This window comes from Ranitomeya imitator, chromosome 2 (genome assembly GCF_032444005.1).
Source record: "Ranitomeya imitator isolate aRanImi1 chromosome 2, aRanImi1.pri, whole genome shotgun sequence".
Lineage (NCBI taxonomy): Eukaryota > Metazoa > Chordata > Amphibia > Anura > Dendrobatidae > Ranitomeya > Ranitomeya imitator.
In genome coordinates, this window is record NC_091283.1 from 520,460,313 (window position 1) to 520,532,401 (window position 72,089).

Below are 72,089 nucleotides of genomic sequence, written 5' to 3' on the forward strand. Positions count from 1 at the left end.
GCACATGGTCAGCTGGGTCTAGTATTGAGGCTTATTCTTGGCCAAAGGCGTAGCATCAATTCCTCTCAATGGAATAGGACACTGCAAGGGCTCCAAGAAAAACCCACAACGCTTAGCATATTCCAAGTCCATCAAATTCAGGGCAGCGCCTGAATCCACAAACGCCATGACAGAATACGATGACAAAGAGCAGATCAAGGTAACGGACAGAAGAAATTTAGACTGTACTGTACCAATGGTGGCAGACCTAGCGAACCGCTTAGTGCGCTTAGGACAATCAGAGATAGCATGAGTGGAATCACCACAGTAGAAACACAGCCCATTCAGACGTCTGTGTTCTTGCCGTTCAACTCTGGTCATAGTCCTATCGCACTGCATAGGCTCAGGTTTAATCTCAGGTAATACCGTCAAATGGTGCACAGATTTACGCTCACGCAAGCGTCGACCGATCTGAATGGCCAAAGACATAGACTCATTCAAACCAGCAGGCATAGGAAATCCCACCATGACATCCTTAAGGGCTTCAGAGAGACCCTTTCTGAATATAGCTGCCAGCGCAGATTCATTCCATTGAGTGAGCACGGACCACTTTCTAAATTTCTGGCAATATACCTCTATCTCATCCTGAGCCTGACAAAGAGCCAGCAAATTTTTTTCTGCCTGATCCACTGAATTAGGCTCATCGTACAGCAATCCAAGCGCCAGGAAAAATGCATCGATATTACTTAATGCAAGATCTCCTGACGCAAGAGAAAATACCCAGTCCTGAGGGTCGCCACGCAAAAAAGAAATGACGATCCTAACCTGTTGAACTGGGTCACCAGAGGAGCGAGGTTTCAAAGCCAGAAATAGTTTACAATTATTTTTGAAACTCAGAAATTTAGTTCTATCTCCAAAAAACAAATCTGGAATAGGAATTCTCGGTTCTAACAAAGAATTCTGAACCACAAAATCTTGAATATTTTGAACTCTTGCCGTGAGCTGATCCACACATGAAGACAGACCTTTAAAGTCCATTGCTACACCTGTGTCCTGAACCACCCAAATGTCTAGGGGAAAAAAAAGGCAAAACACAGTGCAAAGAAAAAAAAATGGTCTCAGAACTTCTTTTTTCCCTCTATTGAGACTCATTAGCACTTTTGGCTTCCTGTACTGTTGTGATAGGCAATTCAGTATCACAATGGACATAGCGGTCAGAGCACATACAGTGATCTGACAATAACCCAAAATAATAGAACGAGCTCTGAGACGTGGGAACTCTGCAGACCGCAATCCCTAATCCTCTCCAAACAACACTAGAGGCAGCCGTGGATTGCGCCTAACTCTGCCTATGCAACTCGGCACAGCCTGAGAAACTAACTAGCCTGAAGATAGAAAATAAGCCTACCTTGCCTCAGAGAAATACCCCAAAGGAAAAGGCAGCCCCCCACATATAATGACTGTGAGTTAAGATGAAAAGACAAACGTAGGGATGAAATAGATTCAGCAAAGTGAGGCCCGACTTTCTTAACAGAGCGAGGATAGGAAAGATAACTTTGCGGTCTACACAAAACCCTAAAGAAAACCACGCAAAGGGGGCAAAAAGACCCTCCGTACCGAACTGACGGCACGGAGGTACACCCTTTGCGTCCCAGAGCTTCCAGCAAAACAATTAGACAAGCTGGACAGAAAAAATAGCAAACAAATAGCAAAGAATAACTTAGCTATGCAGAGCAGCAGGCCACAGGAATGATCCAGGGAAAAACAAGTCCAACACTGGAACATTGACAGGAAGCATGGATCAAAGCATTAGGTGGAGTTAAGTAGAGAAGCACCTAACGACCTTACCAGATCACCTGAGGGAGGAAACTCAGAAGCCGCAGTACCACTTTCCTCCACAAACGGAAGCTCCCAGAGAGAATCAGCCGAAGTACCACTTGTGACCACAGGAGGGAGCTCTGCCACAGAATTCACAACAGTTGGTCCATTTGGTACCTTTGTCTAAAATGCCTTCCTCCTCTGATTTGGTGCCATTATTTTTCCAGCATGTGGTTCGTTTACATGGTATCCCGGAGAACATCGTTTCTGACAGAGGTTCCCAGTTTGTTTTGAGGTTTTGGCGATCCTTTTGTGCAAGGATGGGCATTGATTTGTCTTTTTCCTCGGCTTTCCATCCTCAGACAAATGGCCAAACCGAACGAACTAATCAAACTTTGGAAACATATCTGAGATGCTTTGTTTCTGCTGATCAGGATGATTGGGTGTCTGTTATGATCTGGTAATTCAGTACCACAATGGACATAGAAGTCAGAGCACATACAGTGACCTGACAATAACCCAAAAACATAGAACAAGCTCTGAGACGTGGGAACTCTGCTGACCGCAATCCCTAATCCTCTCCAACCACACTAGAGGCAGCCGTGGATTGCGCCTAACGCTCCCTATGCAACTCGGCACAACCTGAGAAACTAGCTAGCCTGAAGATAGAAAATAAGCCTACCTTGCCTCAGAGAAATACCCCAAAGGAAAAGGCAGCCCCCACATATAATGACTGTGAGTTAAGATGAAAAGACAAACGTAGAGATGAAATAGATTTAGCAAAGTGAGGCCCGACTTTCTGAACAGAGCGAGGATAGGAAAGGTAACTTTGCAGTCAACACAAAACCCTACAAACAACCACGCAAAGGGGCAAAAAGACCCTCCGTACTGAACTAACGGCACGGAGGTACACCCTCTGCGTCCCAGAGCTTCCAGCAAGTAAGAAAAACAAATAAGCAAGCTGGACAGAAAAAAACAGCAAACAAAATAGCAAAAGCGGAACTTAGCTATGCAGAGCAGCAGGCCACAGGAACGATCCAGGAGGAAACAGGTCCAATACTAGAACATTGACTGGAGGCCAGGATCAAAGCACTAGGTGGAGTTAAATACAGCAGCACCTAACGACTTCACCACATCACCTGAGGAAGGAAACTCAGAAGCCGCAGTACCACTCTCCTCCACCAACGGAAGCTCACAGAGAGAATCAGCCGAAGTACCACTTGTGACCACAGGAGGGAGCTCTGCCATAGGATTCACAACAGTACCCCCCCCTTGAGTAGGGGTCACCGAACCCTCACCAGAGCCCCCAGGACGACCAGGATGAGCCATATGAAAAGCACGAACAAGATCGGGAGCATGGACATCAGAGGCAAAGACCCAGGAATTATCTTCCTGAGCATAACCATTCCACTTAACCAGATACTGGAGATTCCGTCTTGAAACACGAGAATCCAAAATCTTCTCCACAATATACTCCAATTCCCCCTCCACCAAAACCGGGGCAGGAGGGTCAACAGATGGAACCATAGGTGCCACATATCTCCGCAACAATGACCTATGGAATACGTTATGTATGGAAAAAGAATCTGGGAGGGTCAGACGAAAAGACACAGGATTAAGAACCTCAGAAATCCTATACGGACCAATGAAACGAGGTTTAAACTTAGGAGAGGAAACCTTCATAGGAATATGACGAGAAGATAACCAAACCAAATCCCCAACACGAAGTCGGGGACCCACACAGCGTCTGCGATTAGCGAAACGTTGAGCCTTCTCCTGGGACAAGGTCAAATTGTCCACTACATGAGTCCAAATCTGCTGCAACCTGTCCACCACAGTATCCACACCAGGACAGTCCGAAGACTCAACCTGCCCTGAAGAGAAACGAGGATGGAACCCAGAGTTGCAGAAAAACGGCGAAACCAAGGTAGCCGAGCTGGCCCGATTATTAAGGGCGAACTCAGCCAAAGGCAAAAAGGACACTCAGTCATCCTGATCAGCAGAAACAAAGCATCTCAGATATGTTTCCAAGGTCTGATTGGTTCGTTCGGTCTGGCCATTAGTCTGAGGATGGAAAGCCGAGGAAAAAGACAAGTCAATGCCCATCCTAGCACAAAAGGCTCGCCAAAACCTCGAAACAAACTAGGAACCTCTGTCAGAAACGATATTCTCTGGAATGCCATGTAAACGAACCACATGCTGGAAGAACAATGGCACCAAATCAGAGGAGGAAGGTAATTTAGACAAGGGTACCAAATGGACCATCTTAGAGAAGCGATCACAAACCACCCAAATGACTGACATTTTTTGAGAGACGGGAAGATCTGAAATAAAATCCATAGAGATATGTGTCCAAGGCCTCTTCGGGACCGGCAAGGGCAAAAGCAACCCACTGGCACGAGAACAGCAGGGCTTAGCCCGAGCACAAATCCCACAGGACTGCACAAAAGAACGCACATCCCGCGACAGAGATGGCCACCAAAAGGATCTAGCCACTAACTCTCTGGTACCAAAGATTCCAGGATGATCAGCCAACACCGAACAATGAACCTCAGAGATAACTTTATTCGTCCACCTATCAGGGACAAACAGTTTCTCCGCTGGGCAACGATCAGGTTTATTAGCCTGAAATTTTTGCAGCACCCGCCGCAAATCAGGGGAGATGGCAGACACAATTACTCCCTCTTTGAGAATACCCACCGGCTCAGATAAACCCGGAGAGTCGGGCACAAAACTCCTAGACAGAGCATCCGCCTTCACATTTTTAGAGCCCGGAAGGTACGAAATCACAAAGTCAAAACGGGCAAAAAACAGCGACCAACGAGCCTGTCTAGGATTCAACCGCTTGGCAGACTCGAGATAAGTCAAGTTCTTATGATCAGTCAAGACCACCACGCGATGCTTAGCTCCTTCAAGCCAATGACGCCACTCCTCGAATGCCCACTTCATGGCCAGCAACTCTCGATTGCCAACATCATAATTTCGCTCATCAGGCGAAAACTTCCTGGAAAAGAAGGCGCATGGTTTCATCACCGAGCAATCAGAACTTCTCTGCGACAAAACAGCCCCTGCTCCAATCTCAGAAGCATCAACCTCAACCTGGAATGGAAGCGAAACATCTGGTTGACACAACACAGGGGCAGAAGAAAAACGACGCTTCAACTCTTGAAAAGCTTCCACAGCAGCAGAAGACCAATTGACCACATCAGCACCCTTCTTGGTCAAATCGGTCAATGGTTTAGCAATACTAGAAAAATTGCAGATGAAGCGACGATAAAAATTAGCAAAGCCCAGGAACTTTTGCAGACTTTTCAGAGATGTCGGCTGAGTCCAATCATGGATGGCTTGGACCTTAACAGGGTCCATCTCGATAGTAGAAGGGGAAAAGATGAACCCCAAAAATGAAACCTTCTGAACATCAAAGAGACACTTTGATCCCTTCACAAACAAAGAATTAGCACGCAGGACCTGAAACACCGTTCTGACCTGCTTCACATGAGACTCCCAATCATCCGAGAAGATCAAAATGTCATCCAAGTACACAATCAGGAATTTATCCAGGTACTCTCGGAAGATGTCATGCATAAAGGACTGAAACACTGATGGAGCATTGGCAAGTCCGAATGGCATTACTAGATACTCAAAATGGCCCTCGGGCGTATTAAATGCAGTTTTCCATTCATCGCCTCGCTTAATACGCACAAGATTATACGCACCACGAAGATCTATCTTGGTGAACCAACTAGCCCCCTTAATCCGAGCAAACAAATCAGATAACAACGGCAAGGGGTACTGAAATTTAACAGTGATCTTATTTAGAAGGCGGTAATCTATACAAGGTCTCAGTGAACCATCCTTCTTGGCCACAAAAAAGAACCCTGCTCCTAATGGCGACGATGACGGGCGAATATGCCCCTTCTCCAAGGACTCCTTCACGTAACTCCGCATAGCGGCGTGCTCAGGCACAGATAAATTAAACAGTCGACCCTTTGGGAATTTACTACCAGGAATCAAATTGATAGCACAATCACAATCCCTATGCGGAGGTAGGGTATCGGACTTAGGCTCATCAAATACATCCCGGTAATCAGACAAGAACTCTGGAACCTCAGAAGGGGTGGATGACGAAATAGACAGAAATGGGACATCACCATGTACCCCCTGACAACCCCAGCTGGACACAGACATGGATTTCCAATCTAATACTGGATTATGGACTTGTAGCCATGGCAACCCCAACACGACCACATCATGCAAATTATGCAACACCAGAAAGCGAATAACCTCCTGATGTGCAGGAGCCATGCACATGGTCAGCTGGGTCCAGTACTGAGGCTTATTCTTGGCCAAAGGCGTAGCATCAATTCCTCTCAATGGAATAGGACACTGCAAGGGCTCCAAGAAAAACCCACAACGCCTAGCATACTCCAAGTCCATCAAATTCAGGGCAGCGCCTGAATCCACAAACGCCATGACAGAATAAGATGACAAAGAGCAGATCAAGGTAACGGACAAAAGAAATTTTGACTGTACCGTACCAATGGTGGCAGACCTAGCGAACCGCTTAGTGCGCTTAGGACAATCAGAGATAGCATGCGTGGAATCACCACAGTAGAAACACAGCCCATTCAGACGTCTGTGTTCTTGCCGTTCAACTCTGGTCAAAGTCCTATCGCACTGCATAGGCTCAGGTTTATGCTCAGATAATACCGCCAAATGGTGCACAGATTTACGCTCACGCAAGCGTCGACCGATCTGAATGGCCAAAGACATAGACTCATTCAGACCAGCAGGCATAGGAAATCCCACCATGACATCTTTAAGGGCTTCAGAGAGACCCTTTCTGAAAATAGCTGCGAGCGCACCTTCATTCCATTGAGTGAGTACGGACCACTTTCTAAATTTCTGACAATATACCTCTATCTCATCCTGACCCTGACACAGAGCCAGCAAATTTTTCTCTGCCTGATCCACTGAATTAGGTTCATCGTACAGCAATCCGAGCGCCAGGAAAAACGCATCAATATTACTTAATGCAGGATCTCCTGGCGCAAGGGAAAATGCCCAGTCTTGAGGGTCGCCACGCAAAAAAGAAATAATAATTCTCACTTGTTGAACTGGGTCACCAGAGGAGCGAGGTTTCAAGGCCAGAAACAGTTTGCAATTATTTTTGAAATTCACAAACTTGGCTCTATCACCATAAAACAAATCAGGAATAGGAATTCTTGGTTCTAACATAGGATTCTGAACCACCAAATCTTGAATCTTTTGTACATTTATAACGAGACTAGCTGAAGAGCCCGGCGTTGCCTGGGCATAGTAAATATCTGTGGTTAGTTATAGCACGTCACTTCTCTTATTTTCCCATCACACCTCTCATTTTCCCCCTCACATCTCTCATTTTCTCCCTCACACCTCTCATTTTCTCCCTCACTCCTCTCATTCCCCCCTAACACTTGTCATTTCGACCTCACATCTGTCATTTTCCGATCACTACACTATTTTCCCTCACTCCTCTCATTTTGCACTCACACCTTTTCATTTTCACCTCACACCTCTCATTTTCACCTCAGTATATACATGTTTGTCATCTCCCTTATATATAGTATACACCTGTATGTCATCTCCTGTATATAGTATATACCTGTATGTAATCTCCCCTGTATATAGTATATAGCTGCTGTGTGTCATCTGCCCTGTATATAGTATATACCTGTATGTCATCTCCTCCTATATATAGTATATACCTGTATGTCATCTCCTCCTATATATAGTATATGCCTGTATGTCATCTCCTCCTATATATAGTATATACCTGTATGTCATCTCCTTCTATATATAGTATATACCTGTATGTCATCTCCTCCTGTATATAGTATATACCTGTGTGTCATCTCCCCTGTATATAGTATATATCTGTGTGTCATCTCCTCCTGTATATAGTATATACCTGTATGTCATCTTCTATATATAGCATATACCTGTATGTCATCTCCTCCTGTATATAGTATATACCTGTAGGTAATCTGCTCCTGTATATAGTATATACCTGTGTGTCATCTCCTCCTGTATTTAGTATATACCTGTATGTCATCTCCTCCTGTATATAGTATGTACCTGTATGTCATCTCCTCCTCTATATAGTATATACCTGTGTGTTATCTCTCCTGTATATAGTATATATCTGTGTGTCATCTCCCCTGTATATAGTATATACCTGTGTGATCTCCTGTATTAGACCTCGTTAACACGTTATTTGCTCAGTATTTTTACCTCGTGCAAGTTTTGCATGTGGCGAGTTTTCCATGAGGTGAGTTTTGCACTTGTGGCGAGTTTTGCGTGAGCCTAGTTTTTGCATGTGGCGAGTTTTGCGCGTGGCGAGTTTTGAGCGGCGACTTTTGTGTTTCGACTTTTATGTGGCGAGGTTGGTGTATGTGTGGTGAAATGTGTGCTGAGGGTGGTATATGTGTTCAAGCACGTGGTAGTGTGTGGTGCATTTTGTGTGTGTGTTCATATCCCCATGTGTGGTGAGTATCTCATGTCGGGGCCCCACCTTAGCAACTGATCGCCATCTTTTGCGCCATCGCTCTCATTCTTTAAGTCCCCCTTGTTCACATCTGGCAGCTGTCAATTTGCCTCCAACACTTTTCCTTTCACTTTTCCCCATTATGTAGATAGGGGAAAAATAGTTTGGTGAATTGGAAAGCGCGGAGTTAAAATTTCACCTCACAACATAGCCTATGACGCTCTCAGGGTCCAGACGTGTGACTGTGCAAAATTTTGTGGCTGTAGCTGCGACGCCTCCAACACTTTTTATTTCACTTTTTCCCCATTATGTAGATAGGAGCAAAATTGTTTGGTGAATTGGAAAGCGCGGGGTTAAAATTTCACCTCACAACGTAGCCTATGATGCTCTCAGGGTCCAGACGTGTGACTGTGCAAAATTTTGTTTCTGTAGCTGCGACGCCTCCAACACTTTTCCTTTCACTTTTTTCCCCATTATGTAGATAGGGGCAAAATTGTTTGGTGAATTGGAAAGTGCGGGGTTAAAATTTCACCTCACAACGTAGCCTATGACGCTCTCAGGGTCCAGATGTGTGACTGTGCAAAATTTTGTTGCTGTAGCTGCGACGCTTCCAACACTTTTCCTTTCACTTTTTTCCCCATTATGTAGATAGGGGCAAAATTGTTTGGTGAATTGGAACGCGCGGGGTTAAAATTTCGCCTCACAATATAGCCTATGACGCTCTCGGGGTCCAGACGTGTGACTGTGCAAAATTTTGTGGCTGTAGCTGCGACGGTGCAGATGCCAATCCCGGACATACACACACACATACACACACACACACACATTCAGCTTTATATAGTAGATTATCCATTGAAGAGCACAGACCCTGAATGTCCATGTCCACACCTGTGTCCTGAACCACCCAAATGTCTAGGGGAAAAAAAAGGCAAAACACAGTGCAAAGAAAAAAAAATGGTCTCAGAACTTCTTTTTTTCCCTCTATTGGGAATCATTAGTACTTTTGGCCTCCAGTACTGTTATGATCTGGTAATTCAGTACCACAATGGACATAGAAGTCAGAGCACATACAGTGACCTGACAATAACCCAAAAACATAGAACGAGCTCTGAGACGTGGGAACTCTGCTGACCGCAATCCCTAATCCTCTCCAACCACACTAGAGGCAGCCGTGGATTGCGCCTAACGCTCCCTATGCAACTCGGCACAGCCTGAGAAACTAGCTAGCCTGAAGATAGAAAATAAGCCTACCTTGCCTCAGAGAAATACCGCAAAGGAAAAGGCAGCCCCCACATATAATGACTGTGAGTTAAGATGAAAAGACAAACGTAGAGATGAAATAGATTTAGCAAAGTGAGGCCCGACTTTCTGAACAGAGCGAGGATAGGAAAGGTAACTTTGCGGTCAACACAAAACCCTACAAACAACCACGCAAAGGAGGCAAAAAGACCCTCCGTACCGAACTAACGGCACGGAGGTACACCCTCTGCATCCCAGAGCTTCCAGCAAGCAAGAAAAACAAATAAGCAAGCTGGACAGAAAAAAACAGCAAACAAAATAGCAAAAGCGGAACTTAGCTATGCAGAGCAGCAGGCCACAGGAACGATCCAGGAGGAAACAGGTCCAATACTAGAACATTGACTGGAGGCCAGGATCAAAGCACTAGGTGGAGTTAAATAGAGCAGCACCTAACGACTTCACCACATCACCTGAGGAAGGAAACTCAGAAGCCGCAGTACCACTCTCCTCCACCAACGGAAGCTCACAGAGAGAATCAGCCGAAGTACCACTTGTGACCACAGGAGGGAGCTCTGCCACAGAATTCACAACATGTGTCCTTTTTGCCGTTGGCTGAGTTCGCCCTTAATAATCGGGCCAGCTCGGCTACTTTGGTTTCGCCGTTTTTCTGCAATTCTGGTTTCCATCCTCGTTTCTCTTCAGGGCAGGTTGAGTCTTCGGACTGTCCTGGTGTAGATACTGTGGTGGATAGGTTGCAGCAGATTTGGACTCATGTGGTGGACAATTTGACATTGTCCCAGGAGAAGGCTCCACGTTTCACTAACCGCCGGCACTATGTTGGTCCCCGACTTCGTGTTGGGGATTTGGTTTGGTTGTCGTCTCGTTATGTTCCTATGAAGGTTTCCTCTCCTAAGTTTAAGCCTCGTTTCATTGGTCCGTATAAGATTTCTGAGGTTATCAATCCTGTGTCATTTCGTTTGGCCCTTCCTGCTTCTTTTGCCATCCATAATGTGTCCCATAGGTCGTTATTGCGGAGATACGTGGCGCCTGTGGTTCCATCCGTTGATCCTCCTGCCCCGGTGTTGGTTGAGGGGGAGTTGGAGTATGTGGTGGAGAAGATTTTGGATTCTCGTGTTTCGAGACGGAAACTCCAGTATCTGGTCAAGTGGAAGGGTTATGGTCAGGAAGATAATTCCTGGGTTTTTGCCTCTGATGTTCATGCTGCCGATCTGGTTCGTGCCTTTCATTTGGCTCGTCCTGGTCGGCCTGGGGGCTCTGGTGAGGGTTCGGTGACCCCTCCTCAAGGTGGGGGGGGGGTACTGTTGTGAATTCTGTTGTCGGGCTCCCTCCTGTGGTCATGAATGGTACTTCGGCTGGTTCTGTCCATGGACTTCCTCTGGTGGGTGTTTCTGAGTTTCCTTCCACAGGTGACGAGGTTAATTCATTAGCTGGCTGCTCTATTTAACTCCACTTAGATCTTTGCTCCATGCCACCTGTCAATGTTCCAGTATTGGTCTAGTTCACTCCTGGATCGTTCTTGTGACCTGTCTTCCCAGCAGAAGCTAAGTTCCAGCTTGTATTTCTTTGGTTTGCTATTTTTCTGTCCAGCTTGCTATTTTTATTGTTGTCTTGCTTGCTGGAAGCTCTGGGACGCAGAGGGAGTGCCTCCGCACCGTGAGTCGGTGCGGAGGGTCTTTTTGCGCCCTCTGCGTGGTCTTTTTGTAGGTTTTTGTGCTGACCGCAAAGTAAACTTTCCTATCCTCGGTCTGTTCAGTAAGTCGGGCCTCACTTTGCTAAATCTATTTCATCTCTGTGTTTGTATTTTCATCTTTACTCACAGTCATTATATGTGGGGGGCTGCCTTTTCCTTTGGGGAATTTCTCTGAGGCAAGGTAGGCTTTATTTTTCTATCTTCAGGGCTAGCTAGTTCCTTAGGCTGTGCCGAGTTGCATAGGGAGCGTTAGGCGCAATCCACGGCTATTTCTAGTGTGTTTGATAGGATTAGGGATTGCGGTCAGCAGAGTTCCCATGTCCCAGAGCTCGTCCTTTATTATCAGTAACTATCAGGTCATTCCGTGTGCTCTTAACCACCAGGTCCATTATTGTCCTGACCACCAGGTCATAACAGTGTGTGTCATTTTACAGTGGCGCTGTGCGTGTGTGTGTCATACAGTGGGGCTGAGCGTGTGCCTGTCATTATACAGTGGGGCTGTGCGTATGTGTCATTATACAGTGGGGCTGTACGTGTGCCTGTCATTATACAGTGTGGTTGTGTGTGTATTATACAGTGGGGCTGTGCGTGTGGCTGTGTGTGTATTATACAGTGGGGCTGTGCGTGTGTGAATGTCATTATACAGCGGGGCTGTGCGGGTGTGTCATGCAGCGGGGCTGTGCGTGTGTGTCATTATGCAGCGGGGCTGTGCGTGTGTGTCATTATACAGTGGGGCTGTGCGTATGTGTCATTATACAGCGGGGCTGTGCGTGTGTGTCATTATGCTGCAAGGCTGTGCGTGTGTGTCATTATACAACGGGGCTGTGCGTGTGTGTCATTATACAGTGGGGCTGTACGTGTGTGCCTGTCATTATACTGTGGGGCTATGCGTGTGTGCCTGTCATTATACAGCGGGGCTGTGCGTGTGTGTGTCATTATACAGTGGGGCTGTGCGTGTGTGTGTCAAAATACAGTGGGGCTGTGCATGTGTGTGTCATTATACAGTGGGGCTGTGCGTGTGTGTCATTATACAGTGGGGCTGTGCGTGTGTGTGTCATTATACAGTGGGGCTGTGCGTGTGTTCCTGTCATTATACAGTGGGGCTGGGCGTGTGTGCCTGTCATTATACAGTGGGGCTGTGCGTGTGTGCCTGTCATTATACAGTGGGACTGTGCGTGTGTGCCTGTCATTATACAGTGGGGCTGTGCGTGTGTGCCTGTCATTATGCAGTGGGGCTGTGCGTGTGTCTGTCATTATACTGTAGGGCTGTGCGTGTGTGTGTGTGTCATTGGTGCATTCACTCTGTGTCATTCTATGTGACTCCAGACTTGTGCATCTCACATTGCTCGCAGAGCTGTGGTTATTTGGCGGGTGTGTGGCTGCAAGTTTGTGATTTGCATACATGCGGTCACATGCCGACTAGACTTGCATGGCGAATGCAACTGTATTGAACAAGGCCCAAAACAGTCTAGTCGAAATGTGGCTGGGAATATATATATTGCATGCTTGTGGTCACAAGACCACCTGTTGCCGGCACCAGAGAATATTCACAGCGCACAGTGCGCACGATATGAGGATTCACACATAGTGACTGTAGACATGTAGCATAAGATCTGACAACCCCTTTAAGGATGAGCCGCTACTCATGGGCCACTGCTGTGTGCTTGCCCCCCAGGTGAAAATTTGCCAGTCAGCCCCTGGTGACAGATATCCTTTAAAAACATCAGTTACTAATTCAAATCTGTGAAAATGGTCTGTTTGTCCACTTTGATGCCAGTTCTGATGCCCAGAACCAATTTGGGCCAGGCTGAAGACACCTAGTTTTGAGGTAGGGCTCCCAGTTCTATATGCCTGCATTGAGAGATCAGTGGCCCAAAGTCATTTAATCCTTTAAAAACATCAGTTACTTATTCAAATCTGAGAAAATCTGCCGTTTGTCCATTTTGATGCCAATTCTGATGCCCAGTACCCATTTGGGCCAGGCCATAGGGACCTAGGTTTGATGCAGGACATCACTATCTCTGTATTTTTAGTGTGAGATCAGTGGCCCAAAGTCATTTAATCCCTGAAAAACGTCAGTTACTTAATCAAATCTGTGAAAATGGTCTGTTTGCCCACTTTGATGCCAATTCTGATGCCCAGTACCCATTTAGGCGAGGCTGGAGGGACATGGTTTTGATGTGTATCATCACTATCTGTATATTCTTAGTGTGAGATCAGTGGCCCAAAGTCATTTAACCCCTTAAAAACATCAGTTCTTATTCAAATTTGTGAAAATGGGCTGTTTGCCCACTTTGATGCCAATTCTGATGCCAAGAACCCATTTGGGCCAGGCTGGAAGTGTTAGGGGTCGAGTTCCCGCTTCTGCACAGGGGGAATCTCGAGCCACTTCCGCTGCGGTCTCCCATTCTTGTCCAGCCGCAGTGGAGCCTGCTCAGCAAGGACGTCGGTCCCAGCGTCTTGCTCATTCTCACTCTGTTCTGAGAGTTAGTGCTGCTTCTCCAGTCTCTGCCTTTAAAGTCAGTGCTGGTCAGCAGCGAGCGGACTTCTCTGGGACTAAGTCCTTGTCTGCATGTACTGAGCATGCCCAGCGTAAGGTCTCCCGTTGGAGATCGAGGGTCATGTGCTCAGGCTCTGCAGCACATTCCATTGGTCCTCTTGGCAGGTCCTAGAAGGGCAAAAGTGCTGTGGCCACTTCCTGTGCTGCTGTTATATAAACTGCGCATGACCGCACGGCCATGCGCTAGTATTGTTTTACAATTGCTTATGTGTGTATGTTGTGAGTGCAAGTCGTCCTTGGAAACCCCTACCCTATTGAATGTCTGTTCGCGGAAGGTGTATGGCTGCTACCTAGCGCCCGACTTAGCCTACAGCACTAACACACATCACAGCGTCCTGTAGCTGTGCCTGCCAGTACGGCGCCGTGCGCCTGCCTTGCGCTTTCCATACCCGAGTCTGGGTGGTTAGTGGCGTCCGTTAGTGCGGCATCGCTCGCACTCTTGTGCACAGATTGCTTAAGGTTCTCTACACACCCAGTTGCGGTGTTACGCCAGCAAGGGTCTAATCGGGCTCCAATCCCTTCTGGGGTTTAGTCCGCTGACCACTTGCTCGCGCACTAGTGCGGTACTGCGGTCCTGTGAATTAACAGGATCGCTTTCTTCACGCTGGGTGAGGTTTAACCCACGCGTGTATACTTTAGTGTACCGCCATATTGTCTGCTAATTGCTAGCAGCAGGTTCTCACCTGCACGGTGGACCCCGGACTGCGAACGCACCTTTATCATCTGTCTTGGTGCGTTCCGCCAGTCCTAACAGAATACTAGCGCCAGGGTCTGGCTAGTAAAATGGCGGACGATCAGCGTTTACAGCGGTACATCCAGCAGCTGGAGGGAAGGTTGGCGGCTTTTGAGCGTTCAACCTCAGCTGTGGATGTTACTGCTGTCGCTGTTCAGGCTGCAAGTGTGGCTGCAGCTACCTTGTGCACTGCCGCTCCTGTACCGACGCTATCTCGCCTCCCGCTACCAGAGAAATTTTCTGGTGACAGTAAGTCCTGTAGGGGTTTCGTGAGTCAGTGCTCAATACATCTCGAGCTTCTGGCCTCTCGTTTCCCTACAGAGCGGGCTAAGGTGGGCTTTATAATTTCCTTATTGTCGGACAGGGCGTTGCAGTGGGCTACGCCGCTGTGGGAGCGTGGCGATCATGTGGTGCAGAGTGCTCCGTTATTCCTGAGCACTCTGAAACAGGTCTTTCTTGGACCTCGTGTCACCCATGACACGGCGCTCCAACTGTTGGCACTGACTCAGGGCTCGTCCTTGGTCAGCCTTTTTGCCGTCCATTTCCGCACTCTGGCATCTGAGCTGGAGTGGTCGGATAAAGCCCTTATCCCTATATTTTGGAGGGGGCTGGCTGACCACGTTAAGGACGCTCTGGCCACTAGGGAGATTCCCGCCACACTGGAGGAGTTAATAGCAGTATCTACTCGCATTGACCGCCGTTTTCACGAGCGGAGGTTAGAGCGAGCCCAGTGTAGGCAGAGGTTTCGGCTGGCTCCCACCTTCGCCAAACCTTTGGAATCTCCAGTTCAGGCTCCTGAGGTTCAGGAACCTAAGGTGGTGTCACGAGCGGGATCTAAGTCCCAGACTGCTCGTGCACTCCAGGGTTGCCAGGTTTGCCAACAGTCAGGACATCTTGCCACCAGATGTCATCAGCGGTCGAGGAAACGTCAGCGTCTAGTGGTAGTAGGTGGAGGTGCACTAGACACTGCGACGTTTGCCTCCAAATTGTCCTTTAAGGGGACAATTACCTTTGGCTCATCCTCCCACTCGGTAGACCTCTGCGTGGATTCTGGGGCGGAGGGCAATTTTATGTCTTCTGCCTTCGCCCAACGTCACGCAATACCCCTGGTTATGCTATCCCAACCAGTAACGGTACGAGTGGTGAATGGGTCGACACTCCCCGCACAGATAACACATCAGACCATCCCTGTTACTCTGTCCCTGTCGCCATCCCATCAGGAGATTATTTCTCTACTCGTCATTCCTGAGGGTATTGATGAGGTCCTGTTGGGGATACCTTGGCTACGGTACCACTCTCCTCACATCGAGTGGTCCTCAGGCAGAATTCTGGGATGGGGTGAATCATGTGGGGGTAGGTGTCACCGAGAGTGCGTTCAGGTTGCTACTACTGAGGTACCCGCAGATCTATCCTCTCTCCCCAAGCAATATTGGTCTTATGCAGACGTGTTCTCCAAGAAGGCGGCGGAGACCCTTCCGCCCCATCGCCCCTATGACTGTCCTATCGATCTCTTGCCTGGTGCTGAGCCTCCCCGGGGTCGAGTCTACCCATTATCTCTCCCGGAAACGGAGGCAATGTCTCAGTACATACAAGAGAATCTGGCAAGAGGGTTCATTAGGAAGTCAGTGTCACCTGCTGGGGCAGGGTTCTTCTTCGTGCAGAAGAAGAATGGAGAACTACGTCCATGCATAGACTACAGGGGTCTTAATGCTATCACAGTTAAGAACAAGTACCCTTTGCCGTTGATATCTGAGCTTTTCGATAGGCTTCGGGGAGCTAGAGTGTTTACGAAACTAGATCTGCGGGGTGCTTACAACCTGATTCGCATCCGTGAGGGGGACGAGTGGAAAACGGCATTTAACACCAGAGATGGGCACTATGAGTATCTGGTGATGCCCTTCGGGCTCTGTAATGCACCTGCCGTTTTTCAAGACTTTGTCAACGACATCTTCCGGGATATGCTTTCCACCTCGGTTGTAGTCTATCTGGATGATATTCTCATCTTTTCTCCAGATATTGACTCCCACCGGAGAGATGTTGGCAGAGTCTTCGACCTCCTACGGGCAAACTCTCTTTACGCAAAGTTGGAGAAGTGTGTGTTTGAGCAGGAGTCCTTACCTTTCCTGGGCTATATCATCTCCGCCCAGGGATTGGCTATGGATCCTGCCAAACTACAGGCTGTGATGGACTGGCAAGAGCCCCATTCTCTTAAAGCGGTGCAGCGCTTTATGGGGTTCATAAACTATTACCGCCAGTTCATTCCCCACTTCTCAACTCTGGTGGCTCCCTTGGTAGCCCTCACCAAGAAGGGAGCGAATCCCAAATTGTGGTCGGAAGAGGTCTCCAAGGCCTTCACTTCTATTAAGTCCCACTTTGCTAGCGCTCCCATCTTACATCGTCCCGATGTGGATAAGCCATTCCTACTGGAGGTGGATGCCTCGTCCGTTGGTGCTGGAGCAGTCCTCTACCAAAAGGATGCTCAAGGTCGGAAGCATCCATGCTTCTTCTTCTCCAAGACCTTCACGCCAGCGGAGAGGAACTACTCCATCGGGGACAGGGAGTTGCTAGCAATGAAGTTGGCCTTTTCGGAGTGGAGACACCTTCTGGAAGGTGCGCGGTTTCCCTTCCAAGTTTACACGGACCACAAAAATTTGGTCTATTTGCAGACAGCCCAGCGGCTAAATTCTCGCCAGGCCAGATGGTCCCTGTTCTTCTCCCGGTTCCACTTTTCCCTGCATTATCTCGCCGGGGAGAAGAATATCCGTGCTGACGCTCTCTCTCGCTCCCTTATGTCAACTGAGGAGGAGGAAGAGGAGCCTCGGCTTATTGTCCCTTCCGAGAGCCTGAGAACCGTGGCGCCGGTATCGCTAGAGTCTGTGCCTCCGGGCAAGACTTTTGTGCCCATTAATTTGCGACCGGAGGTTCTCTCTTGGGCTCATTCGTCCAGGGTGGGTGGACACTTTGGGACAAAGAGGACATCTGAGCTACTGGCGAGGACGTACTGGTGGCCGCATATGGTCCGGGATGTCAGGGATTACGTTCTGGCGTGTGTCTCCTGCGCCAAAAATAAATCTCCACGTCAAAGGCCAGCTGGTTTGCTCTATCCCTTGCCGGTGGCAGATAGGCCCTGGGAGATGGTCGGGATGGACTTTGTTGTGGGTTTGCCCAAGTCTCGCGGCTGTACCATCATTTGGGTCATCACCGATCATTTCTCAAAAATGGTGCATTTGGTGCCGCTGCCGCGGTTACCTTCTGCACGGGCCTTGGCAGCGTTGTTCATCAGACATATCTTCCGCCTACATGGTATGCCAGACAAAATTGTCAGTGACCGGGGTCCCCAGTTTGCGTCTCGGTTCTGGAGAGAGCTCTGTCGTCTTCTCAGTATTGAGTTGAATCTCTCTTCCGCTTATCATCCCGAGACGAATGGGTTGGTAGAGAGGGCCAACCAGACCTTGGTCACATACCTGCGACATTTTGTTTCAGCCAGGCAGGATGACTGGGCATCCTTGCTATCATGGGCAGAGTTTGCACTGAACAACGCCGTTGCCGACTCCACTGGACAAACCCCATTCCTCCTCAACTATGGTCAGCATCCACGGGTACCTGTGCCTATGCCCGTGTCTTCCGCCGACTCCAGGGTGGCAGACTGGGCTGTGGAGGCACGGGATATTTGGGACCGCACTCAGGATGCCATTCGGGCCTCTAAGGAGAGAATGAGGTCCTCCGCTGATGCTCATCGGCGCCCCGCCCCGACCTTTGCTCCTGGCGACTTGGTGTGGCTCTCCGCCCGTAACATCAGGCTGCGAGTTGAGTCCACTAAATTTGCTCCTCGCTACTTGGGTCCATTCAAGGTCCTCGAGCAGGTTAATCCTGTGGTCTATCGTTTGGCCCTTCCGCCACGCCTGGGTATCACCAACACCTTTCATGTGTCCCTCTTGAAACCCGTGTATATGTCCCGCTTTTCCGAGTCATCTGCTGGGACATCGGGTTCGTCTACGGACGATTATGAGGTGAACGCTATTTTGGGGTGCAAGGTGGTGCGTGGTAAAAAATTTTATTTGGTGGACTGGAAGGGTTATGGTCCCGAGGACAGGTCCTGGGAACCTGTTGAGCACATTCGGGCCCCGCAGCTCATTGCTGCCTTCGAACGTAGCGAGGCCCAAGGAGGGGGGGGCCCTAGGAGGGGGGGTAATGTTAGGGGTCGAGTTCCCGCTTCTGCACAGGGGGAATCTCGAGCCACTTCCGCTGCGGTCTCCCATTCTTGTCCAGCCGCAGTGGAGCCTGCTCAGCAAGGACGTCGGTCCCAGCGTCTTGCTCATTCTCACTCTGTTCTGAGAGTTAGTGCTGCTTCTCCAGTCTCTGCCTTTAAAGTCAGTGCTGGTCAGCAGCGAGCGGACTTCTCTGGGACTAAGTCCTTGTCTGCATGTACTGAGCATGCCCAGCGTAAGGTCTCCCGTTGGAGATCGAGGGTCATGTGCTCAGGCTCTGCAGCACATTCCATTGGTCCTCTTGGCAGGTCCTAGAAGGGCAAAAGTGCTGTGGCCACTTCCTGTGCTGCTGTTATATAAACTGCGCATGACCGCACGGCCATGCGCTAGTATTGTTTTACAATTGCTTATGTGTGTATGTTGTGAGTGCAAGTCGTCCTTGGAAACCCCTACCCTATTGAATGTCTGTTCGCGGAAGGTGTATGGCTGCTACCTAGCGCCCGACTTAGCCTACAGCACTAACACACATCACAGCGTCCTGTAGCTGTGCCTGCCAGTACGGCGCCGTGCGCCTGCCTTGCGCTTTCCATACCCGAGTCTGGGTGGTTAGTGGCGTCCGTTAGTGCGGCATCGCTCGCACTCTTGTGCACAGATTGCTTAAGGTTCTCTACACACCCAGTTGCGGTGTTACGCCAGCAAGGGTCTAATCGGGCTCCAATCCCTTCTGGGGTTTAGTCCGCTGACCACTTGCTCGCGCACTAGTGCGGTACTGCGGTCCTGTGAATTAACAGGATCGCTTTCTTCACGCTGGGTGAGGTTTAACCCACGCGTGTATACTTTAGTGTACCGCCATATTGTCTGCTAATTGCTAGCAGCAGGTTCTCACCTGCACGGTGGACCCCGGACTGCGAACGCACCTTTATCATCTGTCTTGGTGCGTTCCGCCAGTCCTAACAGGAAGGATCTTAGTTTGATGCAGGGCATCACTATCTGTGTATTCTTAGTGTGAGACCATTGGCCCAAAGTCATTTAACCTGTTAACAACATCAGTTACTTATTCAAATCTGTGAAAATGGGCTGTTTGCACACTTTGATGACAGTTCTGATGCCCAGAACTTTTTTGGGCCAGGCTGAAAAAACCTGGTTTTGATGTGGAGCTCCTTGTTCTATATGTACATTACAGACCAAAAGTTTGGACACACCTTCTCATTGAAAGATTTTTCTGTATTTTCATGACTATGAAAATTGTACATCCACACTGAAGGCATCAAAACTATGAATTAACACATGTGGAATTAAATACTTAACAAAACAATGTGAAACAACTGAAATTATGTCTTATATTCTAGGTTCTTCAAAGTAGCCACATTTTGCTTTGATGACTGCTTTGCACACTCTTGGCATTCTCTTGATGAGCTTCAAGAGGTAGTCACCGGGAATGGTCTTCCAACAATCTTGAAGGAGTTCCCAGAGATGCTTGGCACTTGTTAGCCCTTTTGCCTTCATCAAAGCAAAATGTGGCTACTTTGAAGAACCTAGAATATAAAACATAATTTCAGTTGTTTCACACTTTTTTGTTATGTATATAATTCCACATATGTTAATTCATAGTTTTGATGCATTCAGTGTGAATGTACAATTTTCATAGTCATGAAAATACAGAAAAATCTTTAAATGAGGTGTGTCCAAACTTTTGGTCACTGCACAGGTGATAATTTAATCACCAACTCATTATTTGTGTAGGTGATTAAATTATCACCTGTGCAGTACAAGGAAATCCTGAAAACATGACCTGTTTGCAGCCCTCGAGGAATGCAGTTTGACACCCCTGGGCTATAGGGACCTCGGTTTGATGCAGGACATCACTATCTGTGTATTCCTAATGTGAGACCAATGTCATTTAACCCTTTAAAAACATCAGTTACTTATTGAAATCTGTGAAAATTGGCTGTGTGCCCACTTTGATGCCAATTCTGATGCCTAGAACCCATTTGGGTCAGGTTAGAGGGACCAGGCTTTGTTGCAGGGCATCACTATCTGTGTATTCTTAGTGCGAGATCAGTGGCCCAAAGTCATTTAACCCCTTAAAAACACCAGTTACTTATTCAAATAGCCAAAATCGACTGTTTGCCCACTTTGATGACGATTCTGATCCCCCGAACCCATTTGGGCCAAGCTGGAGGGACATGGTTTTATGTGGAACACCACTATCTGTGTATTCTTAGTGGGAGATCAGTGGCCCAAAGTCATTTAACCATTTAAAAACATCAGTTACTTACACAAATATGTGAAAATGGGCTGTTTGCCCACTTTGAGGCCAGTTCTGAAGCCCAGAACCCATTTGAGCCAGGCTATAGGAACTTCGGTTTGATGCAGGGCATCACTATCTGTGTATTCTAAGTGTGCGATCAGTGGCCTAAAGTCATTTAACCCCTTAAAAACGTCACTCAAAAACCTCAAAAACGCTGTTTGCCCACTTTAACCCCTTTACCCCCAAAGGTGGTTTGCACGTTAATGACCGGGCCAATTTTTACAATTCTGACCACTGTCCCTTTATGAGGTTATAACTCTGGAACGCTTCAATGGATCCTGGTGATTCTGACATTGTTTTCTCATGACATATTGTACTTCATGACAATGGTAAAAATTATTTGATAGTACCTGCGTTTATTTGTGAAAAAAACGGAAATTTGGCGAAAATTATGAAAATTTTGCAATTTTCCAACTTTGAATTTTTATGCAATTAAATCACAGAGATATGTCACACAAAATACTTAATAAGTAACATTTCCCACATGTCTACTTTACATCAGCACAATTTTGGAACCAAAATTTTTTTTTGTTAGGGAGTTATAAGGGTTAAAAGTTGACCAGCAATTTCTCATTTCTACAACACCATTTTATTTTAGGGACCACATCTCATTTGAAGTCATTTTGAGGGGTCTATATGATAGAAAATACCCAAGTGTGACACCATTCTAAAAACTACACCCCTCAAGGTGCTCAAAACCATATTCAAGAAGTTTATTAACCCTTCTGGTGCTTCACAGGAATTTTTTGAATGTTTAAATAAAAATGAACATTTAACTTTTTTTCACAAAAAATTTAATTCAGCTCCAATTTGTTTTATTTTACCAAGGGTAACAGGAGAAAATGGACCCCAAACATTGTTGTACAATTTGTCCTGATTATGCCAATACCCCACATGTGGGGGTAAACCACTGTTTGGGCGCATGGCAGAGCTCGGAAGCGAAGGAGTGCCATTTGACTTTTCAATGCAAAATTGACTGGAATTGAGATGGGACGCCATGTTTAGTTTGGAGAGCCCCTGATGTGGCTAAACATTGAAACCCCCCACAAGTGACACCATTTTGGAAAGTAGACCCCCTAAGGAGCTTATCTAGAGGTGTGGTGAGCACTTTGACCCAACAAGTGCTTCACAGAAGTTTATAATGTAGAACCGTAAAAATAAAAAATCATATTTTTTCACAAAAATTATCTTTTCGCCCCCAATTTTTTATTTTCCCAAGGGTAAGAGAAGAAATTGGACCCCAAAAGTTGTTGTACAATTTGTCCTGAGTACGCTGATAGCCCATATGTGGGGGTAAACCACTGTTTGGGCGGATGGGAGAGCTCGGAAGGGAAGGAGCGCCGTTTGACTTTTCAATGCAAAATTGACAGGAATTGAGATGGGACGTCATGTTGCGTTTGAAGAGCCACTGATGTGCCTAAACATTGAAACCCCCCACAAGTGACACCATTTTGGAAAGTAGACCCCCTAAGGAACTTATCTAGAGGTGTGGTGAGCACTTTGACCCACCAAGTGCTTCACAGAAGTTTATAATGTAGAACCGTAAAAATAAAAAATCATATTTTTTCACAAAAATTATCTTTTTGCCCCCAATTTTTTATTTTCCCAAGGGTAAGAGAAGAAATTGGACCCCAAAAGTTGTTGTACAATTTGTCCTGAGTACGCTGATAGCCCATATGTGGGGGTAAACCACTGTTTGGGCGGATGGGAGAGCTCAGAAGGGAAGGAGCGCCGTTTGACTTTTCAATGCAAAATTGACAGGAATTGAGATGGGACGTCATGTTGCGTTTGAAGAGCCACTGATGTGCCTAAACATTGAAACCCCCCACAAGTGACACCATTTTGGAAAGTAGACCCCCTAAGGAACTTATCTAGAGGTGTGGTGAGCACTTTGACCCACCAAGTGCTTCACAGAAGTTTATAATGCAGAGCCGTAAAAATAAAACAAAATTTTTTTCCCACAAAAATTATTTTTTTAGCCCACAGTTTTGTATTTTCCTGAGGGTAACAGGAGAAATTGGACCCCAAAATTTGTTGCCCAATTTGTCCTGAGTGCGATGATACACCATATGTGGGGGGAACCACTGTTTGGGCACATGGGAGGGCTCAGAAGGGAAGGAGTGCCATTTGAATGCAGACTTAGATGGAATGGTCTGCAGGTGTCACATTGCGTTTGCAGAGCCCCTAATGTACCTAAACAGTAGAAACCCCCCACAAGTGACACCATTTTGGAAAGTAGACCCCCTTAGGAACTTATCTAGATGTGTGCTGAGCGCTTTGACCCACCAAGGGCTTCACAGAAGTTTATAATGGAGAGCCGTAAAAATAAAACAAAAATTTTTTCCCACAAAAATTATTTTTTAGCCCCCAGTTTTGTATTTTCCCGAGGGTAACAGGAGAAATTCGACCCCACAATTTGTTGTCCAATTTGTCCTGAGTGCGCTGATACCCCATATGTGGGGGGGAACCACTGTTTGGGCGCATGGGAGGGCTCGGAAGGGAAGGAGCTCCATTTGGAATGCAGACTTAGATGGAATGGTCTGCAGGTGTCACATTGCATTTGCAGAGCCCCTAATGTACCTAAACAGTAGAAACCTCCCACAAGTGACACCATTTTGGAAACTAGACCCCCTAAGGAACTCATCTAGATGTGTTGTGATAGCTTTGAACCCCCAAGTGTTTCACTACAGTTTGTAACGCAGAGCCGTGAAAATTAAAAAAAAAAATCTTTCCCCCCAAAATTATTTTTTAGCCCCCAGTTTTGTATTTTCCCGAGGGTAAGAGGAGAAATTCGACCCCAAAAGTTGTTGTCCAATTTGTCCTGAGTACGCTGATACCCCGTATGTTGGGGGAAACCAACGTTTGAGCACATGGCAGAGCTCGGAAGGGAAGGAGCGCCATTTGGAATGCAGACTTAGATGGAATGGTCTGCAGACGTCACATTGCGTTTGCAGAACCCCTAATGTACCTAAACAGTAGAAACCCCCCACAAGTGACCCCATATTGGAAACTAGACCCCCCAGGGAACTAATCTAGATATGTTGTGAGAACTTTGAACCCCCAAGTGTTTCACTACAGTTTATAACGCAGAGCCGTGAAAATAAAAAATCTTTTTTTTTCCCACAAAAAATATGTTTTAGCCCCGAGTTTTGTATTTTCCCAAGGGTAGCAGGAGAAATTGGACCCCAAAAGTTGCTGTCCTATTTGTCCTGAGTACGCTGATACCCCATATGTTGGGGCACACGGGAGAGCTCGGAAGGGAAGAAGCACTGTTTTACTTTTTCAACGCAGAATTGGCTGGAATTGAGATCGGACTCCATGTCGCGTTTGGAGAGCCCCTGATGTGCCTAAACAGTGGAAACCCCCCAATTATAACTGAAACCCTAATCCAAACACATCCCTAACCCTAATCCCAACAGTAACCCTAACCACACCTCTAACCCTGACACACCCCTAACCCTAATCCCAACCCTATTCCCAACCGTAAATGTAATCTAAACCCTAACTGTAACTTTAGCCCCAACCCAAACTGTAGCCCTAGCCCTAACCCTAGCCCTAACCCTAATCCTAACCCTAGCCCTAACCCTAGCCCTAACCCTATCCCTAGCCCTAGCCCTAACCCTAGCCCTAACCCTAGCCCTAACCCTAGCCCTAACCCTAGCCCTAACCCTAGCCCTAACCCTAACCCTAGCCCTAACCCTAGCCCTAACCCTAGCCCTAACCCTAGCCCTAGCCCTAACCCTAGCCCTAACTCTAACCCTAGCCCTAATGGGAAAATGGAAATAAATACATTTTTTTAAACTTTCCCTAACTAAGGGGGTGATGAAGGGGGGTTTGATTTACTTTTATAGCGGGTTTTTTAGCGGATTTTTATGATTGGCAGCCGTCACACACTGAAAGACGCTTTTTATTGCAAAAAATATTTTTTGCGTTACCACATTTTGAGAGCTATAATTTTTCTATATTTTGGTCCACAGAGTCATGTGAGGTCTTGTTTTTTGCGGGACGAGTTGATGTTTTTATTGGTAACATTTTCGGGCACGTGACATTTTTTGATCGCTTTTTATTCCGATTTTTGTGAGGCAGAATGACCAAAAACCAGCTATTCATGAATTTCTTTTGGGGGAGGCGTTTATACCGTTCCGCGTTTGGTAAAATTGATAAAGCAGTTTTATTCTTCGGGTCAGTACGATTACAGCGACACCTCATTTATATCATTTTTTTATGTTTTGGCGCTTTTATACGATAAAAACTATTTTATAGAAAAAATAATTATTTTTGCATCGCTTTATTCTCAGGACTATAACTTTTTTATTTTTTGCTGATGATGCTGTATGGCGGCTAGTTTTTTGCGGGACAATATGACGCTTTCTGCGGTACCATGGTTAGTTATATCTGTCTTTTTGATCGCGTGTTATTCCACTTTTTGTTCGGCGGTATGATAATAAAGCGTTGTTTTTTGCCTCGTTTTTTTTTTTTTTTATTACGGTGTTTACTGAAGGAGTTAACTAGTGGGCCAGTTTTATAGGTCGGGCCGTTTCGGACGCGGCGATACTAAATATGTGTACTTTTATTGTTTTTTTTTTTTTATTTAGATAAAGAAATGTATTTATGGGAATAATATTTTTTTTTTTTTTTCATTATTTTGGAATATTTTTTTTTATTTTTTTTTACACATTTGAAATTTTTTTTTTTTACTTTTTTACTTTGTCCCAGGGGGGGACATCACAGATCAGTGATCTGACAGTTTGCAAAGCACTCTGTCAGATCACTGATCTGACATGCAGCGCTGCAGCCTTCACAGTGCCTGCTCTGAGCAGGCTCTGTGAAGCCACCTCCCTCCCTGCAGGACCCGGATCCGCGGCCATCTTGGATCCGGGGCTGGAGGGAGCAGGGAGGGAGGTGAGACCCTCGCAGCAACGCGATCACATCGCGTTGCTGCGGGGGGCTCAGGGAAGCCCGCAGGGAGCCCCCTCCCTGCGCGGTGCTTCCCTGTACCGCCGGCACATCGCGATCATCTTTGATCGCGGTGTGCCGGGGGTTAATGTGCCGGGGCGGTCCGTGACCGCTCCTGGCACATAGTGCCGGATGTCAGCTGCGATAAACAGCTGACACCCGGCCGCGCTCCCCCCGTGAGCGCTGCCGATCGCATATGACGTACTATTGCGTCCTTGGGAAGTAAAGCCCACCCCACATGGACGCAATAGTACGTCTAATGGCAGAAAGGGGTTAATGACAGTTCTGATGCCCAGAGCCCATTTGGGCCAGGCTGGAGGGACATGGTTTTGATGTTGAGCATCACTATCTATGTATTCTTAGTGTGAGATCAGTGGCCTAAAGTCATTTAAATCTGAATTCATTATCTTTCCTCCATCTCGCATATCTTCCCTACCTGATCTATCTATCAAAATAAATGAAATCACACTTTCCCCTGTCCCCAAAATCCGCTGCCTCGGAGTAACCCATGACTCTGCCCTGTCCTTCAAACCGCACATCCAAGCTCTCGCCACCTCCTGTTGCCTCCAGCTCAAAAATATTTCGAGAATCCGTCCTTTCCTCAACCCACACTCTACCAAAATGCTCGTGCATGCCCTAATCATCTCCCGCCTCGACTACTGCGACATACTCCTCTGTGGCCTACCATCTAACACTCTCGCACCCCTCCAGTCCATCCTTAACTCTGCTGCTCGACTAATTAATCTCTCTCCTCGCTACACTCCTGCTTCACCTCTTTGCAAATCCCTTCACTGGCTCCCAATTTCCCAGCGTATCCAGTTTAAATTACTAACACTGACCTACAAAGCCATCCATAACTTTTCTCCTCCGTATATTTCCACACTAATCTCTCAATACCCTTCCCTCACATAATCTCCGGTCCTCCCAAGACCTCCTCCTTTCCTCCACGCTTATTTGCTCCTCACTCAATCGCCTCCAAGACTTCTCCCGAATATCCCCCATAATCTGGAATTCAGTGCCCCAACACGTCCGGTTATCCACTACTTTTAGATCCTTCAAAAGAAACCTGAAAACCCACCTCTTCAAGGAAGCTTACAGCTTGTAAAGACCACACAGCCACCTCAACACCATTGGAGCTACTGCAACCCTCGACCTACTGTCTCCTTCCCCATAATCCTGTAGAATGTAAGCCCGCGAGGGCAGGGTCCTCTTCCTTCTGTACCAGTCTGTCATTCTTAGTTTTGTTTACTGTAAGTGATATTTTTATTTTGATGTAACCCCTTCTCATGTACAGCACCATGGAATTAATGGTGCTATATAAATAAATAATAATAATAATAATTTAACCCCTTAGAAACATCAGTTACTTATTCAAATCTGAGAAAATGGGCTGCATGCCCACTTTGATGCCAAGAACCCATTTGGGCCAGGCTGGAAGGACCTGGGTTTGATGCAGGCCATCACTATCTGTGTATTAGTGTGAGATCAGTGGCCCAAAGTCATTTAGCCCCTTAAAAACATCAGTTACTTATTCAAATGTGTGAAAATAGGTTGTTTGCCCACTTTGATGCCAGTTCTGATGCGCAGAGCCCATGTGGGTCAGGTTAGAGGGACCTGGTTTTGATGTGGAGCATCACTATCTGTGTTTTCTTAGTGTGAGATTAGTGGCCCAAAGTCATTTAACCCCTTAAAAACATCATTTACTTATTCAAATCTGAGAAAATGGGCTGTTTGCCCACTTTGATGAAAGTTCTGATGCCCAAAACCCATTTAGACCAGGCTGAAGAGACCTGGTTTTGATGTGGGGCTCCCCTTTCTATATGTCTGCACTGTGAGATCAGTGGCCTAAAGTCATTTAACCCTTTAAAAACATCAGTTACTTATTGAAATCTGTGAAAATTGGCTGTTTGCCCACTTTGATGCCAATTCTGATGCCCAGAACCCATTTGGGCCAGGTTAGAGGGACCTGGGTTTGTTGCAGGGCATCACTATACGTATATTGATAGTGTGAGATCAGTGGCCCAAAGTAATTTAACCCTTTGTTTAACGCCCTTCGGTGCCCACTTTGATGCCCATTTTTATAAGTTTTGTAGCTGTTTTTAAGTGTACTCACATCAGGGCACCACGCTGCATTGTATGTTATTATTGTGATGCTTATTTTTTTGTTGTTAAACCTATAAAATACTGAAACAAAAAAATTGCCGATAAAGAAACTGACGAATAAGAAACCAACTTCAGCCTCCTGACTTAAAGTGGGTCAATATGATGGACGGATGCTTAGCATTCATCTCGACTGTGACCACATACCTTGGGAGCTTACACGCTGGACTCTGGGCACAAATGTACCTCGCTTTACCTGTCTTCTCACACAGGAAAGAGAACAAGGATAAATTCTCACCGCCACACAGTAAGAGAAAAAATAATGGATCTACCTGTGACCAAACATTTTTGTATGCCTGATCATAGCACCATGGACCTGAAATTACTTCTATTGAAAGGTAACTTCAAATCTCAGAGACAGGAGAATCTGGGAATATAAATTTATGACGACCTTTGACACGCACAGGAATGAATGTGTCGCATGGATTTATGTCTTTTTAACATCAATTAAGGAATTTGCACTTCAGACCTTGTGGGGGGCATCATAACACAGAACCAGACCCCAATCAGAGGACAACAAAACATTCACTCCTTATCTAGGAACTCTTCCAATATTTATGGACACAACTGTTTATCACTCTCCTCTCCCATAATGACAGTTCTGTGCTGTGTTGTGTATAAATATCTGATTCTTCAGCTGTTGTATTAGTCTGTGCCTCATGAAGAGACCTGAGTAGTCTTGAAAGCTCGCAATTTGTTACCATCTTTTCAGTTAGCCATTAACAGGTATCAACCACTGAGGACTCTCAATATCAACCACTGAGGACTCTCAATATCAACCACTGAGGACTCTCAATATCAACCACTGAGGACTCTCAATATCAACCACTGAGGACTCTCAATTCTAAATATTTTTCTTGTCTTCTCAGTAATTCATACGGGAAGCCACTATTCAATTTTTGCTGCCAATAATCAGGATGATTACATGTAAATGAGTTTTCTGGGACGAGATCCCTAGACTAGGTGATCAATATCTGATCGGTTGGACCCCTCGATCTCTTGCCTGGTGCCCGGCAAGTAACAAAGCTGGAGCTCCACAGCGCTGTTCACTGCACAGTGGCCGTTTTCAGGTACTGCAGCTCAGTTTCCATTGGGTAAAAGGGGAGCGGAGCCGCAGCACTGGAGGGCGCCCACTATATAGAGTACTGCCCCCTGGTGGGACAGTGCCAAATGTCAGCTATGAAGGAGTAGTTCTCCATCAGGCCCAGAAACGAAGCGGCAATGCATCCGTGAACCCACAGTGACAAGATGGCTGTCACCTAGACCGGCAGGGGCGTAAAAAGACGTCTGTAAATTCACACACTCCCCTTTTCCTCTGCTAGGATTTCTTGTTTGGCAGTAAAGATGGCAGCCCTACATTATATGTAAATATACACTGCCGTAATGTCACTGCAGAAGCAGGAGATAACGTTGTGGAATAGAAAGCTGCCAGAATGCCCATGGGCAGCAACGTACCGGCAGCTACAGGATGGCGCTACTGGAAACAGCCACAGTAAAGATGGCGCCGCCAGCCTCCGCGTCACTCTGACGGCCGCTTTCTATTGGTTGCGCTCCTGACATCCCGGAAGTGGAACCTCAGTAGCCCCGGCCGCCACGTGTTTGCTGGGGACGGGAAGTTGGTGGAGTGATCGTTAGCGGAGCGAGGTAAGACGGTGTAACCGCTGATAAAGGCTGACGGCGCCGTGCGGCCGGGGTATGGAGTCAGCGTGTGTTCTGTGTTTGCAGTGAGGACGTCCTGTGCTCGGCGGTCATGGCGGTCCGCGCCTCCTTTGAGAACAACAATGAGATCGGCTGTTTCGCGAAGCTGACGAACACGTATTGTCTGGTGGCCATAGGAGGGTCCGAGAACTTCTACAGGTGGGTGACGTAGCTCCCTCACTTGTTGTACGGGGGGTTTATACAGCCCGCTGACGTCACACGGCGGTCACGTGTTATGGCGGCCACAGGTCTGAGCTATGAGGGGCCCACGTGTGATTAGGACCGCTGCTGAAGTATCAGGGTCTACTAAGCTAACACGGGGGTCTGGTGACATCCCACCACAGGACAGGTGGTCGCTTATAGATCAGTGGGATGGAGACCCTTCATCCAGGTGATAATGGGGCTGCTGAATGTTGTGCCCTGCTTTCTCTGCCAGGCTCCGGCTGCCATCGCCATACCATTGGCCCCAATTTCCAACCTCTTAAATGTCAGCGAGATAATTAAGGCTAAGTGCACACATTTGGTTCTATATTGAATATTGTTAATTGATAGACGGTTGCTATTACGTTCTTGTAAGTGCACACATTGCAGAATCTCCGCGCCAATTCCGCATCTCCTGCCGTGGGTACATCACATGCGGAATTGGCATGCGTTTTCCCGCTAAACACTAGCGTTTTACAAGCGTTATTAGCTTACAGAATGCTAGCGTTTTCCCCGCGATCTGTAGCATCGCTTGGAAAACTTGACAGGTTGGTCACAATTGTCAAACACAGTGTTTGACAAGTGTGACCAACTATTTACTATTGATGCTGCCTCTGCAGTGTCAATAGTAAAAAGATATACTGTAATGTTAAAAATAATAAAAAAAATCATGATATTCTCACCTTCCAGCTCCTCACGATGCTTGCGCTTCCAGTAATGCCTAGCGGCAATGACCCCATATGACGTAGCATGACGCGAGACCGCACGCCATCACAGGTCATTGCCACAAAGCATCACTGGGAACGGAAGCATCGCGAGGAGCGGGGGCGCTGGAAGGTGAGAATATCATGATTTTTTTTTATTTCAATTCTTTTTTTTTTTTTTTAAACAATTATATGGTTCCCAGGCCTGAAGGAGTCTCCTCTCCTCCACCCTGGGTACCAACCGCACATGATCCGCTTACTTCCCACATAGTGGGCATAGCCACATGCGGAAAGTAAGCGGATCAATGCATTCCTATGTGTGCGGAATCCCCATGATTCCCCACAAAGAATGAACATGCTGCGTTTTTTTCCAGAATGCGATTCCGCTGCGGAAAAAAAAGCAACATGAGCACAAAAAAATGCGAATTGCATTCTAATAATAGGATGCTTAATGTATGCTCTTTTTTTTTTTTGCGGCTTTATCGTGAAAAATCCTGAACGTGTGCACACAGCCTGAGAGGCTGGCTGTGATCAGTGCCTGGTCAGGTAGCTGCATGTAGGTTGGTGCTGTCTGTAGAACGTAGCTGGCAGCTGGGCTCTATGCAGCGGACACAGCAGGTCCCGGTTTCCCCGGTGTGGGCCCTATCCACAAGACATGACCTCACACATGCAGAGATCTCCATTGGCCGTACTTACTGCCTCACAATATATGGAAGATATGCTTGGTAAACAGTGATACCTCCTGAAAGAGTTGGGAAGTTTCCCGGACACCCCATGTCTCCTCTCCCTGCGCTTCTCTGTGCTTTCTGGGCAATGCAGAGTTGTCTACCGTTTCACCAACCGTTTAGTTGTACTAAATGCTAAACCTGACCTGCCATTATGATTCTCCAGGCCATTACAAGTTCGCAAATACCAAACATGTATATGTTCTTTCTTATTTATGTAATGAAGAAAAATTCAACGTTTGTGTAAAAAAAGAAAAAAACCACCCCAGCGCCATTCTCCGGGTTCAGTCACTGCGCTGAATATACAGAGCGGCATCTGTAACCATGTTGCCGGCGCCAATGTGGAGTCAGTGTCACTTAGGTCCCGGTGCGTGGTTACATCTGCCGCTCTGTATACTTGGAGCGGTGACGGAACCTGGAACGCTGCTGGGGGCAATAAAGTTAATTTTCTCTATGCATTGTTCGGGTAAGTTTGGGCACCGGGTAGGTTAGTAATGCCATTAACCTGCAGATTAACCCCATATCTGCAGGTTAATAGCATTTTTCTGGTGACAGGTTCCCTTTAACATGATACGTTGCCGTATAGTGGCCCATAATATATGGTAGAAACTGCAGTCTGAGGTATATATTGGGAAAGGCTCTGACATGTTTGAGCAGAACCTTAGGAGAAAACGTCACTGGTGACTGCATCTTGTACATACAGGCAGTGTGGGGCGGACACCGCCACAGAACTTGTAATAGATAAATGGTAATTATTACATTACAGTTCGGCAGCCGCGACACGTGCAGGGATTGCTCATCACTAGTGGGGACCATTCTCCTAGTGGCTGGTTCTTACCTTGTCACTTTGTCAAGGGGAGGTTCAGTACCTTTATACTATTGACCTATGATTGTAATAGTTTAGCAATATCAGACAGCTGGTGGGCTCTCGACACCCACACTGATTAGCAGCTATAATGTCCGGCAGTCTGACAAAAACATTGCATAGGAGCTGAATCGCATTTTTACATACTGTTTAGTGGCTCCTACAGGGCTATGCATATATCAGCTTATTCTTTTCATCAGGAGCTAATCTGTGAGATTAGGCAATGGCTACTAAACTGCGTATGGAGCATTGGTGGTGTGCGCCGTGCACTGCATTCGGCCACTGCAGGTGATTACAGCTGATCGGTAGGGTGCTGGGCCCCAACTAATAATGTTTATCATTGGAACAGGTCATTAGTATAAATGTACTGGACAACCCCTTCAGGCTACGTCCCCCCCCCAATGAGCGTTTTGATGATGTAGAATCTCTGCACCTAATGTTTAAATTGGGTTACTTGATTATTTCTTTTCATTGCGTTTGTGTGCGTTTTTTTTTTTTTAAGCATGGGTTTTTTGGACTTTTTGGTGTCATGCTTCAAATAAAGCTACCGTACTTTCTTTTTGATACTAGCCAAAACTGGAAAACTAAGCCTATAATCAAAATAATTCAGTTCAATTATCATAGGGGCCCAGAAACAGCATTTGGTCCTATAATTACCACCAAATATAATATAAATTATATTAGTCTTTATGACAAAATTTATTATACTTTATGAACATACACTAAAAACACAATTGCAGAAGATAAAAACCATAAATAAAGCCCTAAAAATATGCAGTGTGGCAAGATTAAAAACCGCGTGATTGACCATAAATGGTCAATCAAACTAGAATTAATAACATGGGTATGGCTATAACATAGAGTCCTTGTAAACCTATATGAACAGCCAATGCTACATAAATAAATCACTTAGTTTTCACCTAGGTAGTCAGCAGACCCCCTGCATTACCGTCCGCATAGTGAAGATATCAGTCACACCCCTACACCCACCATGTGCAATCATGCACAGAAGAACCAACACTGCCCAGTACTCTGATGCGCGTTTCGCTTATACCTATGTCTGGGGGCCACATGCAGGCTTCTCCGTAGGACAGGAAAGTTTTTGAAAAATACATAACTGAGAAGAATACATATTACCAGGATTTAGATTTAATTCATGTTAATGTTCTATACTGCACAAACAATCCTGCTTTAATTTTTCTTGCAGTGTATTTGAAGGAGAGCTCTCCGAGACCATACCAGTGGTGCATGCGTCAATAGCTGGATGCAGAATTATTGGAAGGATGTGTGTAGGTGTGTACAGATCACAACCATGACATGGCATACAGCAGTTTCTATAAAGAGATGTTAGTTTTAAAATGTTTGTTTTGTGATCCCTCTTGTAATGTTGCAGACTACAGTTCACACTGCCCCCAAAATGCTTTACATTGTCCAGGTGGATAGGCATCAGACATCAATCAAGCCTATGACACTTGCAGATGTTCAGATAATCCACCACGCAATTGATCTGTATGTGCCGACTAAATGCCAACAGGTCACACTGCTGTTTGGCTGCAGCCTGTATAAATCCTAAAGGGGGTTTCTAGGTGTGTAACATTGATGACCCCCGAATGATCTGATATAGAAGCCTTATCCAAAGGATATGCAAACCGTATTAGTTCCAGAAAAGACTACATCTGTTTAAAGAGGTTTTCCAAGTTAAAAAGAAAGGTCTGCAGTAAAGGTACCGTCACATTTAGCGACGCTGCAGCGATCCAGACAACAATCCTGATCGCTGCAGCATCTCTGTTTGGTCGCTGGAGAGCTGTCACACAGACAGCTCTCCAGCGACCAACGATGCCGGTCCCCTGGTAACCAGGGTAAACATCGGGTTACTAAGCGCAGGGCCGCGCTTAGTAACCCGATGTTTACCCTGGTTACCAGCGTAAAAGTAAAAAAAAAAAAACACTACATACTTACCTTCCGCTGTCTGTCCCCCGGCGCTGTGCTTTTCTGCACTGACTGTTATCGCCAGCCGGAAAGCACAGTGGTGATGTCATCGCTGTGCTCTGCTTTCCGGCCGGCGCTCACAGTGCAGAGAAGCACAGCGCTGGGGGACAGACAGCGGAAGGTAAGTATGTAGTGTTTGTTTTTTTTTTACTTTTACGCTGGTAACCAGGGTAAACATCGGGTTACTAAGCGTGGCCCTGCGCTTAGTAACCCGATGTTTACCCTGGTTACCAGTGAAGACATCGCTGAATCGGCGTCACACACGCCGATTCAGCGATGTCTGCAGGGAGTCCAGCGACGAAATAAAGTTCTGGACTTTCTGCACCGACCAACGATGGCACAGCAGGATCCAGATCGCTGCTGCCTGTCAAACTGAACGATATCGCTAGCCAGGACGCTGCAACGTCACGGATCGCTAGCGATATCGTTCAGTGTGACGGTACCTTAACCGTGTGACAACAGACTGCTGAATTGTGACAGTGTGCGATGCAGACACTGTCATGATTTCTCTGTATTTCCTCATGTAAGTGGGTGGTCGAGTGACTGCATGTATGCGATCTGTGTGTTTGCGGGCACATCATGCTGACTAGACTCTTATCCCTTTCTTTCTGTGTCCTATTGAGAGAAGTGCAGAAAAATCTAATTGCTATGTGGCTGCGAGTACATATCATATACATGCAGTCACGTAACCATGCACTCGCATGGGGAGTACAGGGTAATCATGACAATGTGCACATTGCACACTTTAATGATTCGGCATAAAGTGACTGCAGACTTTTCTTCTCGACCCCTTTAACAAAGTATTTATGGAAAATGGAAGGCAAATTCTGATAAAAACCCTCACTGTAACACCATATTTGTCTGAAATTTCTTTGAGCTGCTTGTAAGGAGCATAAAGATATGACCTAAACATTAAATAGTCTATAGGTTATTTCTTTTCTTTTTTAGCTTTGAATTTGTGTTCACATTTTATGTAGGAAACCGAAATGGCCTTCTAGTCCCAAACAACACAACAGATCAAGAACTCCAGCACATCAGAAACAGCTTACCGGACTCTGTACGAATCCAGAGGGTTGAGGAGAGACTTTCCGCTTTGGGGAATGTGATGGCTTGTAATGACTACGTAGCCCTTGTACACCCCGATCTTGACCGGGTATGTGCTGTTTGTTTTTTAATATCTACTGTAAACATTTCTTTAAATTCTCTTGGTCTTTAGGCATGTTGCCTTTGATAAGCCGGACAGGCACTGTGTCTACGCTGTCTAGACCCAAGGCATGTCCGTGCAATCTTCTCCCTGCCCAGCACCAGTGGCTAACGTGTCTCCCTGCCAGGCAAAGAACAAGGACAAGCCACCGGGGATATGTCTTACATGAGACACCTAGTCCCAGGATGGCTTTTCAAAGTATCTTGCAGTGAGACTTATCGGCTGCTATTGCACAGCATGAATCTGATGATGCCGTTTCCTAGTCCCAAGCAGTAGACCGTTCTCTATCTGTACTGTCCAAAACAGAGAATATCTCTTTAAGAGGAATCTTTTTTTAAACCAACAAAAGAACCCTATACTTGCCTTTTCAAGTCTCCTCCAGTTTCGTATTTCCACACACACACCTATTCTGGAATTATTCCGGTCTGTTTTACTGTTGCTGTCGCCTCCACTCATTGTGGCCAGCGATAACAGTGGTGCTCCCCAAACTGTAAGGTTGGCCTTACCAGTGAGGCACGTTTCATAGAAGTGATCATATACTGCCTGCTATTGGTGACAAAATTGGTGACAAAAAAAAAACAACTGACCTGATGGATAGGGTGGCCAAAGCGCTGGCCAACCATGGTGGGTCAATTGCTGCACAATTTTTCTACAAATTAGTATGTAATTTGGTCATTGCAGTGGGAAAGTTGTCGCCTACTGTGGCCGATCACGCTGTTTGGCCCTAACCTAATGTTTTGTTACAAATGGTTCATCATTGATCCATCAAATTCTTCTTCCCTTCTGTAAAATGTAAGACAAGACACAAGGATAACATAGAATAATGTACTTTCTATAATCCCTGCTCTTTATTTTCTTTTTGTGTTTCAGGAGACAGAGGAGATACTAGCAGACGTTCTGAAAGTAGAGGTTTTCAGGCAGACAGTTGCTGAGCAAGTTCTTGTTGGCAGTTACTGTGCCTTTAGTAATCAGGGGGGTTTGGTTCATCCCAAAACATCAATAGAAGACCAGGATGAGTTGTCATCATTACTCCAAGTCCCCTTAGTGGTAAGTAAAATAAGATAAGAATGAATGCTACTTCAAAACGCTATATAAAAGCTTGCTTCTTAGGCTAGGTTCATATTGCGTTAGTGCAACCCGTTTAGCGCTACCTACTGGGGAATTTTGGAAAGTTTAGTAATTTTGAACATATAGATAAGGGTATGTGGGGAAAAAAATGGTAGTCAAATTTGGCATTCAGATTCCACAGCCTGGGACTTTAGTTCTTTTCCCTCAAGTTTGCTTTTCCAAAGTAAATGTGCTTGTTACTTTAACCCCTTACCGGCATCGGACGTACTATACCGTCCGATGCCGGCTCCCCTGCTTTGATGCAGGGCTCCGCGGTGAGTCCGCACCAAAGCCGGGACATGTCAGCTGTTTTGAACAGCTGACATGTGCCCGTAATAGGCGCGGGCAGAATCGCGATCTGCCCGCACCTATTAACTAGTTAAATGCCGCTGTCAAACGCAGACAGCGGCATTTAACTACCGCTTCCGGCCGGGCGGCCGGAAATGACGTCATCGCCGACCCCGTCACATGATCGGGGGTCGGCGATGCTTGTGAATGGTAACCATAGAGGTCCTTGAGACCTCTATGGTTACTGATTGCCCGTCGCTGTGAGCGCCACCCTGTGGTCGGCGCTCACAGCACACGTGCAATTCTGCTACATAGCAGCGATCAGCAGATCGCTGCTATGTAGCAGAGCCGATCGTGCTATGCCTGCTAGCCTCTCATGGAGGCTATTGAAGCATGGCAAAAGTAAAAAAAAAAAAGTTTAAAAAAATGTGAAAAAAATAAAAAAAACATAAAAGTTTAAATCACCCCCCTTTCACCCCAATCGAAATAAATCAATAAAAAAAATATCAAATCTACGCATATTTGGTATCGCCGCGCTCAGAATCGCCCGATCTATCAATTAAAAAAAAGTATTAACCTGATCGCTAAACAGCGTAGCGGGAAAAAAATTCGAAACGCCAGAATTACGTTTTTTTGGTCGCCGCGACATTGCATTAAAATGCAATAACGGGCGATCAAAAGAACGTATCTGCACCGAAATGCTATCATTAAAAACGTCATCTCGGCACGCAAAAAATAAGCCCTCAACCGACCCCAGATCACGAAAAATGGAGACGCTACGAGTATCGGAAAATGGCGCAATTTTTTTTTTTTTTTTAGCAAAGTTTGGAATTTTTTTTCACCACTTAGATAAAAAATAACCTAGTCATGTTTGGTGTCTATGAACTCGTAATGACCTGGAGAATCATAATGGCAGGTCAGTTTTAGCATTTAGTGAACCTAGCAAAAAAGCCAAACAAAAAACAAGTGTGGGATTGCACTTTTTTTGCAATTTCACCGCACTTGGAATTTTTTTCCCGTTTTCTAGTACACGACATGCTAAAACCAATGATGTCGTTCAAAAGTACAACTCGTCCCGCAAAAAATAAGCCCTCACATGGCCAAATTGACGGAAAAATAAAAAAGTTATGGCTCTGGGAAGGAGGGGAGCGAAAAACGAACACGGAAAAACGAAAAATCCCCTGGTCATGAAGGGGTTAATGGTAAATTGCCATATATATTTAAAGGGAGTCTTGCCAGGATTTTGCTACCCCCATCTGAGAGCAGCATATTTGAGGCTCCGTGGCTGCATTATTAGACAATAATTGAACAGCCACAGCACATACGGGGATTGGCTAACAGCCGCAAATCGTGGAGCTGCGGGGACTTGGAACATATTACTCAAGCACCCACGATACTTTGAGAACGCTATTTCCTAGTACACTTATCACTAACAGAGACCCTTGTTCCAGCGGAGTCATTTACTGGATTTCTTGCTGTAGTTTTATCTGCTACTGATGTACCAGTTATGAGTTCATTATAACCCCAGCCACACATTATTGGCAGATTTCTGCCTATGCACAGTGTACAGAAAGCTGCCAGTCCGTGGTGGGGCGGGGTTATACACAGCTTATGAATATGGAGGACTACTTGGCATGAGGTTTACTAGTTTTCCCTGTTTTACCAGCAGGAGATTATGAAAAGTACAGCAAGCAGCCTAGCAAGTAACATGTCACTGGAATTGGGGTCTCTGTCCCCATGTCATGCTTATGTCATTTTAGGTGGCAAAAACCTGATGACCTATTCCCTGTTAAAGGGAACCTGCCATGTTCCCAAACGCTAATAACCTACCGTAATTCTATGGTGCTTATCTGCAAGTTAATAGCATTGTAATGCCGCACTGAAAGACTGGCTACCATGAGGACATGAACTTTATTACTCCAGCTGTCAGTCATACAGGCGTGGCCAGCTCTGCTGCAGTCTTTAGTCAGAACATAGTGAGCAGCGGCTCTAACCATTCCTCGCCACTGACTGATGGCTGACTCTGCACAGATCCACTGCAAGTCAGTGCTGGCAGCTCAGTTACAGCGGTCGCTCACTGTGTACTGAGCGGTGACTGTAGCTGTGCCGGCAGCACCACTATGACTGAAAGCTTGAGGCTGCCGAGAGGAATTAAGTTTTTCCTCCCAGTATCCAGTCTTTCAGTGCTGGGGCTGCACAGCGTTAGAATGCTATTAACCTGCAGATTAACACCATATGTAAAAGTTTATAGCGGTTTGTGACATGACTGTTTTCCTTGTCAGCAGGATTGTGCACAGTAACCTACAGTGTCAGGTCGGCTCCTTTACACTGATTAAAAATACCTTGGCTGATGAAATCTGTCTTGTGGTGGTTTCTTAATCTTTTTTTTTTTCCTTTGGAGGAGAGAATTTTTTTGTTTGTTCTCTACAAAGGTGGCACTGCCGACGCCTGCTCAGTAGCAGCCATTGGATCACCAATAGCTGCAACTACACAGGCTGGCGTCTGCCTGCAGAAGGGTTTTATTTTCTTTTCAGAATAGAGCAATCTTTATCCTATAATCTCTATCCCAACCTGACACTGTCTGTAGGTCACGTAATGATAGAAACCACGGCACTCAAGGTTTGTAGGAGGTGCACAAGTTAGGTATCCAACCCGTCAGTCATGTAGAATAAATTACTTGGCACTCAAGAGAAATTCTTTGCAAGGTAAAACGTGAATAGTTCATTTATTAGGTGCATCCAGTTCCATATAAATTGAACGTTTTCGGTCTAATCAAAAGACCTTCATCAGAAAAGGTTATAAAGTACTGTAATACATGTGTGGAAAAACACAAAGGAAAACATTTTTTAGAAAATGATGCACAGAGAAATATATAGTAAAAAACAGATATGGTACACATTGCTCAATGGAGAAATGATAACTAAACAGACATCACATGTTACACGAAGAGCAGACAACAGCGGCGGTCTAAATGGATCCGACCTGGTGCTCCGTGAGTGGTGAGCTTCGTGGTGGAGATGCTAAAGGCTGTAAATGTGTAGGAAGGATAATGCAAGAGAAAAGAGGGCAAGGAGACACATCACGTCCAACTGAAAAACCGAGCGAGTGGATAGCGAATAGGCCATCCCTAAAGGATACAGGAAGTGCGGTAACCTCTATGACTAGTGGTTGACGGACTAAGGTGCACAGTGAGATGCCTGAAATATAAAACATGAACATGTAAATAATACATAATTGTCATTGTGCAGGAATAGTGCAACATGTATGGGCACACAACCCCGTAGGGAGAAGAGAGCATAAGAATGAGTAGAGGGCAAGAGAACGGACCCTGCAGTGTGACCACCTACAACCTGCAAGAATGAATAGAGAAATAGCCCAGAGTAGTAAAAGCATATACTAGAAAATTATATTATAGCTACCTGGATGATTAGGGCAATCTGATAGGGCCCATAAGGTGCCAGCAACAGAGCAGGCCTAGGGGAGGGAGGGCGCCTAGGAGGAACAAGGAGAGATAGAGGAACACCTAGCCAAAAGTTGTCTATACCAAGGTAAACCCCTATAGAGTACTAGTCACCATTACCTGTAAGGCAGAGGGTATATAAGGCGAGCGCTGTGGGGGGCGAGCAAATCGCAGGAGCAGACGCGCTGTTGAAAAGAAAATATAATGAGTGACTAAGTCTCTAGGCCGAGGCGGAGTGCCGAGAGAGGGCGAGCGTCACTGTATAATGGGGCAGAGAGTACCTGTAAAGCCGGAGGACCCCGGCGCCGTGTAGCGAAGGCTGTGAGACTCCCAGGGCTGGTGTCTGGCTGGTGGCACTTCCGGGTTTATGTGCGCGCCGCCAGGCAATCACCTGACCCGTAGCGTCATAGCAGACACGTGACCGGGTCGGCGGCGCGTGCGCAGAGAGACAAGGACGGAAGGGAGCTGAAGGGCGCTTGCGCCAAGAGAATGAGTGCCGGAGGCTAAAAAAGAAAGCCAGAGGCGGCCCTATACAGCGAGGGGAGAGAGGGGGGAAGGGCGAAACTACAAGGGAGAACAAACGCAGGGAAATTAGAGAGGGCAAGGGAGGCTGGACGAGGAGAACTCAAACAGGGTATATGCAAAATAAAGAGGTAAATGACCTAATACAGAGAAAGGAGGGAAGGTCTAGAACAGACCTCAAAGGTGGTCACACGCAGGTGATATAGAGACCAGACTAATGCTCTATATCTAGAATGGCATTGAGTGTGGATACTGTACCATATGGGGTGGGGCCAGTGCTCGGTGCGCAGGACGTGACTAGCGGTTCTGTGAAAAGAGGTAAAACAGAAAATTAAAAACATGACATAAACAAATGCGATCAACACATTCCCTGGTTGTGCTCACTTTACATAGACTACAAAACCAGGAATTACAAAAAAGCTGAAATATCGTAATCTCTATTTAATCCCTTTGGTTCTAAGGTCTGGAGCGTATAAATCCAATAAGCTTCCCTTCTTTGAAGCATTCTGGTACGGTTTTGTCCTCTTCTAGGGATATCCACCTGTTCTAAAACCTGAAACCGGAGTTGGGCAATACCGTGATTTTTTATGGCAAAATGGTGTGGGAGGGGAAGATGTGTCTTGTTGCATCGGATGGTGGATTTGTGTTGGGCCACTCTTTCCCTTACTGCTTGCGTGGTCTCGCCTACATAGGCTAGGCCGCATGGGCATTTGATGAGATATACCACGAATGTGGACTCGCAGGTATAGAAACCTTTTATGGGAATGGCCTTACCAGTTTGTGGGTGAAACACAGAGGAGCCCTTTTGTACATTACTACACTGTAGACAATTGAGGCAGGGGAAAGTACCACGTTTCTGGGTGTGAAGAAAAGTTTGTTTTGGGACCACTGAACCTGAGCCAATATCTGCCTTGACCAGCCTGTCCTTAAGGTTTCTAGCACGCTTAAAACATGGTAGGAATGGAGCTTTAAATTCTGGAACTGTCGGGTAACTTTTGGATAAGATATTCCAATGTCTCCTAATGGTAGATTGTACCAGGCTCGAAAAGGGATGAAAGGTAGAGACAAAGGGGATGGTGACTAGTACTCTATAGGGGTTTACCTTGGTATAGACAACTTTTGGCTAGGTGTTCCTCTATCTCTCCTTGTTCCTCCTAGGCGCCCTCCCTCCCCTAGGCCTGCTCTGTTGCTGGCACCTTATGGGCCCTATCAGATTGCCCTAATCATCCAGGTAGCTATAATATAATTTTCTAGTATATGCTTTTACTACTCTGGGCTATTTCTCTATTCATTCTTGCAGGTTGTAGGTGGTCACACTGCAGGGTCCGTTCTCTTGCCCTCTACTCATTCTTATGCTCTCTTCTCCCTACGGGGTTGTGTGCCCATACATGTTGCACTATTCCTGCACAATGACAATTATGTATTATTTACATGTTCATGTTTTATATTTCAGGCATCTCACTGTGCACCTTAGTCCGTCAACCACTAGTCATAGAGGTTACCGCACTTCCTGTATCCTTTAGGGATGGCCTATTCGCTATCCACTCGCTCGGTTTTTCAGTTGGACGTGATGTGTCTCCTTGCCCTCTTTTCTCTTGCATTATCCTTCCTACACATTTACAGCCTTTAGCATCTCCACCACGAAGCTCACCACTCACGGAGCACCAGGTCGGATCCATTTAGACCGCCGCTGTTGTCTGCTCTTCGTGTAACATGTGATGTCTGTTTAGTTATCATTTCTCCATTGAGCAATGTGTACCATATCTGTTTTTTACTATATATTTCTCTGTGCATCATTTTCTAAAAAATGTTTTCCTTTGTGTTTTTCCACACATGTATTACAGTACTTTATAACCTTTTCTGATGAAGGTCTTTTGATTAGACCGAAAACGTTCAATTTATATGGAACTGGATGCACCTAATAAATGAACTATTCACGTTTTACCTTGCAAAGAATTTCTCTTGAGTGCCAAGTAATTTATTCTACATAACTGTCTGTAGGTCACTTTGCACAATCCTCCTCGCACGTTCCTTTTAAGTGTAATTACACTTTCAGGTAATGTTCCAGGATTTCTGGAAGTCCTTGTGTATGTGTACATAAGGAGTAAAACTATCTGTCATTTGTATTCTGCAATTTGGCAAGTTTTTACTCTGAGCTGGGAGTCTCGGCAGTTTTTTTTTTTTTTTTTTTTTGTGGTTTTGGTTTAGGTTTTTCTTGAGCTTCTCCCTGTAGGTTTATAGATCAAATATATAATGTGATCTCTCAAAGACTGATTTTTTTTTTTTTTTTTTTTTTTAATGAAAAGTTTGCAGTCACTGTGTGAATGCAGACGTATGAATTCTCCCGGTGAATGCATCGTTTTAGACGTGACAACCCCCTTTAAGCAGTTTTGGAGCGTGATAAGTGGATTTATCTCTTACAAAGTTTCTTTTTGCTTTTTTCTTGGGCTCTGTTAATGAAAGCAGTGCTGGAGAGCCCGCGCGATGCTGGGCTATGATGTGCGGTGAAGCTCTGCACACAGCCCAGTCATTCGGGGAGACTGGGACCTGCCTCAGTGATGCCGGGTTGGCTTCTAGTTCCGAAAGTTGATGTGACATCACTGGCAGCTGCAGCTGGGGGGTCACGTCATGGGGATGAGCAGACAACGATAGCGCCGCTCACAAGCACATTTGGAAACGCAAAGTATTTAAAGAGAGACTCCAAGGTTCATATCTATCTGCAAGTGGACAACTTCTTTTAACCCCTTCCCGACCTGTGACACAGCGTATGCGTCATGAAAGTCGGTGCCAATCCGACCTGTGACGCATATGCTGTGTCACAGAATGATCGCGTCCCTGCAGATCGGGTGAAAGGGTTAACTCCCATTTCACCCGATCTGCAGGGACAGGGGGAGTGGTAGTTTAGCCCAGGGGGGGTGGCTTCACCCCCCCGTGGCTACGATCGCTCTGATTGGCTGTTGAAAGTGAAACTGCCAATCAGAGCGATTTGTAATATTTCACCTAAAAAACTGGTGAAATATTGCAATCCAGCCATGGCCGATGCTGCAATATCATCGGACATGGCTGGAAACACTTATGTGCACCGATCGCCCCCCCAGCCCTCCGATCTGTGCTCCGCTCCCCTCCGTCCTGTGCTCCGCTCCCCCGTCCTCCTGTCCGCTCCCCCCGTGCTCCAATCACACCCCCCGCACAGCGATTCCCCCACCCCGTGCTCCAATCCACCCCCCCATGCTCCGATCCACCCCCCCGTGCTCCGACGCCCCCGTGCCCTGATCTCCCCCCCCCCCTTATACTTACCGAGCCTCCCGGGGTCCGTCCGTCTTCTTTCCTGGGCGCCGCCATCTTCCAAAATGGCGGGCGCATGTGCAGTGCGCCTGCCGAATCTGCCAGAGTGAATTTTGATCACTGAGATAGATTATATCTCAGTGATCAAAATAAAAAAAATGGTAAATGACCCCCCCCCCTTTGTCACCCCCATAGGTAGGGACAATTAAAAAAAAAAAAATAAAGAAATTTTTTTTTTCCACTAAGGTTGGGGTAAGAACTAGGGGTAGGGGTAGGGTTAGGGTTCGGGATGTGCACACGTATTCTGGTCCTCTGCGGATTTTTCCGCAGAGGATTTGATAAATCCGCAGTGCTAAACCGCTGTGGATTTACCGCGGTTTTTCTGCGCATTTCACTGCGGTTTTACAACTGCGATTTTCTATTGGAGCAGTTGTAAAACCGCTGCGGAATCCGCAGAAAGAAGTGACATGCTGCGGAATGTAAACCGCTGCGTTTCCGTGCAGTTTTTCTGCAGCATGTGTACAGCGATTTTTGTTTCCCATAGGTTTACATTGAACTGTAAACTCATGGGAAACTGCTGCGGATCCGCAGTGTTTTCCGCAGCGTGTGCACATACCTTTAGAATTAGGCTATGTGCACATGGTGCGGATTTGGCTGCGGATCCGCAGCAGTGTTCCATCACGTTTACAGTACCATGTAAACATATGGAAAACCAAATCAGCTGTGCCCATGGTGCGGAAAATACCACGCGGAAACGCTGCGTTGTATTTTCCGCAGCATGTCAATTCTTTGTGCGGATTCCGCAGCGTTTTACACCTGTTCCTCAATAGGAATCCACAGGTGAAATCCGCACAAAAAACCCTGGCAATCCGCGGTAAATCCGCAGGTAAAACGCAGTGCCTTTTACCCGCGGATTTTTCAAAAATGGTGCGGAAATATCTCACACGAATCCGCAACGTTGGCACATAGCCTTAGGGTTGGGTTGCAATTAGGGTTGTGGTTAGGGTTACGGCTACAGTTGGGATAAGGGTTAGGGGTGTGTTGGCGTCAGAATTGAGGGGTTTCCACTGTTTAGGCACATCAGGGGGTCTCCAAACGCAACATGGCGCCACCATTGATTCCAGCCAATCTTGTATTCAAAAAGTCAAATGGTGCTCCCTCACTTCCGAGCCCCGACGTGTGTCCAAACAGTGGTTTACCCCCACATATGGGGTACCAGCATACTCAGGACAAACTGCGCAACAATTACTGGGGTCCAATTTCTCCTGTTACCCTTGAGAAAATAAAAAATTGCTTGCTAAAACAATTTTTGAGGAAAGAAAAATTATTTTTTATTTTCACGGCTCTGCGTTGTAAACGTCTGTGAAGCACTTGGGGGTTCAAAGTGCTTACCACATATCTAGATAAGTTCCTTTCGGGGTCTAGTTTCCAAAATGGGGTCACTTGTGGGGGGTTTCTACTGTTTAGCCACATCAGGGGCTCTGCAAACGCAACGTGACGCCCGCAGAGCATTCCATCAAAGTCTGCATTTCAAAACGTCACTACTTCTCTTCCGAGCCCCAGCATGTGCCTAAACAGTAGTTTACCCCCACATATGGGGTATCAGCGTACTCAGGAGAAACTGGACAATAACTTTTGGGGTCAAATTTCTCCTGTTACCCTTGGGAAAATAAAAAATTGCGGGCTAAAAAATCATTTTTGAGAAAATAATTTTTTTTTTTTTATTTTCATGGCTCTGCGTTATAAACTTCTGTGAAGCACTTGAGGGTTCAAAGTGCTCACCACACATCTAGATTAGTTCCTTTGGGGGTCTAGTTTCCAAAATGGGGTCATTTGTGGGGGATCTCCAATGTTTAGGCACACAGGGGCTCTCCAAACGCGACATGGTGTCCGCTAATGATTGGAGCTAATTTTCCATTTAAAAAGCCAAATGGCGTGCCTTCCCTTCTGAGCCCTGCCGTGCGCCCAAACAGTGGTTTACCCCCCACATATGGGGTATCTGCGTACTCAGGACAAACTGGACAACAACATTTGTGGTCCAATTTCTCCTATTACCATTGGCAAAATAGGAAATTCCAGGCTAAAAAATCATTTTTGAGAAAAGAAAAATTATTTTTTATTTTCATGGCTCTGCATTATAAACTTCTGTGAAGCACCTGGGGGTTTAAAGTGCTCAGTATGCATCTAGATAAGTTCCTTGGGGGGTCTAGTTTCCAAAATGGGGTCACTTGTGGGGGAGCTCCAATGCATAGGCACACAGGGGCTCTCCAAACGCGACATGGTGTCCGCTAACAATTGGAGCTAATTTTCCATTCAAAAAGTCAAAAGGCGCGCCTTCCCTTCCGAGCCCTGCCGTGTGCCCAAACATTGGTTTACCCCCACATATGAGGTATCGGCGTACTCGGGAGAAATTGCTCAACAAATTTTAGGATCCATTTTATCCTATTGCCCATGTGAAAATGAAAAAATTGAGGCGAAAAGAAATTTTTTTGTGAAAAAAAAGTACTTTTTCATTTTTACGGATCAATTTGTGAAACACCTGAGGGTTTAAAGTGCTCACTAGGCATCTAGATAAGTTCCTTGGGGGGTCCAGTTTCCAAAATGGGGTCACTTGTGGGGGAGCTCCAATTTTTAGGCACACGGGGGCTCTCCAAACGTGACATGGTGTCCGCTAAAGAGTGCAGCCAATTTTTCATTCCAAAAGTCAAATGGCGCTCCTTCCCTTCCAAGCCCTGCCGTGCGCCCAAACAGTGGTTTACCCCCACATATGAGGTATCAGCGTACTCAGGACAAATTGGACAACCACTTTCGTTGTTCAGTTTCTCCTTTTACCATTGGGTAAAAAGTTAAATGTTCATTTTTTCTTTCCATGTTGCTCCTGCTGCTGTGAAGCACCTGAAGGGTTAATAAACTTCTTGAATGTGGTTTTGTGCACCTTGAGGGGTGCAGTTTTTAGAATGGTGTCACTTTTGGGTATTTTCAGCCATATAGACCCCTCAAACTGACTTCAAATGTGAGGTGGTCCCTAAAAAAAAATGGTTTTGTAAATTTCGTTGTAAAAATGAGAAATCGCTGGTCAAATTTTAACCCTTATAACTTCCTAGCAAAAAAAAATTTTGTTTCCAAAATTGTGCTGATGTAAAGTATACATGTGGGAAATGTTATTTATTAACTATTTTGTGTCACATAACTCTCTGGTTTAACAGAATAAAAATTAAAAATGTGAAAATTGCGAAATTTTCAAAATTTTCGCCAAATTTCCGTTTTTATCACAATTAAACACAGAATTTATTGACTTAAATTTACCACTAACATGAAGCCCAATATGTCACGAAAAAACAATCTCAGAACCGCTAGGATCCATTGAAGCGTTCCTGAGTTATTTACCTCATAAAGGGACACTGGTCAGAATTTCAAAAAACGACAAGGTCTTTAAGGTCAAAATAGGCTGGGTCATGAAGGGGTTAAGGCATGCTCTTCAAAGCACATCTAGGCAGACGTATCAGATTTCATAAACTGAGTTGTTTTATCACAGTATTTCAGTACCTTATCCAATCGTTCATCAATATCTCGCACAATTCTTGCACTTGTGTTCATACACTGGTACACACTAGGTTTGAGTCATCATACAGCTCTGTGGCCGCAACTTATGAAGCCTGGCATAGTACATTCTACTCTTAATGAAGGGTTGTGGTGGAGTAAGCCTATGTGCACACGTTGAGTATTTTCTTGCAGAAATTTCTGCAAGGTTTCTGCATCTCTAGGCAGGAGAGAGGCTACTGCAAAACGCACGTTTTTGCATGCGTTTTTTGTACAGCAATGAAGGCTTTTTTTTTTTTTTAAGCTAAATAAAGATATTAAAAAAAAAAAGTTGGTATTTCTTGGCTCAACACCAAGTTTTCATGCTGATGCAGTGTGGTATCAGGGTAATGGGATTAGAGCAGCAGCTGTCATTGACAAGTAGTTCCAGGCCTAGTCATAAGGTGTCAGCTGGACACCCTCATTACTAAGCTGATAAGTAAACACACACAAACCTACCCATACATTGTCACCAGCCTATGTAGGAGTGTTATCAGAATGAATGTACATAGGCTGTAGCTAAACAGCAACTGTTAATTTTAAAGAAAAAAATGGAAAAAAAAATGTGCGCTCTCGCAATTTTAATAACCAGCAGATGGAAAGCCGACAGCTGGGGGCAGATGTTTATAGTTTGGGAAGGGGTAATATCTATGGAGCTTCCAAAGCTATTAATATCAGCTCACAGCTGTATACTTAGCCTTTGCTGGCTATTAAAATGGAGGACCCCCCCAAAAAATGATGTGGGGTACCCTTATAAATAATAACCAGCAAAGGATATGCAGGCAGCTGTGGGCTGATATTAGTAGCCTAGGAAGGGGCCATGGATATTTGCCCCTCCCAGACCAAAATCAGCTCTCAGCCACCCCAGAAAAGATGCATCTATAAGATGCGCCAAATTTTGCGCTTAGCCTCACTCTTCCCACTTGCCCAGTAGCTGTGGCAAGTGGGGTTCATATTTGTGGGGTTGATGTCACCTTTGTATTGTCAGGTGACATCAAGCCCACAGGCTAGTAATACAGAGGTGTCTATAAGAAACCTATCTATTAATAACCCCATAGTGATATTGTATAAAACAGAGACCCAGAATAAAGTCCTTTATTTGAAATAATGACACTCCTTTAATGAATCTTAATTAGACCATAATTGCCAAACGCCTAATCCACCGAAGCCAATGTTTCCTGTAACAAAAATAAAATAAACCACAAATATTCCTCATCTGTCAGCAGAGAAGATCTTTGTGTGGAAACTTCCTGAAGAAGAAGCCTTTGAGCTTCGAAACGCGTTGAATAAACCACCCGAACACCCTAACAGTATATCTGGATCTATTATTTGTCGCAGCAGCGCAGATGTAATCCACATTTCATTTATTATAGCAGAGAAGATGATACATAATGTCACACGATGATCCTGATCACTTTGAGAGCAGTCACATCAGTGATGTGACTGCTCTCAAAGACAGCCGGCAATACACTGACAGGAGGGAATTGCTTCCGCAGTGTATAGCACTGAGCTGCAGTGAGAGAGTTAACTGGAGTTAATCAGCTGATCAGCTCCGGTGATCTCGATTACGGCACCACTGCCACGTGGGAAAGTTCTCACTCAGCGGTGCTGTAAGTGAGAGCATCGGAGATGACGGGCTGATGAACTTCGGTGAACTCTCTCACGGCAGCTCAGTGATACACTGCGGGAGCAATTACCTCCTGTTAGTGTATCACCGGGCAGAGCAGTCACATCTCCCGATGTGACTGTTCTATACGTGATATCACCGTGGGACAATCTGGATTACGTGGACTACGGCACACATGGAATATATGGTGGATTATTTTACATTATTTCTAGGACGCAAGGGCATCGGGGATTAGGCGTTAAGGTGAGTGTTTTTATTTTTTTATTTTTATGGGAATATGTATGTAATTTTACTTAAACTGTGAGCACAGGTGCCAGCAGATGATAATACTATCCCATCAGCGGCACCTGCTGTCACTGTTATCAGTGACAGCAGACATAGCCTGATAGAAGCAGTAGTCTCATCGGCCTACGCCAGCTTTTTGCTGCAGGATCACGCGGACATCGGACAGCATGATTCCGCAGCACTGTGACCGACAGTACTGGCGGTAATGTTACTGAGGGTGACAGTCACAGCTACGGGATCACGCTGACAGTCTTAAAACTGATTGTCTCCCCGGCGGTAGCGTTACCGCTGATAGGAACCACCGCGCAGTTGTTTTCCATGCTGTCACACATGACAGCGTGGAAAACACCATAGGAAGATGGTAAAACGCAACACAAACTCAGCAAATCTGCAAACATTTTTATTCCTGTGTTTTTGCTGCGGATTTAACTGACTCAATTGAAGTCAATGGGTGCGGAAATGCTGCCGAAATGCACAAAGAATTGGCATGCTGCAGAAAAACACGCACTGCAAATACGCACGGAAATTTACTGATCATGTGCAGAACACTTCAGGATTGACATTGAATAAGCTTGCATAAGGATTCCATTACATTTTTGGACCATTTCTGCGAGGAAAAAAAGCTGCAAAAACGCATCGTGTGCACATAGCTTAAGAGGCGCTTGGTTCACTTAGGGGGCAAGCCTCTTAATCAGTCAGGGCACATTTCACAACTGGCATGCCTCATCAGAAATCTTACTCTAGTACCTTATATACCACAACTGATCATCAATTAGATGGCCGAGTTTTGCCACATGCACTTCCTGCCGAAATGCCCCCTACTTTAGCAGCATGAATATGTAAAGTTGCAAAATTTTTGCACAACACCATGTTTCGTCAAAATATAGCAACTTTTTAAGATGGTTTAATCTAGAATATTCTGGCGTGTACAAACAAGGCACCATTTTTATTTTTTTATACTGATACTATATAAATAATCTAAATTATAATTTTCATTGTCTTTATTTCATTATTGAATTACCAAAAATATAACCCTCAAAAAGCATGTTGTGAAAATCAGTATGTATAAAGAACGTTAAAACATTTTATTTTGAAATTTGAGCATTCAGTTAAATGTATCCTGTCAAATCCTAATCACTAATTGACACTAACTTTAATTGTCTTTTGACAGGCTGGTACAGTCAATCGAGGTAGTGAAGTGATTGCAGCAGGAATGGTTGTCAATGACTGGTGTGCTTTCTGCGGTCTGGACACGACCAGTACAGAGCTGTCAGTCATAGAAAGTGTATTCAAGCTAAGTGATGCTCAGCCAAGCACCATTGCCACAAACATGAGAGACTCTCTAATTGACAGGTATGATACTGTTTTCTAGCTTTTGTTTTAGTGTACAGCACTAGGAAACCTGTAGTCTGAAACTAGAGGGCGACTTTGGCCATGACATAGGTCAGAAGGCCAAATATTGCAGTATGCTCCTAATGCATTACCACATAATGCTAGTGAATGGGGGTCCTATTTTGAACCTCAAAGTACCAGGTCACTCAACTTAGAAAAAATCCAGATTATAACTTTTTGTGACTTGCTTGACTCTTGTGAGTTGCAAAGTGACCCCCTTTCATTCAAACTATGCTGTAGTATAGCAGTGAAACTGGCGATCTTTGGCTGTAAACCACAGTGTGTATCCCAGGCCTAATTGTCGAGTACATATCACAGCAGTGTTTCAGTTGTGTGCTTTTTTGCTCTGCAACAAAGCTGTGAAAAACTCTTTAGGGTGCAGCTTGTACCCTTCTTGCACATTCAGAAGGAACGGAAAATATAAGGCCTTACACTGCTTCCGGCTAGACCCACTTCTGGCATTGCCTCAAAGTTCCATCTAAAAGTGTCCTGATTTCAAACATTATGTTTAAAACCACAAAATCCCCATGTAAGGGCATGTAGACACAGTTGTGTGTGTGTGTGTGTGTGTGTGTGTGTTTTTTTGTTTTTGTGGTAGATTCTACTGTAAAAGCAACCCGAAAAAGCACTAACTAAAGGCTCAAAAAAATGAATATATGTATTACCATGTAAGAACGTGTTTATTCATATGGTTTTCTTTTGATAGTCTTTTAACCACTTCAGGTTTCCAAAACACTAAGCTGTTAAAAGAATTCAGCTGACTTTCTTCAGGCGGTTTTTTTTTCGGCTATATTTTATAATGCAAGTAATTGGGGAGGCTCAAAGTTTCTAGCATGTCACTGAGCATTTCGCCAGCGTTTTTGCTTCAAAAACTGCTAATGTTTTTCTTGCTCAATGTAGATTAAAAATAAAAGCATCCAACAAGTGCCAGTCCAAAAAAAGTGTCTCCAAACTGATGTACAAAACACCAAAAAACGCTTCAGTGATCAAAAGTGTTGTGCTAACTACTTTGGTATGGAAGAAAGATGTATATAGCACTACAAGCTTAGGCTGGTTTACAATAGCATATGCAAAGTTGTCTGAATGCCTTTCAGAAAGTGTGTTTAGTTTTTGTTTTTTTGTTTTTTTACATCCGCATGTCTATTATGGACAGCTGCATTGCATCTGTTAAGAATTGTAATGGATCCATGCAAAATCCATAATATGGGGATGGCAAGTCGTATATGATCTGTGCTGTTTTTTTTTTTGTGTATGTGTGCACTTTTATTGACTTTTTTTTTTAAATCTTTTCTCCTTCCTTTTAGCCTTACATAACCAGAGTATCCTGAGATCAGCTGCTTGGCCATTAAGAAGATCACTGCACTGTATTACTTAAGCTGCTGCTTCACCTGCTAAATGATGTGCGCATTAGTGGAACAGATGTTTGTGTACAACCTGCATTTAAAAGGAAAAAAATAATAAATTCAAACAACTGTATATTGCACTTACACTCTTTAAATGTAATAAAATTTTAAAACCTAATACTGTAAGATCTATTTGCCCATAAAATCTACTAAGGCCAGGTTCACAGGGGCATATTGTACAATCCGAATATGTACCACAATCCTAATATGTACCGCAATACCTGGGATAAGTCTCCTAACCCAAACTGATAGCCTCTTATTAGGCTGTATGTTAGGGGTCAGTAAACCCGTAGTCAATCAGGTATATGTTTGGATTGTTAAAATAATGAATACTCCTAGAGGTTTAAAGTCAAGTTTGTGATATACAGTCATGGCCAAAAGTATTGACACCCCTGCAATTCTGTCAGATAATACTCAGTTTCTTCCTGAAAATGATTACAAACACAAATTCTTTGGTATTATTTTCATTTAATTTGTCTTAAATGAAAAAACAAAAGAGAATGAAGCAAAAAGCAAAACATTGATCATTTCACACAAAACTCCAAAAATGGGCCAGACAAAAGTATTGGCACCCTCAGCCTATTACTTGGTTGCACAACCTTTAGCCAAAATAACTGCGACCAACCCCTTCCGGTAACCATCAATGAGTTTCTTACAATGCTCTGCTGGAATTTTAGACCATTCTTTGACAAACTGCCATTTTTAGATCTCTCCACAGGTGTTGTATGGGATTCAGGTCTGGACTCATTGCTGGACACCTTAGAAGTCTCCAGTGCTTTCTCTCAAACCATTTTCTAGTGCTTTTTGAAGTGTGTTTTGGGTCATTGTCCTGCTGGAAGACCCATGACCTCTGAGGGAGACCCAGCTTTCTTACAATGGGCCCTACATTATGCTGCAAAATTTGTTGGTAGTCTTCAGACTTCATAATGCCATGCACACGGTCAAGCAGTCCAGTGCCAGAGGCAGCAAAGCAACCACAAAACATCAGGGAACCTCCGCCATGTTTGACTGTAGGGACCGTGTTCTTTTCTTTGAATGCCTCTTTTTTTTCTCCTGTAAACTCTTATGTTGATGCCTTTGCCCAAAAAGCTCTACTTTTGTCTCATCTGACCAGAGAACATTCTTCCAAAACGTTTTAGGCTTTTTCAGGTAAGTTTTGGCAAACTCCAGCCTGGCTTTTTTATATCTCGGGGTAAGAAGTGGGGTCTTCCTGGGTCTCCTACCATACAGTCCCTTTTCATTCAGACGCCGACGGATAGTACGGGTTGACACTGTTGTACCCTCGGACTGCAAGACAGCTTGAACTTGTTTAGATGTTAGTCGAGGTTCTTTATCCAATATCCGCACAATCTTGCGTTGAAATCTCTTGTCGATTTTTCTTTTCTGTCCACATCTAGGGAGGTTAGCCACAGTGCCATGGGCTTTAAACTTCTTGATGACTCTGTGCAAGGTCGACACAGGAACATTCAGGTCTTTGGAGATGGACTTGTAGCCTTGAGATTGCTCATGCTACCTCACAATTTGGTTTCTCAAGTCCTCAGACAGTTCTTTGGTCTTCTTTCTTTTTTCCATGCTCAATGTACACACAAGGACACAGGACAGAGGTTGAGTCAACTTTAATCCATGTCAGCTGGCTACAAGTGTGATTTAGTTATTGCCAACACCTGTTAGGTGCCACAGGTAAGTAACAGGTGCTGTTAATTACACAAATTAGAGAAGCATCACATGATTTTTTTGAACAGTGCCAATACTTTTGTCCACCCCCTTTGTTATGTTTGGTGTGGAATTATATCCAATTTGGCTTCAGGACAATTCTTTTTGTGTTTTTTTTTTTTTTCATTTAAGACAAATTAAATGAAGATAATACCAAAGAATGTTTGCAATCATTTTCAGGAAGAAACTGAGTATTATCTGACATAATTTTGGCCAATATATTGTAGGGATTGGCTCAGGTGAGCAACGGTAGGGCCGCAGTAATGAGGCAACACACAGGCTTCCAGTCCAAACTTCTGTGGTTTATTGACACTTTAAACAGTCCGAGACAGAAAGTAAAAGAAAAAACCAAACATACTCCAGCTTGGAGAACCACTGGTCTCAGACTCTCCCTTACACGGGACGGGCTTAACTAAGCGGCTGCCAGGTGAGCGGCTTCTGCCAGGTGCCATTCCCAGGGTTGCTAACAGTCATGTCACCATCCTTTGTGACATGTGTCGCAGATAAAACAGTTCAGGCTCATTCCAGCCTAGCTCCACACCCAGACTGACGTGTCAAACAAAAGAAGCTCCATTACATAGTCTATAGCCACACCCACAGGTGAGGTATTATTATTATTTATTATAGCGCCATTTATTCCATGGCGCTTTACATGTGAGGAGGGGTATACATAATAAAAACAAGTACAATAATCTTAAACAATACAAGTAATAACTGGTACAGGAGGAGTGAGGAACCTGCCCGCGAAGTCTCACAATCTACAAGGGATGGGCGAGAATACAGTAGGTGAGGATAGAGCTGGTCATGCAGCGGTTTGGTTGATCGGTGGTTACTGCAGGTTGTAGGCTTGTCGGAAGAGGTGGGTGTTCAGGTTCTTTTTGAAGGTTTCGATGGTAGGTGAGAGTCTGTGTTGTGATAGAGGGTTCCAGAGGAGGGGTGATACGCGAGAGAAATCTTGTATACGATTGTGGGAAGAGGGGAGTAGAGAATGAGATCTTGTGAGGATCGGAGGTTGCGTGTAGGTAAGTACCGGGAGACGAGGTCACAGATGTATGGAGGAGACAGGTTGTGGATGCCTTTGTACGTCATGGTTAGGGTTTTGTAGTGGAGTCTCTGGGCAATGGGGAGCCAGTGAAGGGATTGACAGGGGAGAGGCCGGGGAATAGCGGGGGGCAGGTGGATTAGTCGGGCAGCAGAGTTTAGAATAGATTGGAGGGGTGCGAGAGTGTTAGAGGGGAGGCCACAGAGCAGGAGGTTGCAGTAGTCAAGGCGAGAGATGATGAGGACATGGACTAGGGTTTTTGCAGATTCTTGGTTGACGAACGGATTCGTGAAATATTTTTGAGTTGAAGTCGTCAGGAAGTGGAAAGGGCTTGGATATGTGGTTTGAAGGAGAGATCAGCGTCAAGGATTACCCCGAGGCAGCGAGCTTGTGGGACTGGGGATTGTGGGCAGCCATTTACTGTAATGGATAGGTTCGTTGGGGGGGTCACGTGAAATGGGGGAAAGATTATGAATTCTGTTTTGTCCATGTTAAGTTTCAGAATTCTAGCGGAGAAGAAGGATGAAATAGTGGACAGACATTGAGGGATTCTGGTTAGTAGGGAGGTGATATCTGGTCCAGAGATGTAGATCTGTGTGTCATCAGTGTGATGCCCGAGAGACCGGGGTACCCAGCACCGGACCAATGGGGTCTGTCTCTTGAGGGGGATGTCACGGGTGGCTTGACCCGGTGCTGTGGCCTCAGGCAATGCACAGTGTAAAGGGTATCGTGAGGGAACAGGCACTTACTTGATCAGCAGGTTCTCCCAGCGGTCATGATCCCAATCCTGGATAGATGGCTATTGTCCAAATGAAAGACTGAGGCACTGAAACATTTAACCAGTTTACTTTAACAAAAAAGGATTTACAACCAGTCCTGTCACCGGAGTCTGTATGGGAACTCTGAGTTACTTTGACCCTGCCGGGGTCTTCGCCTCTTATTGTACGCAATATCTGTGTGGCCCTGCTGCTGTATGTGAACTGGCTGCCGGCCCAATCTGTCCCCTCCGGGTCCTGGTTCGACGGGCAACCCGAGTCTTATCGGCTTACCCCCTCCGGGAGTACCGCTGAACTCTGTGTCTGTTGCTGCGTCCGACCCTAGTGAAGCTGATATCACCTCACGTTTTTCCGGTTGCTGTATTATATGTAATGAATACAGCCACGGATCCGGTATCCGTCTTTGCGCCTGTTCTGGGTAGTGATTAATGCTGCCCGGTTCTCACAATGTCCTTTTTCTCTATCCCTCTTCTCCTCAGGCCGGTGATTTGGGCCTGGAAACCGTCATAGGGCTGTTAGAAATTCAGCTGTATGACCTCTCACTTTCAGCTCCTTAGCCCAACTGCCAGTTCTTCTCTCAGACCAGAATGGATCAAGGGGAGTCTCTGGAGCTCCCCCTTCTGGCCGGAGGAGGTAGTGCAGTCTTGCTATTTTAGTATTTGTATTCAGTGTCAGTAACTATATTTGTGGCAAATACCTCTAGGGGTGCCACATTCCCCCTTAGTTAAGAACAGTACTCCGGGACTGTGGGACAATAACATTTTGAAATAACAATTAATATGTACAGAGTCTTAAAAATGAAAAGTTACAAAAACCACTCAAGGAAACAAAAATAGAGTTCTGTAAAAAGTCACTTCAAATAGCGTCCATTAATACAGTTCTATCCTTGAAGGTACTAGGAAAGGCACTGCACTTTGTGTCCAAGAATTTAGTTCCATCTTTCCAACGGAGTCATCAATACAACGTCTAAAGAAAGTTCAAAAAGAGCAAAAAGCAAAGTTCAAAAAGCAGTCTTTCCGGAGCTTTGATTTAGTGCCTCCGGGCTGATAACAAGTTCAAGAATATGCAAGAAGTTCATACAGACAAGTCTCTGTAGGTACTGGGCTTAAACGTTGCAGAATGATAACAATGACTATAGTTTTATAATTGGTAATCTGCATACCTGGCCGGTAATTGACCCTGGGTACTACGCTGTGATCTACGTAATAGCGGTATCTCTTCATGTGGTGTACCACTGTCTACTGCGGATGTAGTATCTGCCCGCTCTGCTAAAGATAATTCCATGACTATGGAGTTGGCAAGTCCACCGTGAATGGGATCACTCTGATCAGGAATCTGTTCTTCCTGGCCTGGAATCTCCCGCAGTACGGGGTCAGCCTCTTCCTGTCTTGGGACCTCTGGCATTGGGTTCGGTGTTGGGTAAAAGGCCACCATGGGAACCACTACTGCACCATGGTATGTTAGTAGGGTTTTGGGAAAGTCTCCTATACAGGTGTGATACATTTCCTCTTCTTTTTCCTTTACTGGTTGGACCTGCATGGGTTGAATAACTTCTGGTTCTGGCTGGACAACTTCTGTCTCTTTCAATGCTTCCGGACATAATTTAAGATTGTCTCTTGACACTAGTACAGATGATAAGCCCCCGTTTTTGCTAATGAGACACATTTTAGGATTATCCATTCTTGTTGGTAAAACTGTGTAGGGTACGGCTTCCCACTGATTGTCTAGTTTATTGGTTCGACGATTTCTCTTGAGCACTTGGTCACCCGGTCTTAATGGGGTCGCTAGAGCATTCTGGTTGAAAGTTCGCTCTTGTCTTTCTCTAGTTTGCTGAAGGCTTCTTTCCACACTCTCTTGCACTTGGCGATACTGCTTTTGCCGTATGATATCCCAATTGGAGTCTTGGACTTCTGCGTCTGGTTTCAGAATTCCCATTTCTAGATCGATTGGTAATTGGCCGGGTCTTGCACGCATAAGGTAAGCTGGGGTGCAATTGGTGGAACTCACCGGGACATGATTATACAGATCCACCAAGTCAGGCAATTTATCTGGCCATTGATTCCTTTCTGCCTCAGGTAAAGTCTTTAGTAGTTCTATTACAATATGGTTCATCTTCTCGCATAAGCCGTTTGTTTGTGGATGATAGGCCGCCGTCCGGATCTTTTTGCAACCATACATATTACAGAATTCTCTGAAGATCTCTGATTCAAAGGCTGTACCTTGGTCGGTGAGAACCTGTTCCGGATATCCATGGGGTCTACAAAAGTACGTTTGGAACGCTTTGGCTGCTGTTTTTGCTGTCAGATCTTTTACGGGTACTACTACCAAGAAGCGTGAATAATGGTCCACGATGGTCAAGGCATAGACATAGCCGGACCGGCTTGGTGTCAACTTCACGTGGTCCATGGCTACAAGTTCAAGTGGTTGTTTGGTGATTATGGGCTGCATTGGTGCTCTTTGGTTCTTTTGATCGTTTCTTCTGAGGTTGCACGGGCCACAATTTCTGCACCACTGTTCGATTGATTTTCTCATCCCGACCCAATAAAATCTTTCTCTTAGAAGTACTTCTAACTTTTTCCAACCGAAGTGACCAGCACCATTATGGTAAGCTTCGAGGACCATCTTGACATCTTGTTTAGGCACGATAATCTGCCAAACCAATTCATGTGTTTTCGGATTGGTGTACCTTCTACAGAGCTTCCCTTGATACAGGAACATTTTGCCTCTCTCTTTCCAGAGTTGATGCGTCTCTTCTGGGGCATCCTCATCGGGATATGCACTTTGCTCAGTTAACAGTTCCTTCACCAACTTCACAGCCGGATTGCTGTCTTGGGTGTCAGCCCATCTATGGTGTGCTAACGGATTAAAATTCACCTCTTGTTGTTTCTGATAGGTACTTGACTGATGATGTTTTGCCTTGGGATGATGGAAGGCTGGTAGTTCAATTTCTTCAAGCTCCCCCGTTTCTTCTTCTACATCTCTCAAGTGTGGCATCCGGGATAGGGCATCGGCATTTCCATTCTTGCGACCTGCTCGATACTTGATCTTGAAGTTGTAATTAGATAACCGGGCTATCCATCGCTGTTCTAACGCACCTAATTTGGCTGTGTCCAGGTGGGTCAACGGATTGTTGTCAGTATAGACAATAAATTCTGCAGCAGCCAGATAGTGTTTGAAACGTTCAGTCACAGCCCAAACTACTGCCAGTAGTTCCAATTTGAAGGAGCTATAATTTTCTGGATTTCTTTCAGTAGGCCGGAGCTTTCTACTTGCAAAGGCGATGACTTTCTCCCGACCTTCTTGCTTTTGTGACAGCACCGCTCCTAGTCCCACATTACTGGCATCGGTGTAGAGGATGAAAGGTTGATGGTAATCTGGGTATGCCAGAACCTCTTCTCCGGTTAGTGCCTTCTTTAGTTGTTCAAAGGAGTCTTCCCTTTCATCGTTCCACTGAAAAGGAGGGTTTCGGTTTGAAGGTTTCTTCGTCTGTCCTACCAAGGCATCTTGCAAGGGTGCTGCCAATTTGGTAAATCCTTTTATAAATCTGCGATAGTAACCCACCAATCCCAGGAATTGCCTCACTTCTTTTGCGTTGGTAGGTCTTGGCCAATCCCTTATGGCGCTTATTTTCTCGGGATCCGGTGCTACTCCCTCCGAACTCACGATGTGTCCCAGGTACTGTACCTTTGGCTTGAGAAGGTGACATTTGGATGGCTTGATTTTCATGCCATACCTGGATAAGGCTTCGAACACTTCTGCCAGGTCTATTAAGTGTTGTTCGTAAGTCTTTGAGTAGACGATCACATCATCTAGGTACAGGAGGACGGTCTCGAAGTTCGTGTCCGAGGCAGCATTCCATCAGCCGCTGGAAGGTACCGGATGCGTTGCAGAGTCCGAATGGCATGCGATTAAATTCACATAGACCCATTGGTGTGGTGAATGCCGTCTTTTCCTTATCTCTCTCAGCCACAGGGACTTGCCAATACCCGCTTGTTAAGTCTAAGGTGGAAAAATAATTAGCAGATTTCAAAGCAGTCAAGGACTCTTCTATCCTAGGCAAGGGGTAGGCGTCTTTATGGGTGATGTTATTAATCCGCCGTTAGTCTACGCACATTCTCATGGTTCCGTCCTTTTTTTGACAAGCACTAGAGGGGCCGCCCAGGGGCTACAGCTGTCTCTTATTACCCCGGCCTGTTTCATCTCCCTCAGCATATCTTTTGCACATTGATAGTGAGTGGGCGGTATGGGTCTATATCTTTCTTTTATTGGGGGATGGTCACTGGTGGGAATTGTGTGTTCTACCCCTTCTATCCGTCCGAAGTCCAATGGGTGTTTACTGAAGACTTGTTCATATTCCGTCACTAGCCTATACACCCCTTGTTTTTGATGGGTAGGTGTTGAATTTATGCCCACGTGTAGCTGTTGACACCAATCCTCCAATTCTCCGTCTGAGCTGTTGCCTTCCACCTGACAGGTTGGTTCTAAGGGCTCAATGGTTGTGATGGCATTGTTGTCAACAGTATATAGCTTTGCCACTGTAGCATACCTTGGCAAAGTGACCTCTTCCTCTCCACAGTTCAAAAGTCGTACCGGCACTCGTCCCCGGTGTACCTCGACTACCCCTCGTGCTGTGAGTATAGTGGGCCTGCTGTCGGTGTACACTGGTTCTATTGAGGCTTGATAATCTCGTCCCTTAGTACCAATGGCTGCTCTACACCATACCAGCATTTGTTTTTGGTGGGATTACAATAAATGTTGGATCACTTACCCTCACACTGCCGATTTCTCCACCTGCAACTTCTACCTGTTGCCTTAACATCAATACTTTTATTTCCCTTTGGAGAACTCTCTGCTGGCAGGATTGGGCAGTTTCAGCAATTTGCTGTAAGACAGAAATAACTTCGGAAAAGCAGTTCTCTAACACATTCATTCCTATCAATACAGTTGGTTCACAGTTCCGCCGGTCAACATCAACAACAATTATACCCTGTTTTTTCAATTCTACTTTACCAATCTTTATGGTCATCTCCCTGAATCCTAGTTTCGGTACCAACTTACCATTACTGGCCCATATATCTAGTTCAACATCAGAGGGCCCTTTATCAATATCTGCATCAGCCCAGTACCTCTTATAAAGGATATACGGTATAGATGAAATCTGGGAACCTGTGTCCAGCAAAGCGTTGAGGGGAATTCCGTCCAGCACGATAGGGATAATGGGTCGTCCTCCGATGTACCTGTCGTGCCAGGGTGTTGGGCCTTGAAAGTTCATTCCTGCGAAGCGGCCCGCATTCCCAGGGGATTCCCGTTTAAATCACAATCTCGTGCAAAGTGGCCTGGCTGCTGGCAACGGCGGCAAATGGGCTGTCCATCCGGTTGGTAGCAGTCACGGGGTCGTCCTCTCCATGTCGGGTATCTCCGGGGTCTCATCCATGGAACATCCTCTCTACGGTTTGCGAACTCTATCTTGGGTCCTCTCATCTCCTGCATGGTTTTAGCCATTGAAGCAAAAACATCAGTTAAAGAGTCAAGCTTTTGTTGAAGAGCCTCATTAGTACTGGGCCCCAGGGGCTTAGCAATGGCCCCGGACATAGCTGATGTCACTGGCACTCCCTGTTGTTGAGGTGCCTCTGCCATAGGTTGCGCAGGATCCTGATCCCGAGGTGCCTCTGCCAGCTGGAGACGTATAGCGCTCTCCTTTAATTGAGCAAATGTCAATTCAGGGTTCCTAAAAACAAGCATGCTCACATGCCCCCGGTGAGAAGGGGTGTAGAGTCCCTCCATAAATTGATCTCTTAGCAGTTTATCCGCTCCGGTGTTAAAAATGGGTTCAGCCAGTGTAAGTGATTTAAGGGCTTCCTGCACGTTTAAGGCAAATTCTCTCACGCCCTCATTAACTTTTTGTTTGCAATTAAAGAATCGTATTTTAGCTTTGCTGCTGGCAGTGGTTTCAAATGTAGCTTTTAATCCAGCAAATATGCGTTCAACAGTGCCTTTTAGATCAGCTGCCCATGCTGTGACTTTTCGCTTAGCATGGCCACTTAACTGCATCATCAGGAGACTAACACCCTGAACTTCACCCACGGGGAACATGTTAAAATGGGCCAGCATCTTTTCTCTGAAATCGTCAAGGGTATTAGGCTCACCTTCATACATTGGAAGCCACGGGCCACCTGGGGTATATGGCATCAGCACTGGCATGATGGGCGCCACTCCTTGCACCGCTGCGCTACCAGACGCTCTATCGACACTCTGTCTTTCAGCTGCATTAGCGCCGCCGGGTGCTGCGGCGTCTCCGTGCTGCGACATACTGTGCCCCCTTAGTTAATCCGGACCCTTCCGGTCCTCCGCTTCCATCGGGATAGTGTAGATTCGTTCTGCTGTGCAGCAGGATTGGTTTTCCCCTTGCTCTGACGTCAGAGCGCTCAGCTTGGTGCCTCCCACAATGACACGCCCCCTGCTGCTCCCGCCCGCCGCGCGCTCTGTAATGGCGGATTCTGAAGTTTTTCAGTTAGACTGGGGCTCAGGTAATGGCGTAGCTCAATTAACAGTCTCGCGCCTAACGGTTATGAGGTGATTACCTCAGGGGATGGCGGCCATCTTTACTCCATTATAACCAATGGGGAAAAGTCACTTTCAATAGTTTTTAATGGGAAATGGAATTTTCTTTAATAAAGTCAATTTTCACGATTTTTCATCCAAGTTTTCAAAGTTTTGGGCTCCAATCACGGCACACAATACCCGGTATATGGGCTGGCTCTATCCTGTTCGTGACGCCAATTGAGATGCCCGAGAGACCGGGGTACCCAGCACCGGACCAATGGGGTCTGTCTCTTGAGGGGGATGTCACGGGTGGCTTGACCCGGTGCTGTGGCCTCAGGCAATGCACAGTGTAAAGGGTATCGTGAGGGAACAGGCACTTACTTGATCAGCAGCAGGTTCTCCCAGCGGTGATGATCCCAATCCTGGATAGATGGCTATTGTCCAAATGAAAGACTGAGGCACTGAAACATTTAACCAGTTTACTTTAAAAAAAAGGATTTACAACCAGTCCTGTCACCGGAGTCTGTATGGGAACTCTGAGTTACTTTGACCCTGCCGGGGTCTTCGCCTCTTATTGTACGCAATATCTGTGTGGCCCTGCTGCTGTATGTGAACTGGCTGCCGGCCCAATCTGTCCCCTCCGGGTCCTGGTTCGACGGGCAACCCGAGTCTTATTATCGGCTTACCCCCTCCGGGAGTACCGCTGAACTCTGTGTCTGTTGCTGCGTTCGACCCTAGTGAAGCTGATATCACCTCACGTTTTTCCGGTTGCTGTATTATATGTAATGAATACAGCCACGGATCCGGTATCCGTCTTTGCGCCTGTTCTGGGTAGTGATTAATGCTGCCCGGTTCTCACAATGTCCTTTTTCTCTATCCCTCTTCTCCTCAGGCCGGTGATTTGGGTCTGGAAACCGTCATAGGGCTGTTAGAAATTCAGCTGTATGACCTCTCACTTTCAGCTCCTTAGCCCAACTGCCCAACTGCCAGTTCTTCTCTCAGACCAGAATGGATCAAGGGGAGTCTCTGGAGCTCCCCCTTCTGGCCGGAGGAGGTAGTGCAGTCTTGCTATTTTAGTATTTGTATTCAGTGTCAGTAACTATATTTGTGGCAAATACCTCTAGGGGTGCCACATCAGCATAGGTGATACTGAAAGCCATGAGATTCTATGAGCTGTCCCAGGCCAAAAGTGTAAATGGAGAAGAGCAGGGGCCCAAGGACTGAACCTTGTGGGATTCTGACAGACAGGGGGTGAGGTGAGGAGATGGTGTGTGAGTGTGAGACGCTGAATGTCCGTTCTGTTAGGTATGATGAGATCCAGGATAGGGCCAAGTCTGTGATACCAAGGGATGAGAGGGTCTGTATTAATAGGGAATGGTCCACTGTGTCAAAGGCAGCCGACAGGTCGAGGAGGACAGAGTATTGTCGCTTGCTCTTGGCGGTTAAGAGGTCATTGGAGACCTTAGGGCAATTTCAGTGGAATGGTGTGACCGGAAGCCAGATTGTAAGCGGTCAAACAGGGATCAAGAAGAGAGATGGGAGGACAGTTCAAGGTAAACGTGTTGTTCCAGTAGCTTGGAGGCATAGGGGAGAAGTGATATAGGGCGATGGCTAGATACAGAGGATGGGTCAAGAGGGCTTTTTGAGGATAGATGTGATGGAGGCATGTTTAAAGCTTGAGGGGAAAACACAAGTTGTTAGTGATAGGTTGAAGAGATAGGTTAGGGTTGGGATGAAGACTGGTGAGGTTTGGGATGAGGTGGGATGGGAGCGGGTCAAGTGCACAGGTGGTGAGATGCGATCTTGAGAGTAGAGCGGAGAGTTGATCTTCTGTAATGGTGGAGAAGTTGGTTTTGGAGGTGGAGGGCTGGGAAGTCGGGAGCAAGGGCTCTGGGGGTTGTTGACCAAAACTCTCTGATGCTATCAATCTTCTGCTTGAAAAATTAGGCAAAGTCTTCACCGGAGATAAGTGGGGAGGGAGGAGGTGCTGGGGACGGAGGAGAGAATTGCAGGTGTTGAATAACTGTTTAAGGTTGTGAGACAGAGAGGATATGAGATGAGAAGTAGGTTTGTTTAGCTGTGGCGAGTGTGGTCTTGAAAGTAGTAAGGGACTGTTTGAATGGGATGATGAGCGAGAGAAATCTTGTATGCGATTGTGGGAAGAGGGGAGTAGAGAAGGAGATCTTGTGAGGATCGGAGGTTGCATGCAGGAAAGTATCGGGAGACGAGGTCACAGATGTATGGAGGAGACAGGTTGTGGGTGGCTTTGTATGTCATGGTTAGGCATTTGTACTGGAGTCTCTGGGTAATGGGGAGCCAGTGAAGGGATTGACAGAGGGGAGAGGCCGGGGAATAGCGGGGGGACAGGAGGATTAGTCAGGCAGCTGAGTTTAGAATAGATGGGAGGGGTGTGAAAGTGTTCGAGGGGAGGCCACAGAGCAGGAGGTTACAGTAGTCAAGGCGGGAGATGAGGGCATGGACTAGGGTTTTTGCAGATTCTTGGTTTAGGAATGTACGGATCCGTGAAGTATTTTTGAGTTGAAGGCGGCAGGAAGTGGAAAGGGCTTGGATATGTGGTTTGAAGGAGAGATCAGCATCAAGGATTACCCCGAGGCAGCGAGCTTGTGGGACTGGGGATTGTGGGCAGCCATTTACTGTAATGGATAGGTTCGTTGGGGGGGGTCGCGTGAAATGGGGGAAAGATTATGAATTCTGTTTTGTCCATGTTAAGTTTCAGAATTCTAGCGGAGAAGAAGGATGAAATAGTGGACAGACATTGAGGGATTCTGGTTAGTAGGGAGGTGATATCTGGTCCAGAGATGTAGATCTGTGTGTCATCAGCATAGGTGATACTGAAAGCCATGAGATTCTTTGAGCTGTCCCAGGCCAAAAGTGTAAATGGAGAAGAGCAGGGGCCCTAGAACTGAACCTTGTGGGACTCCGACAGATAGGGGGCGATGTGACGAGGTGGTGTGTGAATGGGAGACGCTGAATGTTCGGTCAGTTAGGTATGATGAGATCCAGGATAGGGCCAAGTCTGTGATGCCACGAGATGAGAGGGTCTGTAGTAATAGGGAATGGTCCACAGTGTCAAAGGCAGAGGACAGGTCCAGGAGGAGGAGGATAGAGTAGTGTCGCTTGCTCTTGGCGGTTAATAGGTCATTGGTGACCTTAGGGCAGTTTCAGTGAAGTGGTGTGACCGGAAGCCTGATTGTAAGCGGTCGAAAAGGGAGCAGGAAGATAGATGGGAGGACAGTTCAAGATGGACGTGTTGTTCCAGTAGTTTTGAGGCATAGGGGAGAAGTGATATAGGGCGATAGCTAGATACAGAGGATGGGTCAAGAGAGGGCTTTTTGAGGATAGGTGTGATTGAGGCATGTTTAAAGCTTGAGGGGAAAACACCAGTTAGTGATAGGTTGAAGAGATGGGTTAGAGTTGGGATGAAGACTGTGGCGAGGTTTGGGATGAAGTGGGAAGGGATCGGGTCAAGTGCACAGGTAGTGAAATACGATCCTGAGAGAAGAGTGGAGAGTCGATCTTCTGTAATAGTGGAGAAGTTGGTTTTGGAGGTGGAGGGCTCGGTAGTTGGGAGGAAGGGTACAAAAAAAGAACCACTTGAAAAAATAATGTATAAAAATCTAAATAAATAACTAAATCCAAAAACAATTATGTTCAAAATTTAAATAATTTAATTAAGGACACCAATCCAATCTAACACAAACACATGATAAAAAACATATATGACATACTAAAAACCAGAGGAAGCAGAGCACCACCCGTAATCTGAATAATTAATTAAAATAGTGTATGGTACTATACAAATTCAGCTGCCATAAATAGGGAAACATATCATATACTAAATTTCATAAATATTTAACCCCTTCCCGACCTTTGACGCACCGTATGCATCATGAAGACCTGTGCCAATCCAACCTGTGACGCAGCATATGCGTCATGGCCGGATTGGGCTCCTGCTGGCCGGGTGAAAGGGTTAACTGTAATTTCACCCAGCCTGCAGGGACAGGGGGGGTTGTACTTTAGCCCAGGGGGGGGGGGTGGCTTCACCCCCCCCCGTGGCTACAATCGCTCTGATTGGCTGTCGAAAGTGACGTTTCACTTTCAATCAGAGCGATAGTAATATTTCACCAATGAAAATTTGTGAAATATTACAATCCAGCCATGGCCGATGCTGCAATAGCATCAGCCATGGCTGGAAATCGCGATCTACCACCGCCACCGATCACCTCCCCTCCGGTCCTCCGTCCGGTCATCTAGTGTCCCCCGCTCCCCTCCGTCCTCCTGTCCGCTCCCCCCACTGTCCGATCACCCCCCTCATACTTACCGACCTGTGTCTTCCAAAATGGCAGGCGCATGCGCAGTGCGCCCGCCGAATCTGCCGGCCGGCAGATTCATAACAGCTACATCTACAAATAAAAAAAATAATAAATAACCCTCCCCCCCCCTTTATCATCCCCATAGATAGGGACAAAAATAAAATAAAGAAATTTTTTTTTTTCTATTTGCCCCACTAGGGTTAGGGTTGGTTCACACTGCGTCTAAGCAGTCCATTAGACGGACTACGTTACACCGCGGCATAAACGCGGTGCAACGTAGTCTGTTACGGCTGCCATTGACAGCAATGTCGGACACATCACTAGCACACGCCCACAATGGGCGAGCGCTAGGGATGTGCCGTCATTGAGTGACGGACCCGGAGACGCGGGCTGCAGCGTTTCCGGGTCCGTCACTGATAGAGCTAGCAGATGCTCTATCTGCGCTAGCGCGATGCAAACATCGGCACTTGCGCTAGCAGCAGCCCGTTAGCGTATGTGCTGAACGGGCTGCTGCTAGTGCAGTGTGAACCTGGCCTTAGGGTTAGGGTTATGGCTAGAATTAGGGTTAGGGTTAGGATTAGGCTATGTGCACACGGTGCGGATTTGGCTGCGGATCTGCAGTAGATTTGGCTGCGGATCCGCAGCGGATTGGCCGCTGCGGATTCGTAGCACTTTTCCATCAGGTTTACAGTACCATGTAAACCTATGGAAAACCAAATCTGCTGTGCCCATGGTGCGGAAAATACCGCACGGAAACGCGGTGTTGTATTTTCCGCAGCATTTCAATTCTTTGTGCGGATTCCGCAGCATTTTACACTCGTTCCTCAATAGGAATCCACAGGTGAAATCCACACAAAAAACACTGGAAATCTGCGGTAAATCCGCAGGTAAAATGCAGTGCCTTTTACCTGCGGATTTTTAAAAAATGGTGCGGAAAAATCTCTCACGAATCCGCAACGTGGGCACATAGCCTTAGGGTTAGGGTTGGAATTAGGGTTAAGATTAGGCTATGGTTAGGGGTGTGTTGGGGTTAGGGTTGGGATTAGGGTTAGGGTTAGGGTTGGGATTAGGGTTAGGGGATGTGTTGGGGTTAGGGTTGTGGTTAGGGGTGTGTTTGGGGTTAGGGTTGTGATTAGGGTTATGGCTACAGTTGGGATTAGGGTTAGGGGTGTGTTGGGGTTAGTGTTGGAGTTAGAATTGAGGGGTTTCCACTGTTACGGCACATCAGGGGTCTCCAAACGCAACATGGCGCCACCATTGATTCCAATCAATCTTGCATTCAAAAAGTCAAATGCTGCTCCCTCCCTTCCGAGCCCCGACGTGCGCCCAAACAGTGGTTTACCCCCACATATGGGGTACCAGCATACTCAGGACAAACTGGGCAACAATTATTGGGGTCCAACTTCTGTTACCCTTGTGAAAATAAAAAATTGCTTGCTAAAACATAATTTTTGAGGAAAGAAAAATTATTTTTTATTTTCACGGCTCTGCGTTGTAAACTTCTGTGAAGCACTTGGGGGTTCAAAGTGCTCACCACATATCTAGATAAGTTCCTTGGGGGTCTAGTTTCCAAAATGTGGTCACTTGTGGGGTGTTTCTACTGTTTAGGCACATCAGGGGCTCAGCAAACGCAACGTTACTCCCGCAGACCATTACATCAAGTCTGCATTTCAAAAGTCACTACTTCCCTCCCGAGCCCCGACGTGTGCCCAAACAGTGGTTTACCCTGTTATGATGCGGTGGTTTAGGAGCAACATGGAACGAGCTCTGAAGGAAGTGGTAACTGTACTGACCGCAGTCCCTAAGCTCAACATAACACTAGAAGTAGCCGTGGGGTGCTCCTAACTCTCCCTAGGCACCTCGTCACCGCCTAAGAGCTAACTACCCCTAAAGATAGAAGCAGGAAAACTATCTTGCCTCAGAGAAAATCCCCAAAGGATAGATTAGCCCCCCACAAATAATGACTGTGAGTGGAGAGGGAAAAGACATACACAGAATGAAACCAGGATGAGCACAGGAGGCCAGTCTAACTTGATAGATAGGACAGGATGGAATACTGTGCGGTCAGTATAAAACACTACAAAAATCCACGCAGAGTTTACTAAAAATCTCCACACCTGACTAAAGGTTTGGAGGGTAAATCTGCTTCCCAGAGCTTCCAGCAAGACAGAATTAATTCATACTGATAACGCTGGACAAACATAGAAGCACAGAACTGAAAAGTCCACAAACTGAACAGAAAAGAGCAAGCAAAAACTTAGCTTTGCTGAACTGGTCAGGATAACAGGGAACTCCAAAGAGATGTGAATCCAACCAGGAACCATTTACAAGTGGCACTGGCAGAAGGACAGAGCCAGGCATAAATAGCCGAGCAGAAAACACGATCAGTGGAAGCAGCTGAAGACCGCTAACTCCAAGGAGCAGCCATACCACTAGAAACCACAAGAGGGAGCCCAAGAGCAGAACTCACAAAAGTGCCACTTACAACCACCGGAGGGAGCCCAAGAGCGGAATTCACATTACCCCCACATATGGGGTATCGGTGTACTCAGGACAAACTCGACAACAACTGTTGGGGTCCAATTTCTCCTGTTACCCTTGTGAAAATAAAAAATTGCTTGCTAAATCATCATTTTTGAGGAAAGAAACATGATTTTTTATTTTCACGGCTCTGCGTTGTAAACTTCTGTGAAGGACTTGGGGGTTCAAAGTGCTCACCACATATCTAGATAAGTTCCTTGGGGGGTCTAGTTTCCAAAGTAGGGTCATTTGTGGGGGGGTTTCTACTGTTTAGTCACATCAGGGGCTCTGCAAACGCAACGTGACGCCCGCAGAGCATTCCATCAAAGTCTGCATTTCAAAAGTCACTACTTCCCTTCCGAGCCCCGACGTGTGCCCAAACAGTGGTTCACCCCCCACATATGGGGTATCAGCGTACTCAGTACAAACTGGACAACAACTTTTCGTGTCCAATTTCTACTGTTACTCTTGTGAAAATAAAAAATTGTGGGCTAAAAAATAATTTTTGAGGAAAGAAAAATGATTTTTTATTTTCACGGCTCTGCGTTATAAACTTCTGTGAAGCACTTGAGGGTTTAAAGTGGTCACCGCACATCTAGATTGCTTCCTTGGGAGGTCTAGTTTCCAAAATGGGGTCACATGTGGGGGAGCTCCAATGTTTAGGCACACAGGGGCTCTCCAAACGCGACATTGTGTCCGCTAATGATTGGAGCTAATTTTTCATTCAAAAGTCAAATTGCGCTCCTTCCCTTCCGAGCCTTGCTGTGTGCACAAACAGTGGTTTGTGACCACATTTGAGGTATCAATGTACTCAGGAGAAATTGCCCAACACATTTTAGGATCCGTTTTATCCTATTACCCATTTGAAAATGAAAAAATTGAGGCTAAAATAATTCCGAGCCCTGTCGTGCGCCCAAACAGTGGTTCCCCCCACATATGGGGTATCGGTGTACTCAGGACAAATTGTACAATAACTTTTGGTGTCCAGTTTCTCTTTTTACCCTTGGGAAAATAAAAAATTTGTTGCTAAAACATCATTTTTGTGACTAAAAAGTTAAATGTTCATTTTTTCCCATCTCCCATGACAGCACACATGAGAGAGGGGATCCGCCCAGTCAGGACAGGAAACCTACTGAAATAAAAGGGCGGTACCTCTCCCTCGCTTCAGTTGGGTTTCCTGTCCTGATGGGAACCCTAGTGCTGAAATCACGGCGGTTTTGAAGACTCACCCACTCCTGTCCCGGCACTGGAAGAACAGGCAAGATGCCTGTATGCCGGCCTTCAGGTTGTGGAAGCGCCGTTCGCAGGTCCTGGGGCCTTTGCGCACGTGCGGGCGTTAGGCAGCGCAGTCCGGAGTCCTGTGGCTCTTCTGCGGCTGCCACGCCGCTCTCTGCCCCCTCTGCTGCTGCCTTCGGCCCTGGCCTAGCTTCCGGGTGCGCGGCAGGAGTTGCGCGCAGGGCACGCTGGGAATGGGCGTGCCCGCGTGACGTCACTGCTGCGCGCCGGATCCAAGATGGCGGCGCCCATACACAACGCTGCCGATTCTCAGGGACCTTCTGGCGGTCTCCTGGTGGGCGCAGAGGTGGGGGAGGAGCAATGTTTTTACCGGATGAGGCGGTGAGCAGTGTGGATCACCCTTGAAAAGGGGGTGAGTCCACAGGAAAAGCGCTCAATCTACAGAGCTACGCTATGGAGGATTGTATGGAGCAGCGCTCACATCAGTCATCAGCACAGCAGCAGCAAGAGATCTTACCAGGTGCCATGTCTGCTCACCAGCATACTAGGAGGAGAAGCGGCAGTCGTCCGGATCGAAAGTCGCAGGACTCCTCAGCTTCTAGGAGGGACGTTATCCGTACTCCAGATCAGCATCAAAATCCGGTACCCTTGAGTGTCAGCGGGTGGTGAGTGATCTTCGTGAATGTCACATTGGTGGTAATGGGCTACATTTCTCTGCTTGCTTGTCAGGCGCCGAAGAAGGCTAGTGCCAAGTCCAAGAACAAAGAATGTGCCCTCTGCAAAGCCCCGCTAGCAGTCCAATGGCAGAAAAGCCTCTGTGCGGACTGCATTCAAAATACTATTCAGGCTGAATCCCCTGACTTTGCCGCTAGCCTCAGGGCCATGATTAGGGCAGAGGTTAAAGGGTCTTTAAAATCAGTTCTTAAAAAGATAAGTAGCAAGATCCTAAAGACTATTTCGGATTCTGGTACCCCTCAGTTTGACGAGGAATATCAAGAGGGACCTCTATCTCCATGTTCATCCTCTTCTGTGTTCTCTGGCTCCTCTTCAGATAGTTATGTTGGGGGCCGACCATGCTTCCTAACTGAGAATACAGATAAACTGGTAAAATCAGTAAGGGCTACAATGGGCCTTAAGGATGAGAAAGAGTCCAGATCGGTAGAGGACGTTATGTTTGGCGGTTTGGAGGAGAAGAGGAAGCGTACCTTCCCAGTAAATACTAAAGTTAAGACCCTTATAGAAAAAGAGTGGAAGAAGCCTGAGAAGTCTGGTAGTCTTCCCTCAGCTTCTAAGAGACGATATCCTTTTGAGGAAAAGGATTCAGAAATATGGGATAAAGCCCCTAAAATCGATGGTGCGGTGGCTAGGTCTTCTAAAAGGTCATCCCTAC

General features: G+C 46.1%; 1 protein-coding gene and 1 long non-coding RNA gene across 2 annotated transcripts; one reads left to right on the forward strand and one right to left on the reverse strand.

Annotated features, from left to right (window-relative positions):
- The first annotated feature begins 29,358 nt into the window (after nt 1-29,358).
- Nucleotides 29,359-52,653, forward strand: LOC138664796 (eukaryotic translation initiation factor 6). Its single transcript, XM_069751770.1, has 7 exons — nt 29,359-29,845; nt 29,927-30,058; nt 33,602-33,687; nt 35,361-35,536; nt 36,458-36,634; nt 50,912-51,093; nt 52,437-52,653. Exons 2-7 carry the CDS (start codon nt 29,952-29,954, stop codon nt 52,444-52,446), a joined length of 738 nt encoding a protein of 245 aa, XP_069607871.1. The 5' UTR covers nt 29,359-29,845; nt 29,927-29,951; the 3' UTR covers nt 52,447-52,653.
- LOC138664795 (uncharacterized) lies at nt 39,689-42,574 on the reverse strand. The gene is made up of 2 exons (XR_011318388.1): nt 41,223-42,574; nt 39,689-40,179 (listed from the first exon to the last, which is right to left on the reverse strand). It is a non-coding gene; the product is annotated as an uncharacterized lncRNA (long non-coding RNA).
- Nucleotides 52,654-72,089: the final 19,436 nt, after the last annotated feature.

Bases quoted from the DNA above. Each gene is read 5' to 3' on its own strand.
- LOC138664796 (XM_069751770.1), top strand. From the start codon at position 29,952: ATGGCGGTCCGCGCCTCCTTTGAGAACAACAATGAGATCGGCTGTTTC. The intron at 30,059-33,601 runs GTGGGTGACGTA...TTTTTCTTGCAG, and splicing joins GGGTCCGAGAACTTCTACAG to TGTATTTGAAGGAGAGCTCT. The intron at 35,537-36,457 runs GTATGTGCTGTT...TTTGTGTTTCAG, and splicing joins TACACCCCGATCTTGACCGG to GAGACAGAGGAGATACTAGC.